At 51.8% G+C, this 64,137-nt stretch overlaps 4 protein-coding genes across 5 annotated transcripts in view; 3 read left to right on the top strand and 1 right to left on the bottom strand.

Annotated features, from left to right (window-relative positions):
- Positions 1–8,022: 8,022 nt before the first annotated feature.
- Positions 8,023–13,744, top strand: LRRC14B (leucine rich repeat containing 14B). The gene is made up of 2 exons (XM_052659170.1): positions 8,023–8,945; positions 12,357–13,744. Exons 1-2 carry the CDS (start codon positions 8,056–8,058, stop codon positions 13,000–13,002), a joined length of 1,536 nt encoding a protein of 511 aa, XP_052515130.1. The 5' UTR covers positions 8,023–8,055; the 3' UTR covers positions 13,003–13,744.
- A 3,874-nt stretch (positions 13,745–17,618) lies between these two features.
- CCDC127 (coiled-coil domain containing 127) lies at positions 17,619–30,318 on the bottom strand. The gene is made up of 3 exons (XM_052659331.1): positions 30,192–30,318; positions 28,947–29,077; positions 17,619–20,107 (listed from the first exon to the last, which is right to left on the bottom strand). The coding sequence occupies exons 2-3, from the start codon at positions 29,065–29,067 to the stop codon at positions 19,452–19,454; spliced, it is 777 nt and encodes a 258-aa protein (XP_052515291.1). The 5' UTR covers positions 29,068–29,077; positions 30,192–30,318; the 3' UTR covers positions 17,619–19,451.
- Positions 30,319–30,339: 21 nt separating this feature from the next.
- Positions 30,340–52,109, top strand: SDHA (succinate dehydrogenase complex flavoprotein subunit A). The gene is made up of 15 exons (XM_052659330.1): positions 30,340–30,492; positions 38,341–38,430; positions 39,402–39,563; positions 41,377–41,520; positions 41,731–41,895; positions 42,524–42,672; positions 43,258–43,382; positions 44,814–44,982; positions 45,932–46,127; positions 46,756–46,927; positions 48,464–48,582; positions 49,409–49,520; positions 49,610–49,740; positions 51,109–51,222; positions 51,800–52,109. Exons 1-15 carry the CDS (start codon positions 30,430–30,432, stop codon positions 51,884–51,886), a joined length of 1,998 nt encoding a protein of 665 aa, XP_052515290.1. The 5' UTR covers positions 30,340–30,429; the 3' UTR covers positions 51,887–52,109.
- Positions 52,110–60,186: 8,077 nt separating this feature from the next.
- Positions 60,187–64,137, top strand: part of PDCD6 (programmed cell death 6) — a 15,689-nt gene continuing 11,738 nt past the window's right edge. For both annotated transcript variants that reach the window (XM_052659047.1, XM_052659046.1), the window contains exons 1-2: positions 60,187–60,318; positions 61,151–61,212. In XM_052659047.1, coding sequence (XP_052515007.1) covers positions 60,224–60,318; positions 61,151–61,212 — 157 coding nt within the window. In that variant the 5' untranslated portion in view covers positions 60,187–60,223. The remainder of the gene's footprint in view (positions 60,319–61,150; positions 61,213–64,137) is intronic.

The raw sequence follows: 64,137 nt of genomic DNA, 5'->3' as shown, positions 1-64,137 counted from the left end.
TGGACTTGGGTGATTATTTCCTTCCCCATTTTAGGGAAGTGTTCAACTATTATCTCCTCAAATATTCTCTTATGGTCTTTCTTTTTGTCTTCTTCTTCTGGGACTCCTATGATTGGGGCGTTCAACATTGTCCCGGAGGTCTCTGCGATTGTCCTCATTTCTTTTAATTCATTTTTCTTTTTTCCTCTCTGATTCATTTATTTCTACCATTGTATCTTCTACTTCACTAATCCTATCTTCTGCCTCTGATAGTCTATTTGTTGCCACCAGAGTGTTTCTGATCTCACTTATTGCATTATTCATTATATATGGCTCTTTTTTATTTCTTCTAGGTCCTTGTTAAACCTTTCTTGCATCTTCTCAATCCTTGTCTCCAGGCTATTTATCTGTGATTCCACTTTGATTTCAAGATTTTGGATTATTTTCACTATCATTATTTGGAATTCTTTCTCAGGTAGATTCCCTATCTCTTCCTCTTTTGTTTGGTTTGGTGGGCATTTCTCTTGTTCCTTTACCTGCTGGGTATTCCTCTGTCTCTTCATCTTGGTTATATTACTGCATTGGGGGTGGCCTTTCTGGATTCTGGGAATTTGTGGAGTTCTCTTTATTATGGAGTTTCCTCGTTGTGGGTGGGGTTGTATCAGTGGCTTGTCAAGGTTTCTTGGTTATGGAAGCTTGTGTCGGAGTTCTGGTGGGTAGAGCTGGACTTCTTCTCTCTGGAGTGCAATGAAGTGTCCAGTAATGAGTTATGAGACGTCTATGGTTTTGGAGTAACTTGAGCTGCCTGTATATTGAAGCTCAGGGGTGTGTTCCTGTGTTGCTGGAGAATTTGCGCGGTATGTCTTGCTCTGGAACTTGTTGGCCCTTGGGTGGTGCTTGGTTTCAGTGTAGGTATGAAGGCATTTGGTGAGCTCCAGTCGATTAATGTTCCCTAGATTCAGGAGTTCTCTGATGTTCTCAGGATTTGGACTTAAGCCTCCTGCTTCTGGCTTTCAGTTTTATTTTTACAGTAGCCTCAGGACTTCTCCATCTATACAGCACCAATGATAAAACATCTAGGTTAAAGATGAAAAGTTTCTCCACATTGAGGCACACCCAGAAAGGTTCACTGAGTTACATGGAGAAGAGAAGAGGGAGGGGGTAGTTAGAGGTGACTGGAATGAGATGAGATGGGATCAAAAGAGGAGAGAGAAAGCTAGCCAGTAATCACTTCCCTATGGGCGCTCCACAGTCTGGACCACTCAGAGATGTTCACGGAGTTATACAGGGAAGAGGAGAGGGAGGAAGTAGACAGAGCTGACCAGGAGGATAAAAGAGGGAAATGAAAAGGAGAGAGACAGATCCAGCCAGTAACCAGTTCCCTAAGTGTTCTCCACCGTCTGGAACACACAGAGATTCACAGAGTTGGGTAGAGGAGAGAAGGGGGAGAGAGGAGGCAGAGACAACCTGGTGGAGAAAAAGGAGAACCCAAAGGAGGAGAGAGTGGTCGGGCCAGTAATCTCACTCTCAGGTAAAATTGGGTACTGAAGATTGGGTTTTTAAATGTACAAAATTGACAACAAATACCAAAAAGCAAAGACTAAAAATCTAGAGTAGAGGTTGGATTTTCAAAAATACAATATTAAAGAGAAGAAGAAGAAGAAGAAGAAAAACCAAAGTCACAAGAATTATTTAAAAAAAAAAAAAGCCACAAAAAAAATTATATATATATATATATATATATATATATATATATATATATATATATATACAGCGTTTGCTTTAAAAATAGGGTCTTTTTTTGAAAAGTAATAGTAGGTCATAAAAATTAAAATTAAAGGAGAAATCGAGAACTTAAAAATTTTTTAAAGTTTAAAAAATAGAAAAAGAAAAGAAGAAAAACAAACAACATCAACAAAAAAGAGAGAGAGAATGGTCGTAAAAATAGTAAAGATATTTCTGTGACTTTCTCTGGTGATCTGGGCAGTGTGGGGTCACTTCCAAGGCGGTTCCCTCTGTTTAGCTTCTTCCGTTTGCTGGTCTCTTCAGTGTCTGATTTCCGCCCTGACACAAGGGGGCGGTGGTGGACCCTTTTTTTTTCTTTTTTTTTTAGGCTCACTTGTTCCGTCGCGCTGTGGGGAGGGAGGGATGCTGCAAACAAATAACACTGGCGTGTGCGCGCAGAGTGTCTCAGCCCCACTGGGCCTGCCCCTGCACACTGCTCAGGCTCTACGTTGCTCCACCAGGAACCGTCTGAGGCCAGCCCTAGGCTGCATGCACCTCCCCGGTCTAAGCCACTCAGGCTCGGCTCTCAGGTAGCCCTCAGAGGCACAAATTTGGTTGGGCCTGGGTTTTGTGCCCTTCCTAGGACCGAGTAGCTCAGGTGTTTGGCAAGCGCAGTCGCTGCGACTTATCGCCTTTCCCTGCTGCTCAGTTTTCTGGGTGTACCACTGGCGCCCCTTGTCAGGCGGATGGTGACTGTCCAGGACCCCAAGAAGTCTTAGCAAAGAAGCCTGCTTGCAGTTTGGTAGGTAAAGTCTCTCCGGCGCTGTGATTGCCCCCTTCCAGCCCTTACAGCTCAGGCTGCCTGTCACCGGAGGGGGGTGGTCTGCAGCTGGCTATTTCTGTTCCATCCTTTGTTCTGTGCGCAGTCCTGGCGGTGTCTTATGTTAGAGCTTTTCTCGTGGTAGCTTTCCCACAGACTGGTATGCTAGCCCAAGTCAGTTTGCTCTGGTTACACTCGCGGCATTCCATCCCGATTCTTAAAAAGCACTGCAGCCCGCGCCTCCCTGCCCAGCCCCCACTTGCTAGTGGCGGATGCAGGTGTCTGCGCTGCTTCTCTGCTGGGGGAGTTACTGTTGGGCTCGTAATCTGTTGGTTTCAATTTTTTTTATTTTTTTTCCATCATGTTGCCCTCTGTGCTTCCAAGGCTCGCCACAGACTCCGCAGTGAGAGTGTTTCCTGGTGTTTGGAAACTTCTCTCTTTCTAAGACTCCCTTCCCAGGCCAGGACCCCCTTCCCGGGACGGAGCTCCCTCCCTACCTCCTTTGTCTCATTTTTCGTCTTTTATATTTTTCCTACCTGTTTTTGAAGACAATGATCTGCTTTTCTGGGTGCCTGATTCCTCTGCCAGCATTCAGAAGTTGTTTTGTAGAGTTTACGCAGCGTTAAAATGTTCTTTTGATGAATTTGTGGGGGAGAAAGTGGTCTCCCCGTCCTATTCCTCCGCCATCTTCTGACTAACTCTTAAGGCTCTGGTTGCCTGAGGAACCTGATTTGGGCATGAAGGAATGCTGCCGCCTTGTGGCTGTTTTCCATAACAACACCTTTAAAACTGTAGTTCAACTCAGCTCAGTTCATTTCAGTCCCTCAGTCCTGTCCCATGGACTGCAGCACGCCAGGCCGCCCTGTCCATCACCAACTCCCGGAGTTCACTCAAACTCATGTCCATTGAGTCGGTGATGCCATCCAGCCATCTCATCCTCTGTCGTCCCCTTCTCCTCCTGCCTTCAATCATTCCCAGCATCAGGGTCTTTTCCAATGAGTGAGTTCTTGGCATCAGGGGGCCAAAGTATTGGAGTTTCAGCTTCAGCACCAGTCTTTCCAATGAATATTCAGGGCTGATTTCCTTTAGGATGGACTGGTTTGATCTTGTTGGAACTGATGGGCACCTAATATTTGCAAGGCCTTTGGGGCTGTAAATGACACCTGCCCTCAAGCAATGTCCCTGGGTTAATTACCAAAAAATAATTAAAAACAGGGCTGACTTTTAAGAAGCCAGTTTCAAGAGGTAAATTGTATTCACAACAAGTAAAGTGTTAGAGTACATGCAAAAACCCTCCACTAACTACTAAATCAATGCAAATCAAAACTGTAGTGAGAAATCACCTCCCACTTGTCACAGTGACCATCATTAAAAAGATCTCCAAATTCCTGAAGAGCATCTGAGTGTTAGTGTGTCTTAGTCTCCCCAAGTTTCTCCCAATATAGTAAATGGTCCCAACTTCCACCTACTGACTAGGCCCTGGACCCCTGAAAAGCATATCAGTGTTAGTGTGTCTTCATTTCCCCAAGTCGCTCCCGTTTTAGTAAATGATACCAACTTCCACCTAGCAATCAGGCCCCCAAACTCTGAGCAGCATCTCAGTGTGAGTGTGTCTTCTCCTCAACTCTCTGCCATGTTAGTATATGGTCAGAACTCCCGCTTACTAATCAGGCACTAAACCCCTGATCAGAATCCCAGTGTGAGAGTCTCTTCTCCTGCACTGAGGGTGTAGGGTAGAGGGGGTCCTCCTGCATCTTGGTGAGGGGACACGTGGTGAAAGCCACCACGGAAAACAGCACGAAGCTTCCTTAAAAAACTAAACACAGATCAACCATAGGATGAGGCAGTCCCACTGCTGGGCTCAGATCTGGAGAAAACTAAAATTAAAAATGACAATGTATCCCTGTTTTTAGGGCAGCACTATTTATAATAGTGAAAACATTAAACAAAGTGTCCATTGGCAGAACAGTGAAGACCAAGTGGCGCCTTGCACAATGGGATATTATTCAGCCATGAAGCGGAACAAAAGCACGCCACGCAGCAGCATGGATGACCCCAGAGATTATCACACTAAGTGAAATAAGTCAGAGGTAGAAAGACAAATATCGTTAAGATATCACTTACCTATAAATTCATACAAATGAACTAATTTAAAAACAGAACCAACTCACAAAGTTAGAAAACCAACTAGTCATTATAAAGAAAAACAGTTAGGTGGGAGGGATAATTAAGCCTGGTGCTCGGTCACTTCAGTCCTCTCTGATTCTGAAACCTCATGGACTGTAGCCCATAAGGCTTCTCTGTCCACAGGATTTCCCAGGCAAGAGTACTGGAGTGGGTACAATTTTCTTCTCCAGGGGTCTTCCTGACCCAGGGGTTGAACCCTGGTTTCCGGCCTTGAAGGTGGATTCTTCACCATCTGAGCCATGTGAATGCTTCTGAACCTGACGCTCCCTCTCAGCATCCAGCTCACAGGCCAATCCGTCCGCTCAACATGCTGAAGAGCATCTCAGGGTCACTGTGTCCTCTTCTCCCCCAGTCTCTCCCACCTTAGTAAATGGTACCAACCTCCACCTAGTGATCACTTTCCAAATCCCTGGACAGCGTGTGTTAGTGTGTCCTCTTCTCCCAAAGTCTCTTCTGCATTAGTAACTGGTACCAACCTCCACCTACTGATCGGGCCCAAAGGCCTGAGCAGCATCTCAGCGTGAGTGTGCCTGCTTCTCCCCAAGCCTCTCCCATGATAGTGAATGGCAGCAACTTCCAGGTACTGATCAGGCCCCACACCCCTAAACAGCATCTCAGTGTGAGTGTGTCCTCTTCTCCCCAAGTCTCACATGTCTTAGTAAATGGTATGAACTTCCACCTTCTGATCAGGCCGCAAATCCCAGAAGAGCATCTGGGTGTTAGTGTGTCTTATTCTCCCCCAAGTTTCTCCCAGTTTAGTAAATGGTACCAACTTCCACCTACTGATGAGGCCCTTACCCCTGCAGAGCACCTTCTCCCCAGGCGCAGCCCCCATGAGGTGTGTCCCGGGTGCAGAGGCAGCTGCCTGAGTCTAGCTGGGATCGTGGGTTCCTTTTCCTTCAAACAAGCTGTGTGGCCAGTGGCACTCGAGTTGGCTCCACCCGTGAGTCGTTCCCGTGTCCCGGGGGACCCCAAGTGGTGTGGGGAAAGGGCACAGCAGCTGGGGCTGCAGGTCCACGCCAGCCTCTGCAGGGAGGTCCTGCCAGTGTGGACAAGGCCCTGAGCCCCTCCCCACAGGGAGGAGAGCCTGAGTGGATGCCCCGGGGGGCAGCATCAGATATCACCCCCCAGACAGGAGCAGCTGGACAGGCAGGGGCCTCACGTTTGTGCTCTGCTGGCCACTGTAAATTCTGTTCCTTGTCACCCTGCTTCAATGCTGGCTATGCCAAACTTTATATGCTGAGCCAAGTCTTTCAGTCTTGTCCGATTCTTTAAGACCCTCTGGACTGTAGCCCACCAGGCTCCTCTGTCCATGGGATTCTCCAGGCAAGAATACTGCAGTGGGTTGCCATGCCCTCTTCCAGGGGACCTTCCCCACCCAGGAATCGAGCCTGCATCTCTCATGCCTCCAGCATTGGCAGGCGGGTTATCACTAGTGCCCCCAGGGAAGCCCTGTTCCAAGTTTTAGGACCATAAATAAATGGGACTGTTTTCTAATACATGCATGTGCTTCTTTCACTGGCTCTGTTGCGTCGGGGTCGTAACCGGTATACCTCCCCCAGGGACCTCAACCCCCGTGACTTTGGGGGATGGGGCCCTGGGCAGCAGAAGCCCCCTGGGGTCCGCCTGGTCCACATCTTTGTCTCCTGCCCTCCGGTGGCAGGGTGGGGGGGGGGCGTCAGAGGAGGTTCCCCACCACCTTCCACACACACATTGCCTGCCTGACAATACTGGGGTCCCCCCTGGAGCATAATGCCTCCCCACAACCCCCCCAAGGGAGGCACTGCTGAGGCTCTGAGGAAAGAACAGGCAGAACTGTCCCTGAGGGGGGGTCCAACCTGGGTGGAGGGGTGGAGGGCCCAGCCCACGTGGGTCCCCAGGCACCACAGCCCCAGCCCTACGCTCACTCTCACCCTCATGTTCCTCCCCACCCCCACGCACCTGCACCCCCACCAGGCCCCACCTCCTGGTGTCCAGTGGCCCCTGACCCTACCCTCCCAGGGTCCTTTCCACCTTCCCCTCCTCTTGTCTCTTGATTTGTCTTGGTGTGTCTCTGACTCTCTGTTTTTCTGTCTCTCTCTCTGTCCACCATGTCCCCTCCCTAGCTCAGCGACCATCTGGAGAGTCTATGAGCTCCTAAATGATGCTGAAGTCAGGGTGGAGGGAGCATGCACCTTCAAGCCAGTGGATGATGATCTAACGCCCGTCAGAGCTGGCAGCTGTAGGAAGGAAGAATTTTTTCCCTGCCCATCTTGGGCTGTCTTCTGGGGCTCTGTAACAAAGAACAGATTCACAAGAGAAAGGATTTCAGGTAAGCTTTTATGACATGGGAGCCCTCATAAGGAGACGAAGACCCCAGTGGCCTAAGTGTTTCTGGACTAAGCTGAGAGACAAGGTGACTGTGGAAAAGTAACTCAACACACAAGGCAGTAACATTAACAAGGAACTGTCCTGACACCCTCTCCAGCGATGAGACTGTCTCTCCTCCCAGTTCAGGGAAAGTGGCTCACCTTCCTGCGTTCAGGAAGGGGACCCAAGCGCCCTTAGCTCAGAATACTCTTGCGTGTTCAGGGGCACACGTTCTGCCACCCTCCAGAGCGAGGAACCAGGCTCCAGGCTGTGGGAGCATCAGGGTTCCAGGGTCCCCACCTCACCTGCAGCCCCGCATACTGCATGGGCCCCAGGGCTGCAGGGGGTTCTGTCCAGGGAGGCCCCGCAGCTGGGAGCACATGGACCGGTGGGGGCGCAGGCGAGTGTGGGATGGCGGGGGATGGCTCCCAGCCTGGGTCCTCACTGACGATGAGGTCAGGTTACGGTTAGGCCCCTCAGGGGCCTTTATCTTCTCCTAAAATCAGGAGACAGTTGTTGGACAGGCCAGCCTATGCTCATTGCCACATTCCTGACTCTGGACTCGGGGCCAAGGGAGGGACTCGGGCCCAGGGGTCCAAGGAAAGGCTTGCTGCTGGTCCCTCCAGCTGCAGAGCAAGCCCAGGGCTGGGGCAGACCCACTCCCTGGAGGGGATCGGTGCCCCCAGGGCAGGCCACACTGGAAGTGAACCCTGGCGGCAATTTCAGGGGCCCACGCCCTCCCCCAGCCAAGCACCAGAGGAGCTCAGCTTTCCCCAGCTGAGTGCCTTCAAGACAGGCCGGCAGCAGCCAGACGCCTCCACAGCCAGAGCCAAATGGGCGCCCAGGACAAAAATAGCCATCAGATGACCAGAGGGTTGGCTCCCCACCCCGTCTAAAGCAAGCTGCTTGCAGCAGCTGCAGCTAAAAATAGGCAAGAAGGGGGCTGGTCTTCAGCAGAAGCACAGGGGGTTAGTCCCAGCGACCGCAGGTGGGCCATGCAGTCGCTGCGCTTCATCTCTGCGGTGGCCCTGGTGTCCCACCCCCTGGGGGCCCAGCAGAGCCTGGACGCCGTGGCCCTTAATCTATACCCGCTGCTCTTCAAAGCCAGCTACCTGCTGGAGCAATCCGCCGTGATCCGCCTTCTTCTCGAGCACTGGCCACTGGAGGAGTTTCGGCTGGGCCCTCTGCTGGGTCCGAGCGCGGACCACGCGGGGGACCTGCGGGACCGGGCCTGCCGGGCCTGCCTGGAGGCCTGCATGCGCGGCCTGGCCGATCACGTGCTCCAGGGCGGGGGCTGCCGGCGGCTGCGGGTGGCTGACCTCACCGGCATCCGAGATGTGCAGGTGCAGAGGTGCCCCTGCGGGCGGGCGCTGGGCAGGTGGGGCCGGACGGAGCTGCTGGCCAGGACCTGCTGCGAGCTGCAGGAGCAGCCCTGCGCCACCCGGCGCCCCGTCGAGGTCCTGGCCGACGTCTTCGTCACCGCGGGCAACTTTGAGGCGGTGGCGCGCGCCCTGGGGCCGGCGGGTCCCGGCCCTCTGCGCATGCGCTGCCTCTCGCTGCGGGCGGACAGCCTGGACCCGGGACGGCTGCTGCACGTGCTGCGCCTGGCAGGGCCCCGCGAGCTGCGCCGGCTGGAGGTGGTGCACAACGTGCGTCTGCACGCAGGCCACGTGCAGCAGCTGCTGGCCTCGGGGGGCTTCCCGCGGCTGGTCTCACTCACCCTGCCCGCCAAGGCCTTTGACGCGCCGCCCACCAGCACCCCTGCCCCTGACGGCGAGGAGCCCCTGCTCGCCTCCATCGCCTGGGCGCTCAGCAGGATGACGCAGCTAACCGAGCTGCACGTGGCCTTCTCCACGCTGACCGGGAAGCTGCAGACACTGCTTGGGTGAGTCTGGGGTGACCGGAAGGAGGGGGCAGGGGTGGGGGGCATCTGCCCTCAGCCCCTCAGCCCAGGTCAGGGCAGCGTGGGGCTGTGCGCAGACCTGGTGAGTTACCAGGCACAAGGCCCGGTCCCTGTGGATTTTGCCCAGCCCAGAGCAGCCAGAGCGGACCCATGGGGACGGAGGAAGCCCAGCTGGGACTGGCGTTGGGGGCCACCTGGGAGTCCCATGCCTCAAAGGAGACTCTCCAGGTGGTAAGGAAAAGACAAGAGTCCTGAGTAGCAAGCAGGCAACATAGAAGTAACTCTATCACAGTGTATTAATTACCTTTCGGTGTAACAAATCACCCCAGTGCTGGGGCTTAGGCTCATTTCCATGGTTGTCAGTGAAAAAAAGTGAAAAGTGCAAGTCGCTCAGTCGTGTCCGACTCTTTGCAACCCATGGACTCTATGGAATTTTCTAGGATTCCAGTCCATGGAATTCTCCAGGCCGGAATACTGGAGTGGGTAGCCTTTCCCTTCTCCAGGGGATCTTCCCAACCCAGGGATCGAACCCAGGTCTCCTGCATTGCAAGTGGATTCTTTACCAGCTGAGCCACAAGGGAAGCTCAAGAATACTGGAGTGGGTAGCCTATCCCTTCTCCAGGGGCTCTTCCCCACTCAGGAATCAAGCTGGGGTCTTCCGCATTGCGGGCGGATTCTTCACTGGCTGAGCCACAAGGGAAGCCCAAGAGTACTGGAGTGGGGAGCCTATCCCTTCTCCAGGGGCTCTTCCCCACCCAGGGATCAAGCTGGGGTCTTCCGCACTGCGGGCAGATTCTTCACCGGCTGAGCCACAGGAGACCTCAGCTCCTTGGCTCATGGGCCCCTCCACAAGCCCTCTGGCTCCTGTACCCTTCCCTGCAGAGTACGACGCTGCTGCTGCCGCTCACGGTGTGGTGAGGGCCGGTCACCAGGCCAGGGGAGGGCACCACCGAGGATCGCCACCTTGGCGGCCACCAGCTGTGAATATACTTACAAAAATTATGGAAAATAACCTCTCGTTTCTTGAGCCAATGACTGTGAGGATGTCTTCTCTGGTTTAGGGAGCCCTTGGCTTGCCAGAATTTTTCCTTTATGCAGTGGCTGGCCAGGGCCTGCACGGCCTCTATTCCCTGGGGCTCCTGGGCTCGCCACCCCATCCCCCACCCCGGCTTCTCAACCAGGCAGTTGCCCAGCTCAGGAAAGGCTGGCCCTGAACCCACACACAAACACGACTGCCGTGTGGCAGCACCCTGGGACCCTCGGGACAGTCCTGCATTTGTGGTGTCTGCAGAAGCGTGTTCACAACCAGACGACCCGGCACAAACCCACAGGGCCATCTCGTTGGCCCCGCCCTGACCTCACCTGTCTCCCCTGACCCTCTGCTCTGCACACTCGCTGAGCGCCCATCCAAAGCCCCAGAAGGTCCACGTGTGCGGTGTGTCAGGCCTAAGTGGGAGGGAGTAGACGGCCGTGTGGCCAGGGAAGGTCGGTTTCCAAGGTGACCTTTGAGCAGAGACCCGGCCCCTGAGTGAGTGGAGGGCTAGGGGAGAGTGAACTGGCAGGAACCCTGAAGGTGAAGGGCCTGAGCTGGGGCTGAAGCCGGCTCTGGGAGACACCGAGGGTGCAGCCTGGGCTGGGGGCTGAAGGACAGGTGAGGAAGGGAGCAGGGGGGAGGAACGGGGAGAGGGAAGAGCCGGGCCAAGCCCTGGGAGCTCTGAGCCCGACTCGGGGCGGTCAGCCCCACAGGACGAGCGTTGGCCCGGCTCCCTTGGCTCACACAGCAGACCCAGGTGGAGAGACGGGAAGACCAGCAGGCAGGGCAGGCCTCCCACGGCCCCCAGGTTGGTGACCCCCTGGGAAGACTCACTGCTGAGATGCATTACAGCAGACGGCTGCGATGACGGGCACGCACCTGTCTGCCTCCCTCCCACTTAGCCCTGACACACGGCACACCTGCGCCTTCTGGGGCTTTGGACAGGCTCTCAGCAACCAGCTGACTGAAGCCCGAGTGTGCAGAGCTTCAGGAAGACAGGTGATGTCAGGGCGGAGCCAACAAGACGGCCCTGTGGGCTTGTGCCGGGTTGTCTGGTTGTGAGTGCACTTCCCCAGGCACCACAAATGTAGGGCTGTCCCGAGGGTCCCCGGGCGGCGCCACACGGCAGTCGTGTTTGTGTGTGGGCTCAGGGCCCGCCTTTCCGGACACATGGGAGCACATTGGAGACCCAGGCCCAGGGGTTTCATTGGGGGCTTGTTGGGAGGGCACCTCGGCCTGGCATGCACGGAGATTTCAGATCCCAGAAGGAGGCCTGTGTCAGCAGGCACCACATTGCTTGTGTGGACAGCTCAGGCCAGGGGCCCCTTTTTGGGTGAAGGGGGGGCCTTTCCCAAATCCAAGCTCCCAGACACACATTGGCAGTCAGGCCTGCCCTTTGACCCTTTTCCTCACAGGAGGCCCCCTAAGGGGTGGGGAAGGGCAGCCGGGGAGAGGGCTCCTTATGGATGGATGTGGGCATGAGAGAGATGGCGGTGAAAACACTCCACACAGCTCAGGGCCTGAGCCACGGCCGGCAGAGCCGCGATGGGTAGACAGCAGGCACGCTGCTGTGTCGGCAACTAGAAGACCGCAGGAGCTCCAGGCCCAGGGTACAGATACAGGGTGAGGTGGGAGAGGAGCCCCAGCAGGCAGGTGGAGAGTGGACCCCCACATCCTGGCACTGGGTGCTCAGCCCAGTGACCCCAGACCCAGGCCAGGAATCCCCAGGGCGGGTGTGGGTCTGTGAGGGCCGCTGAGCGGGGCAAGGACTCCTACTCAGAGCACAGGAGGGTCTTCAGTTCCCTGGCAAGCTAAGAATGGACCCCTCCCTGACCTAAAAACCTGTGCACTCCAGCCCTTCATTCGGAGCCAAGCCAGGGTTTCGTTTCCTGCCAATTCACAGGCACTTCACGGCCCCACAAGCTTGTGAACACACAGAGCCCTGTTGACAGAAGAAACTGACCACTTTGGTGGCTGAGGACAAAGGCCAGGCCTGTCTTCAGGTAACTCAAGCCTCTACTGCAGGAGGCTACACACTGTCTGGTGACTCAGCCCTTCGTTGCACCTGGGCAGCTGCAGACAGGACGTACAGGAAGGTCTTGCCATGTTCAGATTATACTTGATCTACGGGCACTGAAACTTGAATTTCGTATCATTTTCACATGTCGCAGAATATTCTCATTTTGATTTGTTCAACTGCTTAAAAATGAAAAACAGTCCTGCTCTCAGGCTGAGTGGAGTCCCGGGTAGGTGGGTGCGACTCTGAGCTGCAGTCTGCTGTGCCTGAAACAGGATTCACCCCAAGGCTCCAGAGCAACCCGGGGCCTGCTCTCAGCCGCTATTTCCCACCTTGCCCGCAGCCCCCTCCGGACGCCGCTGAGAGTGCTGGACGTGGGCAACTGCGCCCTGAACCATGAAGACATGACCTTCTTGGCGAACTGCATCCACGCGGCCCACCTGGAGGTGCTGGACCTCAGCGGGCACTGTCTGGTGGATCTGTTCCCGGCCACCTTCCACCGGCTGCTGGGCCAGGCAGCCCCCACGCTGAGGGCCCTGACCCTGGAGGAGTGCGGCCTCGAGGACCGGCACGTGGGCGCGCTGAGCCTGGCGCTGGGCACCTGCCGCCGGCTGCGGGAGCTGCGCTTCCTGGGGAACCCGCTGTCGGGCCGCGCGCTCCGGCGCCTCTTCACCGCCCTCTGCGAGCTCCCCCGGCTGCGGTGCGTGGAGTTCCCAGTGCCCCGGGACTGCTACCCTGAGGGCAGCGCCTACCCCCAGGACGAGCTGGCCATGTCCAAGTTCGACCAGCAGAAATACGACGCCATTGCGGCAGACCTGCGCGCGGTGCTGCTGCGCGCCGGCCGGGACGACATCCAGGTCTCCACACCCCTCTTCGGGAGTTTCGACCCAGACATTCAGGAAACCAGCAATGAACTCGGAGCTTTCTTGCTGCAAGCTTTCAAAACCGCTCTAGAAAACTTCTCCAGAGTGCTGAAACAGATGGAGTAGACCCTGCACGTCCGAGGCGGGTGCGTCTGCAGCTCGGCCTCCAGGCTCCCCGCCCCCCGGCTATCCCCCCGCCCACCAACTGGGCGCCTCCTGGTGAAAACACCCGGGCGCTGCTGCGGGAGCGCGGCCCTGACTCCGCCCTTTCCCTGGGAGCAAAGACAGAACGGGGGTCTTACTGAGCCCCACGCTCAGGGTTGGGGGGGGAGCAGGCCGGACGCCCAACAGTGGGAGCTGAGGAGCTGCGCAGGCAGTAAGGGGTCGAGTGAGCTGCAGGGGCAGGACCGGCGCTCGGGTGCTGGGAGGACAGGCCAGTGTGAGCACAGAAGGACAGAGGATACCTCTCTGGACACACGGATGAAAGCGACCAGCCGGGGGGAGTGAAAGCGAGGGGCGCACCGGGCCCCGGGCTGCAGGGTACAGGTGTCTGCCGCGCTGCCCTGTATGAATATTTAAACCCCTGTCCAGCGAGGACATTGGCTTTGCTGGTTAATGGCTCTTCCTGCCCTCCGGCCTGCAAGTGGTAGGCGAGGGCTCCGCTGTTGCCAGGCCGAGCCCAGAGAGGGGTGACCTCTGGCTCTGATACCTCCACCGACCCTGGGCTTGGGTTGCGCCTTCTGGCAGCTGAGTCCTGGAGCTTCAGGAGTGGTTAATTCCAATGTTTGGACTTGGTTTCTACTAAGATCAGATTTGTGCAGAGTGCTGCCTATTAAGGTAATTAAATATTAATGCTAATAAAACAGACGTGTGGCTTACTCAGATATGGTATTCTTTTTTAATCCAGTGGATGAAGAAAAGGTCTTGCATTAATTTGTGTTTCCTAGATGTTCATGAAACTGGGCGTGTTCATATGCCTGTTGGCCATTTGTATTCCTTTGTTAAAATGATTTATTTAAAAACAAAAAGTTCACCCACTTCTCCCCTTCCCCCACAGGACCCTTGCCTGTTCTAATCTCTTTAACTTATATGCAGAGTACATCATGTGGAATGCCAGGCTGGATGAATAACAAGCTGGAATCAAGACTGCTGGAAGAACTATCACCAACCTCAGATACACAGATGATACCACTCTAATGGCAGAAAGCAAAGAGAAAGTAACAGCCTCTCGATGGGAGTGAAAGAGGAGAGTGAAAAAGCTGGCTTAAAACTCAACATTCAAAAAACCAAGATCATAATGTCCAGTCCCACCACTTCATGGCAAAGAAGGGAAAAGTGGAAGTAGTGAGATTTTATTTTCTTGGGCTCCAGATTCACTGCAGGCTGTTACTGCAGCCATGAAATTAAAAGATGCTTACTCCTCTGAAGGAAAGTTATGACCAACCTAGACAGCATATTAAAAAGCAGAGTCATTACTTTGCCAATAAAGGTCCATGTAATCAAAGCTATGGTTTTCCCAGTGGTCATGTATGGATATGAGTTGGACCATAAAGAAAGCTGAGCGCTGAATTGATGCTTTTGAACTGTGGTGTTGGAGAAGACTCGAGAGTTCCTTGGACTGCCAGGAAATCCAACCAGTCCATCCTAAAGATCAGTTCTGGGTGTTCATTGGAAGGACTGATGCTGAGGCTTAAGCTCCAATACTTTAACCACCTGATGGGAAGACTTGACTCATTGGGAAAAACCTCGATGCTGCGAAAGATCAAAGCAGGAGAAAGGGACGACAGAGGATGAGATGGTCGGATGGCATCACTGACTAGATGGACATGAGTTTGAGCAAGCTCTGGGAGTCGGTGAAGGACTGGGAAGCCTGGTGTGGTACAGCCCATGGTGTCGCAAAGAGTTGGACATGACTCAACAACTGAACAAAACCAAATATCTATTGCATTCCACAGGGCTTCCCAGGTGGCTCAGTGGTAAAGAATCTGCCTCCCAATGCAGGAGCCACAGGAAACGTGGGTTTCATCCCTGGGTCAGGAAGAGCCCCTGGGTCTTTGGGAAAGCAGTGATGCACAGAGTGGGCTGGAGTGACAACGTGGCGGCTTCTACTCCCTGCACTCGTCAGCTCTGCCGCTTGCTCACCCCTGCACGTCCCCTCACGTGTTGTGCTGGTCAAGTCTCACTGGCACCTATTTCAGCCACGTGGACTTTGTTATTGCAAGACTCTTGGGAGGCACAGGGCAAATTTTTGAAATGATTTTGTTCTAATTCTGAAGAGTAGAGTAGCTTCTGCTGTATGTGTCTCTGGAAGTTTTTCAACGAGACCTGGCCTCTGGACGGTCAGCAGCTCTGACCGGGCACGTGTGAGGCTGAGCCCAGCAGCGTTGGAGAGAAGAGCCGGGCAGACTGCGGCGACACAGGACCTGAGATCTACGGCAGGAGTGCACACAGGGGCCTGCTGGTGGAGAGCACTCCCAGCTGCCCCCACCCTACCCTGAGGAATAGCCCACTTTCGTGGAACTGAAGAGCCTGGGACGCTCGTCTGGAGCACTTCAGAGGCGCACAGGTGGCCCAACTGGGACCTACGCCTCCCGCTCATCCCAGGGCATTGAACTCACTTGTCGCTGTGGTCCCGCTCAGCCCCAACACTGAATACGCCGCTTCCAGCCTGGCGGGTTTTCCCTGCACCTGCCCAGCCCAAGACTGGTGGGCCTGAGGATGCCCAGTGATGCTGGCAGGGAATGTGACCGTGGGTGCCCAGCAGGGCCAGGACCACCCTTGTGCTTCTCGTGCAGCAGACAGCAGAGCTCCCACACGAGGGCAAACCACAATCCACAGGGGAAGACAGAGTGCCAAGGGTCAGGAGACCAGCAACGTGGCACATGGCGGCTCAACTGGGCTGCTCTTGAGGAGCCTGAGGTGCTGTCATCTGCCTAAACCCACCCAGTCTTACCAGGGGCCAGACAGTTGAATGGAATGGGGAGACGGTGGGGACCCTGATAGACCCTATGGGACCACAACCTAGATGCGTGGGGAGCCCCGTCTTTACCTCCCCTTGGCCTGTGTGGATTGATAATTGCCCTTCCTCCAGGAATGCAGCACTGCTTCCTGCTGACCATCCTGGCAAGAAAGGGATGCAGCTTCAGGGGCTTCAATGCCTCTGTCCCACCTTAACAATTCTTGTTCCAGACGGTTCTTTCCAATTGTATACTCAGAGCTGAGGAGACACCCGCGGACCCAGCAGACTCATACGGTGACTGTGCCCAAAGACCCAGAGACTTCAGCCTGCAGCTCTCCCATCAGCTGCCCCCTGCTAGACCCAGGAAGGCCCTCCCCTCCCTGCCGGCAGCCCCGTGCTCTGTGCAGGTCCTTGCTTTGCTGGAGGGCCTGCAGGGCACGTGCCTCCTTCACAGCTGCCACACCCGGCTGCTCCTACTCCACTCAGAGACCATAGCACCACACAACCCCGCAGCCCCCAAACTTGGCCGCTGTTTTTACCCTGGGGCCAGAAGCGGGAGAGCTGGTTTGCCAGCAGAGAAGATAAAATGAGATCTGAGGCCAAAAGGTGGTTTCTCCAAGGTTCAAGATGTCGTTCACGAGCCATTTCTGGCTCTTCTCTGAGGTCTGACCCCCACACCCCACCCCTGCCCTGAGGCCCCATGAGGTGGCCTTAGTCAAGCCCCCGGCTGTCTAAGCCAGCAGGACCAGAGCCCTGTTGAGAGCACAGCTGCTCTCGGGGTTCCTCAGGTGGAGGCAAGCACCTCTCACATCAGCCCACAAACCCGCCAGTCCCTCAAAACTGACCTGGTCTCACTCGGGGCAGTGCAGTTCTGAAGCCCAGCTGCCTGGGTCTGAACTGGACCTGTGACCACCTGCATGACCCTGGACATGATGGCTGCAGAGAAGGGCTCACTGCAGGCCTGGGAGGCTGCTGACAGGCTGGCCCTCGGCTGGTGCCTGGGACCTGGGCTGGGGAGGCTCCTGCCAACATCAAGTGGTAGGAATGGCCCCTGGCGCCCACACCTGCTTTCCTCTGGGAGTCAGGAATTTGGGTCTGTGCCAGGCAGACTGCCTGTGTGACTGGCCCTCCACAGAGACCCGGGACACTGTCTCTGAGGCACGTCCACATGGCCGTGTGGCCCTAGGCAGGCGGGGCGGGGGGGGGGGGGGGGTCATGGCTGGAAGCTGCGTGGTCTCCCCCTTTGCCAGGTGTGTATCCCTCTGCTGGCCTTGTCCTCCTTCTATGTGATGAGCCTCAAGTATGAGAACAGCCACACATTGAGTCCTCAGACCTCCCAGCAAGTCATCAAGTCTGGGGTGGTCTCAGGAGCCCCTACCCCAAGGATAGCAAGAGTGCTCACTGCACAAGACTGGGGTCAGGGTGACACAAGTGATGTGCGTAACACACACACAGGCCAATTCACATTAGCTCTGTGGAAAGTGGACCTAAGTTTGTAGTAAAAAATTGAGATAATCTATTTTAAAAAGCCTTGTAAGGAGTAAGGAATTACACACAGAAAAAGTGGTACTGTTGCTTTCAAATTGCAGGTGTTTTAAATATAGCCCATTGCTAATATTTAGGTTGGTGAAAAAGTAACTGTGGTTTCGGATCATAACTTTAAATCATTATAACTATGCTTAAACACATTTTTATTAATCAAAACAGGAATCATTACAACCAACACATTTTTGCCAATGAGAAATTTATTCATTCCTGTAGCATTAAAAATCCATGCCTTGGGATTCGATGAACTCTTGGAAAGTATTTTATGCATCCTGCTGGTTGTGGAAGCATTCTCCCTGCAAAGTTCTTGAGATGCTTGAAGAAGTGGTAGTCTCTGGCAAGAGTTCAGATGAATATGGTGGATGGGGCTAAACTCCGTAGCCCAATTGGTTCAACTTTTGAAGCACTGGCTGTGCAGTGTGTGGTTGGGCACTGTCATGGAGAAGAACTCGGCCCATTCTGCTGGCCGACGCCAGCTGTAGGCACTGCAGTTTTTGGTGCATCTCGTTAACCTGCCGAGCATACTTCTCAGATGTAGTCGTTTCACTAGGATTCATAAGGCTGTAGTGGGTTAGACAGTCAGGAGACCACCAAAAGCGACCATGACCTTGTTACGGTGCAGGCTTGGCTTTGGGAAGGGCTTTGAAGCTTCTTCTCGTCACTAGCCACTCATCTGGTCATTGCCAGCTGTCGTATGAAATCCATTTTCTGTCACATCATAATCCGATTGAGAAATGGTTTGTCGTTGTTGCCTAAGAGAAACGCGATTTTATTTGCAGTCAGCTCATGAGGCACCCCCATGATCGAGCTTTATCACCTATCAGATCTGCTTCAAATGCTGAACTGCAGAATGGTTGACACTGAGTGCTTTGGCAACCTCTCGTGTGGCTGTTAGAGGATCAGCTCCAATGCTGGCTCTCAGCTGGTCACTGTCAACTTCTGATGCCCAGTTACTGCACTCCTCACTGTCAAGGCTCTCGTCTCCTTTACAAAACTTCCTGAACAGCTACTGCATTGTATGTTTGTTAGCAGTTCCTGGGTCAAATGCGTCACTGATGTTGCTAGTTGTCTCTGCTGATTTATGACTTATTTTGAACTCAAGTAAGAAAATCGCTCTATCTGCTTTTTGTCTAACATCATTTCCCTAGTCTAAAATAAACAGCAAGTAATAAATCATTAACAAAAAAACATAAAGTGAGAAATGTGCATTAAAATGATGTAAAACATAACCTCGGGCTTCCCTGGTGGGTCAGACAGTAAAGAATCTGCCTGCAAAGCAGATGTGGGTTCAATCCCTGGGTCAGGAAGATCCCCTGGGGAAGAAAATGGCAACCCACTCCAGTATTCTTCCTGGATAATCCCATGGACAGAGCAGCCTAGAGGGCTACAGCCCATGGGATCACAAAGAGTCAAGCACAACTCAGTGACTAACACTTGCACTTTCAAAACAACTTCATTTATTTAAGAATGTATTTCAATATCATACAGCAAAATTCAACAATGCAAAACTGCAATTACCTTTGCACCAACCTAAATAAATAGAATCTGCTTACTGAATACAGACACAGCAAACTCCAAACACCCACAAGGGTTATCAAGTGGAAAGCAGAAACACTCTGATGGGAAAAAGCTTCAGACCACGAAACCTTGCTGGCGTCACCACCATCTGTTCCCATCTTTGAGGCAGTCCTCACCGCTACCTGACAACTTCTAACTGTAGTTTTAGGAGAGAGAAAAATAATTTGAGGAGAAAACCGAACTTATTTAGGGAGTGACAAAATGACTTATAGGATGAACGCTGTATTTGACATTCTTAAAAACAATTTTACTCTAAAGCTGTGAGGTCATCCTGTTCTGCTTAATAAAATATCGATCTGCTTCTGAGACTGTGTCCTCAGCTGCCGCAGGGGACAGAGGCTCCCTGTCCTGCTCAGAGGGTGACGGGTGTGGCCAATGCTGAGAGGCTGCGGTGCGCATGCAGGGTCACAGCAAGGGAGCACTGGCAGGAGGAGCAGCGAACGTCGGAAAACCCGAAACGCAAAACTCTGACCCGGAGCAGTTCATTCCTGTCTTACTTTTCCAGTATGGCTTTCTCTACCTGCTTAAACTTCTTCAGTTCAATGATTAGTTCCCAGTATCTGAGATACAGCCACATGAGCCTCCCGTTTTGGCGCTTGTTGGTGTTCCAGACGTCCCCACAGTGCGTATCGTGCTTAAATATGTCAGTGAGGCCAGCTGCCATCTCGAGGTCCGCAGCCACCGGGTCGGTGGATGCGCGGACCAGCAAGCTCTTCTCGAGCTCGAGCCGCCTGCGGCGCGGAAGCACCAGGCTGCAGTAGATGCCCTGTCTCTCGGTGAGCGCGGCCTCGAACTCGCTCAGCAGCAGTCTGGCCCTGCGCTGCCAGTCCTCCTCCTGGCCCAGGCAGCGCAGGTATGCACTCCGCAAGGGCTGCCTCCTCTCCTGAAGGACCTGAGCCCGCTCCTGTTCCAGAAGTTTCTTCTCTTCCACCAACTTGCGCCCCTGAGAGATGAGGGCTTCCCGGTAACTAGTTGTTCTGTTCTGCTCCTTTTCAAGTTCCAGGGACAAGTGTGCCACGGCCCGCCGGCTTTCTGCGATTGTGGCGTGGTACCTGGCTTCAAGCTCCCGCTGGAAGGCAGCTGTCCTCTGACGGTAAGCTTCTCTCTCCTTTTCTATTTCTTTTCTCGACTCCCTAGACCAAATCCAGCCTGACACAAATAATTTGGGGGAGGAAAACACACATAATGAACACCAGAGCTCAAGTTATAATCTCTATTTACAGGAAACATAAAACTGCTATAGAACATTTCAATAAATTCTTAAGTCCTGAGACAAACAAAATGAATAGTTTGTATGAAGCTATGTGGGCTTCCCAGGTGGCTCAAATGGTGAAGAATCCACATGCCAGTGCAGGAGACGCATGTTGGATCCCCGGGTAGGGAAGATCCCCTGAAGGAGAAAATGGCAACCCGCTCCAGTATTCGTGCTGGGATAATCCCACGGACAGAGGAGCCTGGTGGCCTATAGTCCATGAGTCACAAAGAGTCAGACAAGACTAAAGCAAGTAAGCACACATACAATATGCAGAGTGCTTCAAATCAGGTAAGGGTTCTCCAAAGAGAAGTCCAACAAGACTGCAGAGACCCCTTCCAGCCTCGTGACGTCTGAGGGCTGAGAAAACATACCTCCAGCATAGCACCTCGTGCCTATACTCTGGGCACAGGGCCCCCACAGACCATTGGCAAGGTTTAAAAATGACTATGGGCAAGTCTGGTGGCTCAGAGGTTAAAGCGTCTGCCTGCAATGCAGGAGACCTGGGTTCGATCCCTGGGTCGGGAAGATTCCCCTGGAGAAGGAAATGGCAACCTGCTCCAGTATTCTTGCCTGGGGAATCCCATGGACAGAGGAGCCTGGTGGGATACAGTCCACAGGGTCACAAAGAGTCGGACACGACTGAGCGACTTCACTCACTCACTCACTCACTCACGGGCAAGTATGCTTCACAGTGTTGGCCAGGTTAGTACAGAACTGCAAAAAGTTCAAAGTGTGTTCAAAGCTGTGGCTGGTCATCACTAGTAAACAAGTAAGGCCCAAGATGGCTGCTTATATCCTGCTAGGGGGTCATACAAATAAGAAGTCAGAATTTCAGCCTCGAGACACAGCTCCACCATAACCTCACAAACACGAGACATAAGGCGTGGGCAGCTGGGGTGGGTAATACCCTGCTCTGCTCCACAAACTGACAAGCCAAAGTGAGAAACAGAGCTGATGACCACAAAGCCTGCGACCAGCTGGAGCCTGGTTCTGGGTGCTGTCTCCAGACCTTCTCCATCCTCAGTGAGAGTTTTGGTCTTTTCTGATAACAAGACAAAAGACAGTGTGATGATTTCACTGGTATAGGATATGCTCCACGTTATGAATTGCTGCTTTTGTTATTGAGTCACTCAGTCACTTTGTGACCCCATGGACTGAAGCACACCAGGCTTCCCTGTCCTTTACCATCTCTGGAGCTTGCTCAAACTCACATCCATTGACTCAGTGATGCCATTCAACCATCTTGTCCTCTGTCATCCCCTTCTCCTCCTACCTTCTATCTTTCCCACCATCAGGGTCTTTTCCAATGAGTCAGCTCTTTGCATCAGGTGGCCAAAGGACTGGAGCTTCAGCTTCGGCATCAGTCCTCCACATGAATTTCAAACCCAATTTGAAATCAGGGTTAATTTCCTTAGGATTGACTGGGTTGATCTCCTTGTTGTCCAAGGAACTTTCAAGAGTCTCCTCCAACACCACAGTCAAATGCATCAGTTCTTTGGTGCTCAGCATTTTTTATGATACAACTCTCACATCCATACCCAACTACTGAAAAACCACAGCACTGACTATACGGACATTTGTCGGCAAAGTAACATCTCTACTTTTCAATATGCTGTCTAGGTTTGTCGTAACTTTCTTCCAAGGAGCAAGTGGCTTTTAATTCCATGGCTGCAATCACCATATGCAGTGATTTTCAGTTCAGTTCAGTCGCTCAGTTGTGTCCAACTCTTTGTGAGCCCATGGACTGCAGCACATCAGGCTTCCCTTTCCATCACCAACTCCTGGAGTTTACTCAAACACATGTCCATCGAGTCGGTGATACCATCCAACCATCTCATCCTCTGTCATCCCCTTCTCCTCCTGCCTTCAATCATTCCCAGCATCAGGGCCTTTTCCAATGAGTCAGTTCTTCCCATCAGGTGGCCAAACTACTGGAGCTTCAGCTTCAGCATCAGTCCTTCCAATAAATATTCAGGATTGATTTCCTTTAGGATGGACTGGTTGGATCTCCTTGTAGTCCAAGAGACTCTCAAGAGTCTTCTCCAACACCACAGATCAAAAGCATCAATTCTTCGGTGCTCAGTTTTCTTTATAGTCCAACTCTCACATCCATACATGGCTATTAGAAAAACCATAGCTTTGACTGGATGGACTTTTGTTGGCAAAGTAACGTCTCTGTTTTTTAATATGCTGTCTAGGTTTGCCATAGCTTTTCTTCCAAGAAGCGGCTTTTTATTTCATGACTGCAGTCACTGTCTGCAGTGATTTTGGAGCCCCCAAAATAAAGTCTCTGTTTCCATACTTTCTCCATCATTTTGCCATGAAGTGATGGGACTGGATGCCATGATCTTAGTTTTCTGAATGTTGAGTTTTCAGCCAGCTTTTCCACTCTCCTCTTTCACTTTCATCAAGGGGCTCTTTAGGTCTTCTTTGCTTTCTGCCATAAGGGTGGTGTCATCTGCATATTTGAGGTTATTGATATTTCTCCTGGCAACCTGATTCCAGCTTATGCTTCATCCAGCCGGGCATTTCCCATGACGTACTCCGCATATAAGTTAAGTAAGCAGGGTGACAATATACAGCCTTGACATACTCCTTTCCCAACTTGGAACCAATCTGTTGTTCCATGTCTGGTTCTAACTGTTGCTTTCTGACCTGCATACCGATTTCTCAGAAGACAGGTCAGGTGGTCTGGTATTCCCATTTCTTGAAAAATGTTCCAGTTTGTTGTGATCCACACAGTCAAAGGCTTTGGCAGAAGCAATAAAGCAGAAGTAGATGTTTTTCTGGAACTCTTCCTTTTTCAATGATCCAGCAGATGTTGGCAATTTGATCTCTGGTTCCTATGCCTTTTCTAAATCCAGCTTGAACATCTGGAAGTTCACGGTTCACATATAGTTGAAGCCTGGCTTGGAGAGTTTTGAGCTTCACTTTCCTAGTGTGTGAGATGAGTGCAACTTTGTGCTAGTTTGTTAAACAGTCTTTGCGATTGGAATGAAAACTGACCTCTTCCATCATTGGAAGGACTGATGCTGAAGCTGAAGCTCCAATCCTTTGGCCACCTGATGCGAAGAACTGACTCAATGGGAAAGACTTTGATGCTGGGAAAGATTGAAGGCAGAAGAAGGAAGCAACAGAGGATGAGATGATTGAATGGCATCACCAACTCAGTGGACATGAGTTTGAGGAAATACTGGGAGAGAGTGAAGGACGGGGAAGCCTGGTGTGCTGCGGTCCATGGGGTTACAAAGAGCCGGACACGACCGAGCAACTAAACCACCATAAACCGATGGTTCTACACTGCAGCACCTGACTCTGAGCCACAGTTAGCTTCCGGCCTTATTTTTGCTAAGCAACTAAACAACAACAACACACTGACTCAGGGCTGAAAATCTGAAATAAGAGCTTCGAGGCCTCTGGGTTTGCATGTTGTAGACGTGTGGTATAACCAAAATTAATTTATAAAAGAGCTCTGCTTAATTGACTTAATTGTTTATACTGGAGAAGGAAATGGCAACCCACCCCAGTATTCTTGCCTGGTGAATTCCATGGACACAGGAGCCTGGCAGGTTACAGTTCATGGGGTTGCAAAGAGTCAGACACAACTGAGCAATTAAGCACAAGTGCTTATATAAGTACTCAGGAGTATAAAACTGGCCCGAAAGAATTTTGGGTTCATGTGATCTAGGAAATATTCAACACTAAATTAATATCTGGTATTGAAGGTGACTTGTTTCTAGGTTTGACTAATAGAGACATGTCTTTAGAATCATCACTGTCAAGTACAGTATTTCTGTTATACCTAGGTTTATTAAAGGTCAAATAAGATCTTATTATATGTCACAAATCTGTCATCAAAAAAAATAGCTTGAAGTGGAAAAAGAAAAAAAAAACTTGAAAGTAGGATGAATGTTTTCAGTAAAAGAAGGTGTAAAGAATGAGGAAAAAATACTGGAAGAGAAAGTTCTATATGATAAGATTTTCTAAGACTGGATTAAATTTACTTGGGTAAATGGCTTTTGTTAGGAGTGAAAGAAAGTGAAAGTGAAGTCACTTAGTCGTGTCAGACTCCTTGCAACCCCGTGGACTATAGCCAACCAGGCTCCTCCGTCCATGGGATTCTCCAGGCAAGAATACTGGAGTGGGTTGCCATTTCCTTCTCCAAGGGATCTTCCTGACCCAGGGATCGAACCCAGGTCTCCTGCATTGCAGGCAGACGCTTTAATCTCTGAGCCACCAGGGAAGCAGGCTGGGCCAAGACTGGATTTGGCTTCTTTGAAGTTTTCTTGAAATGCTGCTTTTAATAACAGATAGTATGAGTTTTTTAGTAGCAGAAAGTGAAGAGGAACTAAAGAGCCTCTTGATGTGGGTGAAAGAGGAAGGTGAAAAAGCTAGCTTAAAACTCAACGTTCAAAAAACTAAGATCATTGCATCTGGTCCCATCACTTCATGGCAAACAGATGGAGAAAAAGGGGACACAGTAACAAATTTTTTCTTGGGCTCCAAAATCACTGTGGATGGGGACTGTAGCCAGTCAAAGACACTTGCTCCTTGTAAGGAAAGCTATGACAAACCTAGACAGCATATTAAAAAGCAGAGATGTCACTTAGTCAACAAAATGTTCATATAGCCAAAGCTACAGTTTTTCCAGTAGTCACTTAGGGATGTGGGAGTTGGACCATTAAGAAGGCTGAGCACTTAAGAACTGATGCTTTTGAACTGTGGTGTTGGAGAAGGCTCCTGAGAGTCCCTTGGACCGCAAGGAGATCAAACCAGTCAATCCTAAAGGAAATCAATCCTGAATATGCATTGGAAGGACTGATGCTGAAGCTCCAATACTTTGGCCACCTGACGTGAAGAGCCAACTCATTGGAAAAGACCCTGATGCTGGGAAAGACTGAAGGCAGGAAGAGAAAGGGGCTACAGAGGATGAGATGGTTGGATGGCACCACCAACTCAATGGACCTAAGTTTGAGCAAGCTCCAGAAGATGGCGAAGGACAGGAAAGCCTGGCACGTTACAGCTCATGGGATCACTAAGAGTCAGACACACCTTAGGAACTGAACAACATATCTAAAAAGGCACTAAATCCCTTCATGGTGACACAAGCTCCTGTGACTAGCAGAAAACCTTCTGTAAAATGAGCGCTTGATTGCATTCAACTCCCCCTTCACCAAAACCTTGTATGTTGACCTTCCCCCACTTCCTCTCTGGAGCTCTGTCTCAGAGCTATCTGAGGTGCTGCCTCCCAGGCTGCAGTCCTTATTTCTCCCCAAATAAAACCTAACTCTCAACTCTCACCTGTGGATCTTTTTTTTTAGTCAACAATTCTTTTGTCATTTATAGTTAGTTATTTTTGTAGTCTGATATCATACAAAGTGCTTCATCATCAAGAAGAGTCACAGGAAGGCTGTGGAAGCTGTGTAACAGCTCCACATCAAGCTGACAGCTGTGTGAGGATTCCAGCCCAAACCGACTGCAAACAAGAAGCCATCCTGCCCCTGGGGTCCTAGACCAGGCATCCACAGATTTTTACTCCCTGACAGATAGGGTCAATACCCCTCCTCAGCCTTGAAGCCACAGAAATTGGAGCATCGCCCCTCTGCTTTCCATAAGAACATGGGACTAAAATCTGAAGGGAGAATGAAACAGGAGGGAAGGGGGCAGGGCACAACTTTTAAAAGAATGACATAGCCCTTGGCGCCAGTGATAATGATCCTGCCTGCCAATGCAGGAGACACGAGTTCAATCCCTGGGTCAGGAAGATTCCCTGGAGGAGGGCATGGCAACCCACTCCAGTATTCTTGCCTGGAAAATCCCATGAAGAGAGGCGCCTGGTAGGTTACAGTCCATAGGGTTGCAAAGAGTAGAAATGAATGAAGCAACTTAGCATGCAGCTGTTGTTCAGTCACTAAGTGACGTCCGACTCTTTGCGACCCCATGGACTGTAGCACGCCAGGCTCCTGTTCTCCACTGTCTCCTAGAGTTTGCTCAAAATCATGTCCACCGAGTTGGTGATGCTATCTAACCATCTTATCCTCTGACCTTCCCTTCTCCTTTTGCCTTCAGTCTTTCCCAGCACCACAGACTTTTCCAATGAGTTGGCTCTTTCCATCAGGTGGCCAAAGTACTGGAGCTTCAGCTTCAGCACCAATCCTTCCAATGAATATTCAGGGTTGATTTCCTTTAGGATTGACTGGTTTGATCTTCCTGCAACTGGTCAGAACCAAGTAGGTCCAAGATGGCAGGATCCACTGCCAGTGGACCCTGAGCCTCATTATACGCTCACTGTAATACAGCAGCATGCTAAATTACACAACGGCCAACTCTAGAACAGTTCTAAAGCCAACCATGAAAGGTCAAAAAGTAGCCTGTGGCCCATTCCTGGAAATCCCTGCGCCCTTCCCCAAATAATTAGAATAATCTTCCCACTCATTAGCCTATGAAATTACCCAGCCCATAAAAGCTAACCACCCCGTATTTCAGGGCCTCTGCTTCTAAGATGGACCATATTCTGTGAAGTGTGTTTCTCTCTAAATAAATCCACTTTCTACTAACCAAAAAAAAAAGGTCTCTTTGGCATAAGGATTATATCAACTGGTTATTTTTTAAGAAACAGCAGACATGGAAGAGACTTTGAAAACCAAGTAGGAGTTACCCGTTCATAAGAAACACTTGGGGCTTCCCTGGTGGCTCAGCAGTAAAGAATTCACCTGCCAGTGCAGGACACAGGTTTGATCCTTGGATCAGGAAGATCCCCTGGAGAAGGAAATGGCAACCTACTGTAGTATTTTTACCTGGGAAAGCTCATGGATAGAGGAGCCTGGTAGGCTACCATCCATGGGGCTGCAAAGAGTTGGAGACGACTTAGAGTCTAACTAACAACACAAGAAACACTTAGATTTATAACAGAAGTCTCCAGTTGTAACGGAGTCTCCCTGACTGTGCCAGGAACAGGGTAACCAAATTGCCTGAAAGCTATTTAATGAAACGGCTACAGCCTAAGTCTGCACAAGAACCTTACCCTCAATCACTGTGCTCCTCCTGTTCTCTGGTAACTAACTCTCCCCACTCCAAGCTCCCTCTTTTGTCTTGAGCTGAGTGTGGCATCTCAGGGGAGAGCCTGTGCATCTTGCTGGGTCGCTCGGCTTTCCTGGCTCTCTCCTATGCTGTGGTTGTTGTGCGTGTGCTCAGTGGTGTCCAACTCTTTGCTCCATGAACCGTATCCCACCAGGCTCCTCTGTCCGTGGAATTTCCCAGGCAAGAACACTGGAGTGGGTTGCCGTGCCGTCCTCCAGAGGGTCTTCCCGACCGGGGTATGAAGCCCACATCTCTCACGTCTCTGCACAGGCGGGCAGCAGAGTCTTCACCAATAAGCCACCTAGGAAGCCCCAGCTCTCTCCAATGGGTAGATGTTAGGAACTTTGGTTTTATTTTCTCCTGTTACTCTAACTCGTATCAATTTAATTCTTAGACCAGCCAGAAAAACCTAAAAGCGTAAAGTTTCTTCCTCTGCAACAATGACAAAACATAAAATCAACTCCTAACCATCAAGAAATTCATCAGGGACTGAATTGGCCAAAAAGTTCATTCAAGTTTAAAACTCAAACGAACTTTTTGGGCCACCTCAATAGTCCAGATAAAAACTAAGAGCTGGAAAAATTACAAGGGACCAGTGACTGGTAATTTCCCCAAAGTGGTACAAAGTGGATTCAATGTAGAGAGAATTTCCAGTCAGCCTGAGCAGAGATTTCAGGGATGAAGTCTCCCAAAGACTGATACCCTGAACAGTACACAGACATCGAAAACGGGTTTTCCTTCATGCCTACTTCACTCTTCCTCATTAGTGCTTATGAGGGCAACTGAAGCAAGGGAGCCCCCTTCAGAGCAATGAAGCTTTGAAAAGAATGAACGGTTACTGATCACTCCACACAAAATCTCTCTATCTTGTCTTATTTAACCCTCACACTGCACTACGATAATTACAATGTCAGAGAAACTGAGGCTCAGAGGGTTAAATCACTTCACCAGGACACACCGTACGCATCTGTGTAAACAAAGACTGGTGCCTGCCATTTATGATTAAGTGATTAGCCACTGCAGTCAGTGACCTACACATTCACCCTGAAAGGCATTCAGGGTGAATGCACTCTGTCTTGGATACATGAGACCCAACATAGTTAAGATACATACTTATGGAAGAATTTTAATGACCCCAGATTCTTGCACCTCCCCATACTAAAATCATTAACTTGAGATACCTGGTTTTTCTTTCGTGAAAAGGAGTAATCTTTCACCAAGATGCAGCCTGACCATATGTATTCCCTGGCTCCTCCTCTACCTCAGCAGAGCAGTTCCTAACAGGTATCTGAAAGGCTCTCTCCTGGGCTTATAGGGCTTCCCAGGCAGCTCAGTGGTAAAGAATCCATCTGCCAATGCAGGAGACATGGGTTCGGTCCCTGGGTTGGGAAGATCCCCTGGATAAGGAAATGAAAACCCACTCCAATATTTTCACCTGGAAAATCCCATGGACAGAGGAGCCTGGCAGGCTACAAACCATAGGGTCACAAAGAGTCGGACACAACTGAGCGCACACACACACATCTTGTGATACAGTCTTCACAGCTCACTGTGCATTTTTTCCCCAGTCAACATTTGCTAGGTTTCAAAGCCCAAGATCTCTGGGCTCCACACTTTGAGCCCAGAAAACAAGTTAGGAGAATCATGACTTACGAAAAGCAGCTAGTCCCAGCATTGGAACCAACAGGGCATAATTCCATCTGCTTCCATCACCTCCATCAGCCCTGGAATTGGGCCGGATATTCCAATTTGGGGGGTCATTTAAGTTATTCATGGAGATACACCTTGAAGTAAATAACAATATCGTTAACCACACAAATGGAACAAAATACAATGCTCACAATATATCATCTACAGGGGACCCTGGTTTGATTCCTGGGTCCTGAAGATCCCTTAGAGAAGGAACAGGGTTCCCACTGGAGTATTCTTGGGCTACGCTGACGGCTCAGTCGGTAAAGGGTCCACCTGCAATGTGGGAGAGCTGGGTTCCATGATCCCCTGGAGGAGGGCATTACAACCCACTCCAGTATTCTCGCCTGGAGAATCCCTTTGGAGAGATGAGCCTGGCGGGCTACAGTCCATGGGGTCACAAAAAATCCGACGCGACTGAGCACAGCATGTCGTCCATGTGAGCCTTCCCCCCCACCCCCTCTCTGTCTCTCCCTCTCTCTCTGTCTCTCTCTCTCCCTCTCTCTGTCTCTCTCTCTCCCTCTCTCTCTTAGAAAACTTTGTTCAGATCTAGGTATGGGCTCCACAGCGGTGAGCCTTACGAGATGAAGGCGACTCGCAAATCGTAGGCGAGCGTGATGTGTTTCAAATAACTGAAGTACAAATAGAAGGAGGTGAATACAGACGAAAGAAACTCAATTCAGCATCAAAGACTCTTCATAGGATTTCCAATAAATACTTGCTTAACGCCTAAAGGTATAAAATCCTAATTGGCAATAAAGAAATGACACACACACAAAAGCTCAGTAGTTATTGTGAAGGTGCTTGTGGCCAGCACAATTAAAAAAAAGTCAGAGGATGTACCGAAGCTCACGACCCTCAAAGCGCAGGGCTGGGAGCCGCACTCCGCCCCCGACCCCGCAAACTTCAGGGCCTGCGCTCCACTTCGGACAGCGCGCTCCAGAGGGTGCCCGCGCACCCGCCGCCCCGGGACGCGCAGAGGGCCCCGAACGGGCTGGGCGCCCCGGTGACCGCGGAACATCGGTCCAAGCTGGCGGCCCGCCGTCCAACTGCCCGATACCGGAACTCCCGCTCCGTCCCGGAGAGACAGCGGGACGGGTACCCCGGTACCGTCTCACAAAACTGCCGTAATCTCCAGAAAAACCCAACACTGTCTGGATATGAGGAGAAATCGGAGGAGCCAGAGAAGACCCCCAAACGCCGACTTACCTCCGGCCGGGAACTCGCCGACCAGGCGCCCTGAGAGCCCCCGCCCGCCAGCCCTTCTGCGCAGGCGCGGCGTTGCCCAGTCTCCCGGGCGCGGCGACGTAAGACCCCCGGGCGCGGCGACGTAGGACCCAGGGTGCGGCGACGTAGGGCCCCGGGCGCGGCGACCTAAGACCCCGGGCGCGGCGACGTGCGCAGGCGCGGTCTGCGCGGGAGGTGCCGACTGCTCCGGAGGGCGGACATGTCGGGGGTTGCCGCTGTGTCGCGCTTGCTGCGCGCCCGGCGCCTGGCGCTGAGCTGCACGGTGAGTGTCCGCCGCGGGCAGGGCGCGGCAGACACCGGGTCCCGGGCCCCCTGCCTCGCGGCGAAACGGGCTGGGGAGGGCCCACCGCACGTTCCGGAGCCGGCCGGGCTGCGGCGCGGTGAAGGTCACTGCCCCGGGGCCCGTCCGGGAGCCCGGCGCGGCTGCGAGGCTGCTTGCCCAGCCGCGGGGGCGCGCTCGAAGATTTGGCCGCCCAAGGTCACGCGGCGGGACGCGCCCGGGGCAGCCGGACGGCCGTGGGGCCGGTGGGGTGCGGTCTGAGCAGCGCCCCGGCACTCGGCTCGGCCTTGCTTCTGGGGCTTTGCGCGGCCTCTGGGCACTGGCCGCAGGGCGACCGGGGCGGTCGCGGGGCCGATGTCCTTCTGGGCGTTCTCTGCGGAGCCCGGGGAGCCCTTCTCGGTCGGTCCGCGCTGTGGTTTCCCAAGGCCTGGCTGCTGGACCGTGTCCCCTCCACTCCTGACAGTTAAGTCTTCTGAGTTGATCCTCTGGAATTTTACTGAAACACTGAATTTAGAGGGTTTAGTTACTTGGTCCCGTTATGTGAACTTGCTCAGCCACCTAGTTAGCAAGGCTTTCAACAATGTAGACTTGATTTGTGCCTATAATTATACCCACAGTTGTTTTCTTTTTAAAATTTTGATGTTAGAGGTTATTTTTAAATGTGAGGAGGTTGAGTCGGACGTTCTGCCAACCCCAGAAAGTGTTTTAAATGTTGTCCCATGTTGTTGATGCTTACTGAGCGGAGGTTCCCCCCAGCCCCTCAAATCTTGGGCTTTAAGACACAAGGGTAGCAGGGGGTCCACAAGCAGGGGATGAAGTCCATGGTCAGTGGGGTAGTTTTAGTCAACCAAGCATAAGCAGACTTCTGCATGGGCCCTTCTTGTTAGGTGAGATGGCGGTTTGGTCTGGTGGTCATTGGGGAAGAATGGACAGGTCTGTCAGCCTGGACTGGAGCCCAGCGATCCTTATTCCAGCCATTCCAGCCTGTGCTTGCCCTTCACCCATCACTTGCTCTTTGACAGTTTATGTACGTGTTGCTGACCTTTCTTTATCCAGGCTGGGCTGGACAGAATTCAGCTTTGAGGTTTTAGCTGAAAGTGAAAGTTTCACGCAACAGATTGGAGCCTAAACCTCTCCTCTCCTGTTGGCTTGATATGGAAGTGACCTTAGTGCAGTCTGCTCTTAACTGCCAGCCCTGTGCTTCACTGTCTCATGATTCTTCACCAGGGTCTTCCGTTCAGGTGCTTGTGAACAAAATGGCGAGAGAGAGTTAGCAAAATTAAACCACAGGTTAGATCTACCAAAGATGGTCTTGAGTTTTAAAGTCTTTTATCTTGATGAAGGTAGCTTTTAAAATTATTTCCACCTATGTAAATTAATCTGTCTACAAGCTGCTTAATGGAGTTTAAGGTTGGCAAGAACAGAAGCAGCAAATTAGCAGAACAAAAAAAGAAAGGAATTCATAATCTCTCTCTGTTCAAGGACTGTACTCAATACGGATAATTTGAATAAAGTCCACAGAAAATTTATTCAATTCTGTGGTGTTTTCAAGTCATATTTACAGCTACTTTCGAGTTACAAAATTATCAAACCTATTTTGCCTTTGTTTCCTTTTTAATTGTCCGAATGCACTGACACAGATTTGCACACTATTTGAAAGAAGTTAAATCGAAAGGAAGAGTAAAACCAGTAACCTCAGATAGTTGCTGCTTAACTTCAGGTGATATTTTCCCATTTTCAGCAAGCTGTTCTAGAATAAGTCAATTTATTCAGAAGTATTGTTCTGAATATGTGCTAGTGGCATATCTGCTGCTGCTGCTGCTGCTGAGTCCCTTCAGTCGTGTCCGACTCTGTGCAACCCCATAGACGGCAGCCCACCAGGCTCCCCCGTTCCTGGGGTTCTGCAGGCAAGAACACGAGCGGGTTGCCATTTCCTTCTCCAATGCGTGAAAGTGAGAAGTGAAAGTCAAGTCACTCAGTCCTATCCGACTCTTAGCGACCCCATGGACTGCAGCCTACCAGGCTTCTCCGCCCATGGGATTTTCCAGGCAAGAGTACTGGAGTGGGGTGCCATTGCCTTCTCCGAGTGGCATGTTTAGATTTACATTATTTAGGCCACTGTAGTAGCTAGTACCCTTTTGTTTTGTTTCTTGGAATAATTACAATGGCACTGGCTTTCAGTTCTGCATTCCATGTCCTGTTTTTCCTGGTTCATTTGAAAAAATGTGGCTGGTTTTGGTATGTACCTGGATATTCGTCTTATTTTGGAAGCCCAGAAATTTTTTCCCAAGGATCCCTGGGTGGTAGAGAAAGTATAGGATCTGGAGCCTGCCAGGCAGATCCAATACCCTGGAAAGATTCCACTTCTCTGTTGATTACTGAGGGTTCTGTGAGGGAACACGTGAAACTTGTGTGGTATTCCTCCGTGCCAGGGCCTGCAGCTCACAGCCTACCCTCAGTTACCATGTGAATGATGTTTTAAACATTCCAGCTTGAAAAACCTTTAAATTTTAAGTGAAAGTAATTGCACATAGTAAGCAAAAAAAAAAAAAGTGAGTATAGAAGTTCTCATAAGTGAAAAGAAGGAAGACCACTTCCTTCCCTAAACCTGTTCTCTAGTGGAATCAGTGCTGGACTGATTTTGGTATTGATGCCTGCTATTTACATCCATTTCTGTAGCTAATATGCAGGTGCATTTTGTCCATTTTAGACATTGATTTTTGCTGGTAAATAAGGGTGCAGTTCTCCTGCGGAGGTACGGGCAGCAGTGGGCTGCCGCAGAGGCAGGGGCTTTGGGTGCAGCAGACCTGGTACAGCATAAGCCCTCTTGGAGGAGGTTGCCATTAACCCCACATAGGGCTGCCAGAATTACACAGGACTGGGGAAACAGACTCTTGGAGGGCACAGACAGAACCTTGTGTGCACCAGGATCCAGGAGAAAGGAACAGTGCCCCCCCCCCCAACCCAGCCCCCGCCGACGAGAGACTGACCCAGACTTGCCTGCAAGTGTCCAGGAGTCTCCAGCAGAGGTGTGGTCAGCAGTGGCCTGCTGCAGGATTGGGCGCACTGAGCGTAGCAGGAGGTCACCATTGTGTTTGTTACCTCCACCGTAATTTGGCCCCAGGTAAATAACAAGGAGGGAACACAGCCCCATCCCTCAACAGAAAATTGAGTTAAAGATTTACTGAGCATGGCCCCACCCATCAGAACAAGACCCAGTTTTCCCCTCAGTCAGTCTCTCCCATCAGGAAGCTTCCATAAGCCTCTTACCCTTCTCCATCAGAGGGCAAGCAGATTGAAAACCACAATCACAGAAAACTAACCAAACTGATCACATGGACCACAGCCTTGTCTAACTCAATGAAACTGTGACCCATGCTGTGTAGGGCCACCCAAGATGGACAGACAGGTCATGGTGGAGAGTTCTGACAAAACGTGGTCCACTGGAGAAGGAAATGGCAGACCACTTCAGTATTCTTGCCTTGAGAACCCCACAAACAGTATGAAAAGGCAAAAAGATAGGACACTGAAAGATGAACTCCCCGGGTCGGTAGGTGCCCAATATGCTACTGGAGATCAGTGGAGAAATAACTCCAGAAAGAATGAAGAGATGGAGCCAAAGCAACAACACCCAGTTGTGGATATGACTGGTGATGGAAGTAAAGTCCAATGCTGTAAAGAGCAATATTGCATAGGAGCCTGGAATATTAGGTACATGAATCAAGGCAAATTGGAAGTGGTCAAACGGAAGATGGCAAGAGTAAACGTCAACATTTTAGGAATCAGCAAACTAAAATGGACTGAAATGGGTGAATTTAACTCAGATGACCATTATATCTACTGCTCTGGGCAAGAATCCCACAATGAAGGGAAAGGCAAAGGAGAAAAGGAAAGATATACCCATTTGAGTGCAGAGTTCCAAAGAATAGCAAGGAGAGATAAGAAAGGCTTCCTCAGTGATCAATGCAAACAAAAAGAGGAAAATAAATAGAAAGGGAAAGACTAGAGATCTCTTCAAGAAAATTAGAGATACCAAGGGAATAGTCATGCAAAGATGGGCACAATAAAGGACAGAAGTGGTATGGACTTAACAGAAGCAGAAAATATTAAGAGGTGGCAAGAATACACAGAACTATACAAAAAGATCTTAACCCAGATAATCACTATGGTGTGATCACTCATCTAGAGCCAGACACCCTGGAATGGTGAAATCAAGTGGGCCTTAGGAAGCATCACTACGAACAAAGCTAGTGGAGGTGATGGAATTCCAGTTGAGCTATTTCAGACCCTAAAAGATGATGTTGTGGAAGTGCTGCACTCGATATGCCAACAAATTTGGAAAAAAACAGCAGTGGCCACAGGACTGGAAAAGATCAGTTTTCCTTCCATTCCCAAAGAAAGGCAATGCCAAAGAATGCTCAAACTACTGCACGATTGCACTCATCTCACATGCTAGTAAAGTAACGCTCAAAATTCTCCAAGCCAGGCTTCACCAGTAAGTGAACCGTGAACTTCCAGATGTCCAAGCTGGGTTTAGAAAAGGCAGAGGAACCAGAGATCAAATGGCCAACATCTGTTGGAACATCGAAAAAGCAAGAGAATTCCAGAAAAAGATCTGCTTTATTGACTACACCAAAGCCTTTGACTGTAGATCACAAAATACTGTGGAAAATTCTTCACAAGATGGGAATACCAGACCACTTGACCTGTCTCCTTAGAAGTCTATATGCAGGTCAAGAAGCAACAGTTAGAACTGGACGTGGAACAACAGATTGGTTCCAAATTGGGAAAAGAGTACGTCAAGGCTGTGTATTGTCACCTTGCTCATTTAACTTATATGCAGAGTACATCATAAGGAAACCTGGACTGGATGAAGCACAAACTGGAATCAGGATTGCCAGGAGAAATATCAATAACCTCAGATATGCAGATAATACCATCCTTATGGCAGAAAGTGAAGAAGAGCTAAAGAGCCTCTTGATGAAAGTGAAGGAGAGTCAAAAAGTTGACTTTAAGCTCAACATTCAGAAAACTAAGATCATGGCATCTGGTCCCATCACTTCATGGCAAATAGATAGGGAAGCAATGGAAACAGTGAGAGACTTTATTTTGGGGGGCTCCAAAATCAATGCAGACAGTGACTACAGCCATGAAATTAAAAGACACCTGCTCCTTGGAAGAAAAGTTATGACCAACCTAGACAGCTTATTAAAAAGCAGAGGCATTACTTTGCCAACAAAGATCCGTCTAGTCAAAGCTATGGTTTTTCCAGTGGTCATGTATAAATGTGAGAGTTGGACTGTGAAGAAGGCTGAGCGCCAAAAATCAATGCTTTTGAAAGGTGATGTTGGAGAAGACTCTTGAGAGTCCCTTGGACTGCAAGGAGATCCAACCAGTCCATCCTAAAGGAAATCGGTCCTGAATATCCATTGGAAGGAATGATGCTGAAGCTGAAACTCCAATACTTTGGCCACTTGATGCTAAGAACTGACTCGTTTGAAAAGGCCCTGATGCTGGGAAGATTAACGGGGAAGGAGAAGGGGACGACAGAAGATGAGAGGGTTGGATGGCATCACCGACTAAATGGACATGAGTTTGAGTAAACTCCAGGAGTTGGTGATGGACAGGGGGGCCTGGCGTGCTGCAGTCCGTGGGGTGGCAAAGAGTCAGACACGACGGAGCGACTGCTCTGAAGGGTTCGGTTCCCTTACCCCGCTGCGGGCACCCTCAGTTCTCCCAGTGTGGTGTGCAGCCACTTTGAGAATCCTTTCTGTGCAGCTCTGTAGCTGCGCAGCTCGGACCTGATCTTGGAGAGTAGCTGCCCGGTCCTGACCCACAGGGAGCTGTGCTGGATGAGGGCTCTGTACTTGGCTCAGCTGGGGAGATGAGTGTCTGCCCTTCTCACTTGCTTCTCTCTTTATTGTCCTGATTCAGTGTCCTGTACTTTTATGCTAACTCTGTTAATATCTTAGGTAGATTTCTGCTTTCTTTTTCATGTGGCCCCGTTGCAAAATGGTTGATTTTTTTGTCTTCAAAAAACGTGAGAATAATAAGTGGCATAAAATGAGTTTTCTCTAAAGACAAAATGGGATTAAATTGCATGCTCCAAATTCTGAAATCACTCCCCAAATCTGATTTAGGTACAAAAAATCGTGGTACTGTTTTCCACGGGATAATCTGTGTAATGTGATAATCTGTTACCAATTTCATTACAGTAGGGACTGCTTTTTAAGCTAACCATGTGGATGTGTGTGTTTATCTTTAGTCAGTGTGAACATCCTGGAAAGAAGTAAATACTTTGGGAATCTCACAGTTTCTATTTTAATTTTAACTTGGTATCACAACGTATACTGTTCTTATTGGTACTGTTGGCTACATTTTTATTGTTCAGTTCAGTCGCAGTACTTTATGATGTTTTCAAGAGCATTTGTATTGAAATTCCTTCAGGGACTTGGTTTATGTTAAAATACAAATTTACCATTTACAAAAGTGTAAGAAAGCTGGAGAGTATTCTTTTAAATTCACATCTAAAGGAAAAAACTAAATTAGTTTGTCAATAAAAACAAATGTACTAAAAAAAAAAATACGCTTAACATCACAAATGAAAAATTCAAGGACGTCACTCTTACCAGTTCGAATCTACTTAAAAATGCAAGAAACTACACTTTTTAAGTAGAGCTGTTAAGATGCAGTCAGGTGTCTGATCAGCCACCACTCAGTTCCTGAGTTAGGGGCAGCCTCCTGCCTCTGGCATTCCTCGCTGGTGGTCAGCCGGGCCGTCCAGCCCTGACAGAGTTCCTCGGCTTGCAGAAGTCTGTCCGGTTTCGAACAACTTGGTTGCGGTTCATTTTGTACTTGGAAATTCTCCCTATGATCCACATGTATTTGTCCCAAAGCACAGTTTCTCTTCTCCGCAAAATTGAAACGTCTCTTCCAGTTGAAGAATGATCGACGGCGGCCCTTTGTCATTGCTGAATGTGTGTAGCGCCCAAAACTGCCACTCAGAGCCTTCTGAGTCTCTTGCCAGTCTGCGAGAATGTGGTGAGCAGGATGAAAGACGCGCTCCCTGAATCGTGGACCTTTCTTAGGCCATGCGGAGGGTTGCCTCTCTCGCTGGGCTGTGATTTCATGGCCACCATTTCCTGTAAATGGTTGTCGGAAGGGACATTTGAGCTGGGGCTTGCCGTTGTAGAGGTTGGCCAGGGACAGACCGGGGACAGCTGTCCAGGCAGGGGGTATGGAGGCGAAGTATGACAGGCAGGGATGCGGCTCAGCCGGTGCAGGTGTGGAGAGGGCGACGCAGGACCAGGAGCGTCTCGGGGCCTGGACGTGTGTCCGTGGAGGGCCTGCCCCGGGGCGGCCTGCTCGGCAGCCTCACTGCCCCCTCCTCGCTGTCAGCGCCTCCTGCAGTGAGCCGCAGGCCCCATGTGCAGGGTGGGGGCCAGTGTGGAGACGGCTGGGTGGACCCGGGAGAAGCACTTGGTCATCTGCAGACCTGCCGCTTAGGCAGCACAGGTGTCCTTCCCCTTCTGCACTAAGTACCTCAAGTCAAGAAATTAATGTGAAAGTGTGCCTTTTACATTTCCTGGGTCAGTGAATGTCCTGTCTGGAAACAAGCGTCATGTGGAAGGGCCTTTGCTGGTTACCACTTCCTCAAGCCGGGCGGGCCTGGGTCCTTAGCCCCTCCCTTAACCTTCGGAGCTAAGTGGAGGGTTCCAGGAAAGGGTTCTGGGTGAGGGCGTGCACCCGGGTCCGTGAGAAGGCTGGCGGCTTAGGAGATCAGGAGTCCCCGGCTCCGTGAAGACACGCAGCCCTCCCCCTGTGTTTCAGAAGTGGCCGGCAGCATGGCAGACAGGAGCCCGCGACTTTCACTTCACCGCTGACGGCAATAAGAGGTCGTCCGCTAAAGTTTCAGATGCGGTAAGTTCAGGGCTCTTGGTTTTAAGTGATTTTCTTGACTTAGCAGAGTAGTGTTCTATACCAGCTATTTGTGTACTTGAGTAACACACAGGTTTTTACTTAAATTCTCTTTCTAATTTATACTCAAATTTTTTTTGATGTATTAGTAATTATAGTACAGACATGAACAGAGACACTGACGTTTTCACTTGTAGCTCTTGTGTATCTATAAGCAAATTAGACCTCAGGTGAAGTAAACAAAACAACAACATACAGATGCCAGGTGAACAGCATTTACTGGAATGTGAGGTGGCAGACGCCTTCTCAGCTGAACCTGGGCTCGTCTGTGTCAACGAGGCTCTTCCGCACCCTGTTGAAGTAACGGGAGTTTGCTTCTGAGGCCACTTCCATAGGCACTCACAGTGGTTTCTGAGTGCTGGTTGGCACCTTCTCAGTTGTAAACACAGTATGGGCCTGGAACATATGTGGGTTCTTGGTGGGTGGTCTCCCAGGTGAACAACCGTGCCTATCTGTACGAGATGACCCTTCAGTGTTTCCATGGAAACTTGCAGATCGTGGCCTATACTCTCTATACGCCTAGGCTTGTCTACCACGTGTATACAGATGTAAGCGTAAGAAGAAAAGAGGAAAGATGGTGGCTGTAAAGAGAAGCCATAGGTGGAACTGGTGTTCTGATCTGTGGCGTTGCCCCCTGCACCTGTGGGCCCGTGCTGTGAGTTTCCGGCCTCTCAGCTGATGGCGGGGGTCCCAGCTCCGTGGGGTCGGTGCTCTGCTGTGATGGGAGCACCCTTTCGACTTGAGGACGTGCCCACCGTGTCTGCCGTTACTGCCGTGCCTGGTGTGCAGCCCAGCACGATGGAGGCCCTCCGGCTGTGGCAGCGACTCGTGTGTGTTAAGGTCCTTCACCGTGACCACAGCCTCAGTGTCTGGCCTAGTTGAACCAGTGATTAACGGGGACATTTCTTTTCCAGATTTCTGCACAGTACCCAGTCGTGGACCATGAGTTTGATGCCGTGGTGGTCGGTGCAGGGGGGGCAGGCCTGCGGGCCGCGTTCGGCCTCTCCGAAGCAGGTTTCAACACGGCCTGCGTCACGAAGCTCTTCCCCACCAGGTCCCATACTGTCGCGGCCCAGGTATGAGAAGGCGCTGTCGTGCTCACAGTGCCTGCAAGGTGCCGCTCGAGGAGCCCTGCCCTGCACCGTGACCCCTCTGCTCCTGGCACTCGGTCCCCAGGGCTGTCTGCCCGCCGTCACCGCCCAGCGCCTGGGGACGCATCCCTCCTGTTTCCGCTCCAGTCACGCCCCGCGCCTGCCCCCATCGCGGTGTGACCTCCTCCCATGCGCTTGCCAGAGCCGCGGGGCCAGCCTCCAGCGCTGGGGACGGGCTCTGATGATGCACGAAGGTGCCGCAGAGAGCAGTGGCCTGTGCTGCTCTGGATTTAGGGAAGGGGGCGAGTGAGGTGGGAACGTACGTGACTTTATGGTTGTGATTTTTCACTCTAGGCACGCTGTAGGTAGTGCGCGGCTGACGGGCAGGGGGTGCCCTCGGGCCACACGTGGCCGTCTTTCCTAGCATTGGGGCACACTTCCTCACTGGGACAGCAGAGAATGTGCTGGCTCTGGAGCCAGTGGCTGCTCCTGCCGCCGCCGCCGCTCCTGGAGCAGCAGCCTTCTTCAGCCACCGAGCTATCCCGATGCTTTGTTCGAAAGCTGTGCTTTGTAAACTGAAGAATAAGTAATAAACTTCTGTGGCTAATTCATTGTCTAAAAGGAAGAATAGATATAAACAGATAATTTTAAATAGTATTGCAGAAACAATACAGTGTTCAGGTGGAGTGCAGTATTAATAAGACTGACGAAAGCGTAGAGTGACTTGAATGCTGATTCTCGAGAAAGGAACGTCTAATTGGGGAAGGATGACAACGTTTGTGTGTGCGCTAGGCTATGTATTTTTGCACTATTTATTTATTGAGAATTTTTTACTTACTAGGTGAGCAAAACTCCAAGTTTGACAAAACTCTTGGCAAGGCTGTAGGGAAACAGGAATTTTTTTACATCACTGGGGAAGATGTAAATTTATCTAACCCCTTTGGAGGGCAGTTTGAACTTCACATCATTTTAAACCAGCTTTCTATATTCTGCTACCCTAGTACTTCAGATTTTTCTTTATCAGGAATGTGTTTGAGTTTAGAGTCGGAGGAGGGAGGAGGGAATGAGTTAACTCGTATGTTGTCTGGCCGAGCCTCCGTGCTCTATGCTAGCATCAGTTTGGTAGCAAAACACACGGCAAGCTGAGGGACCGCAGCAGCAGCTGCGGAAGGAGCTCAGGAGAGTTTTCGTGAGAAGTTACAGCTGAATAACAGTGGGGGAGGGCGGTTAGAGAAAGACGCCACCTGAAGAGGAGTAGCAGGCGGGGGGGGGGGGGGGGCTGCTGCCGGCTGCCCACGTGTGCTCTGTGCTGCGCTCTCCTCGTGACTGAAGGGCTGGCTGTGGGAGTGGGGTGGGGCAGCGCCCAGCAGGGGAAGGGGCGTGGGGGCCTGGCTCTGCGCCTCAGCAGTGGGCGCTTCCTGCCTTTAACCTGTGCGCACAAGCACCTCTGGGGACACTGTCATAAAACAGTAGGCAGCTCTGAGTCCCCTTTATGTGCCAGGCTTCGTAGGAAAGAAGCCTCACCCAGGGGACCTCAGCCGACCCTCCAGACAGCTCCCCGAGGCCTCAGGCCCCATGCCGCTCTCCCAGGTGAGGCGCCTGAGGCTAGGGGACTCCAAAACTGTCTCTGGGTTGCAGGGGGGAGACCTGCTTCGGAGTCTGCCGGGCGGTGGGATCCCTCGCAGATGCTGGCACTCGAGGAGCTGGTTTTGTCCGCATCTGTTCCGTCAGGGCGGTGAGAAGTGAGCTGACGGTGCAGCCGAGTTCCTGCTGTGGTTCACGGACTGCTTTGTTTCAGGGAGGGATCAATGCCGCCCTGGGGAACATGGAGGAGGACAACTGGCGGTGGCACTTCTACGACACCGTGAAGGGCTCCGACTGGCTGGGGGACCAGGACGCCATCCACTACATGACGGAGCAGGCCCCCGCCTCTGTGGTGGAGGTGCGTCCTTGCCAGCTGCGGGCGTAGCGGCGGCAGCCGGGGGCCAACTGGCTGGGCAGCAGTGAGCCGCTGTCACGGGCGGGCTGCTCCCCGGGGCTGACCTTTTCATAGAGGGGGTTCACCCTGGTCTGCGGGTTCGTGTTGAAGCCCTAGTGTCGGCTAGCTGTGAGTATCCTATAAAGTCCTAGGCTCTCCTTTTGTGTTCCTCAGCTGGAGAATTACGGCATGCCCTTTAGCAGAACTGAAGATGGGAAGATCTACCAGCGTGCCTTTGGCGGACAGAGCCTCAAGTTCGGGAAGGGCGGGCAGGCCCACCGCTGCTGCTGCGTGGCTGACCGCACGGGCCACTCGCTGCTGCACACGTTGTATGGAAGGGTGAGGCAGCGGGGCGTGGCCCGCCTGGGTATGTGGAGGGTGAGGAGCAGGCCACTCTGGGCCGAGTCACCACCAGCCCAGGGGGCGCTTTCTGAGCGGCAAAGTAATTTGGTTAGTTGTTAATTTGAAAGTATCTGTTTTAGGAAAGGTAAGTGGGGGTCATCACATGCCAGGTTTGACTCTGGCCTCTATCATGAAAGTTCAAGAACAGAGTGAGCATTTTGAAGCTCTCTGCACAGTCTAGGATGCGCCCCCTGCTGTGGTGGAAGTGTGCTGAGCATCTCGTTTTACTGGGACTCGTGCGCCACATGGCACCGCCTGGTCCACGTTGGACCCCGTGGTCCGTGGCTCGGCCCCGGCGGCTAGGGGGGACTTGGTGCTGCCTCCAGCGCCTCTCAGGGCTGCATGGAGCTGAGATGAGGCCCACGTGCAGCCCCCTCTCCTGGGCTCTGGTCTTTGTGCTGTTGAGCTGGCGTCCGAGGGCTGCGGTCTGCGGCTCCTTTTTGAACCCGTTGTTCCCCTCGGGCCTGCGTGGCCCCTCTCCCCTCAGGTCGTCGTCTCTAGCCAGTTAGTTCCGCAGTGCCGCTGCAAGCGCAGGACCCTTTTTCCCGTCTTCTCCCCCTTTCAGTCCCTGCGCTACGACACCAGCTACTTTGTGGAGTACTTCGCCCTGGACCTCCTGATGGAGAGCGGGGAGTGCCGTGGCGTGATCGCTCTGTGCATAGAAGACGGGTCCATCCACCGCATCAGGGCCAGGAACACCGTCATCGCCACCGGGTGAGAGCCTACCTTAGTGGTGTTCGACTTCTCTGCAGGCAAGCTGTGTTTCGGAACTTCCTGTTTCTAGTGAGGATGGAGGCATCGCGGGGCGGTCGGTGCAGCCCAGGCTGTGGGTCACCCGCTGGCTCGTACCGCTGCGGGCCTGAGGGGCAGCCCCAGCAGCTACCTTGGGCATGGCCAGAAAGAGTCAGCAGTTCCCAGCTGGGTGTACCCTCGAGGAGACCGAGGCTGGGTCATGTGCTGCTTTCTGGAGTAACATCTCTTTTGCTTTGGTGGATGCTATGATTATACTGATTTCTGGGGTAGATAAATGCTGTTTATTCACATGAAGAAAGTAAAATTCCATATTCTATACCTCAGTCTGTTACTTTAACCCTTTTAAGAAGTCAATCCATAACGTTTTTATTTTTTACTGTAAGAAGAGCGTTCTTTCAGAGAATCACACAGCACAGACGTGCCCTAAAGGCCAGGGCAGCTCGTGCGGACGCACCAGAGGTGCTGCCCAGGGCGCGGCCCCTCAGTCCTTAGCGAGGCCCCAGGGATGCTTATGAAGTCGCCGCTCTGCTGGCCTGTGTTTTCCAGAGGCTACGGGCGCACCTACTTCAGCTGCACGTCGGCGCACACCAGCACCGGGGACGGCACCGCCATGGTGACCAGGGCTGGCCTGCCCTGCCAGGACCTGGAGTTTGTGCAGTTCCACCCCACAGGTAGGGCGCGTCGGGCTCGTCTTTGAGGAGACCGGGACCTGTGGGAAGGCCCCTCTGCGGTGACACGCTTGCTTTCTCGGATCTCAGTCCTGAGCCATGGCCTCCCCGAGGAGCTTCTTCCCAGGGCCCTCGGGGCGGTGAAGCCAGCTCCACCTCACCTCGGCGCGCTCGCGAGCGACACAGTGACTGCTGGCTGTCCCTCTCCTCGACGAGGCTGTCTGCTCCCCTGGGAGGCCAGAGCAGGTCTGCCTCTTTACCACTGCCCAGTATTGCCTGGAGAATCCCACGGACAGAGGAGCCTGGCAGGCTACAGTCCGTGGGGTCACAAAGAGTCAGACACGGCTGAGTGACCGGCACCGGCACTTCAGCGCCCGGCAGGTGGCAGGGCCGGAGGGAAGGCGTTTGGGTGGAGAAACAGCGCACGGTGCCTCTGGGGCCACGGCGCCTGAGCGGCAGGCCGGGCCAGAGACACCCGCGTGAGGCGGTGCGCGCTCGAGCGTGGGAGGCGCCGGGGGCGACCTGCCGGCCGAGGAGCCACCCCCGCGCTCAGAACCGGGCGCACTCTGTCACCCGACCCTGGCGTGGGTGAGGAATGCCAGTGCGTTAGGTGGCAGTTTTACTGCTGGTTTAACCAGCAAGATGTCTGAAACTTCTGGTTTTCGCTGTAGTTAGAGCTTTTTTTTTTTGGCTTTCTTTTCAATTTTTGAGAAACTACTGGAAGAAATGAGCATTGAAATAGGAAATCTGAAAAATGACAGGAAGCAAGGTAACCCTTTAGAACACTAACTGAAGGGTTAGGCTTCAGACTACACACCGCATCCAGCTCTGGACACCCTCGTGCTCATCACCGTGAGGGAAGTCGAGGGCACTTCGAAGTCGACGGAAGATACGGCGCAGCTCCCCCTCCACCCTGCCAGACTTGGGTCTGGGCCTGCGCTTCCCAGCGTGATGCTGGCGGGCTTGCCTGTGAAGCCGGGGAGACTTGGAATGCCCGTGGTGGGTGCAGCCTCCACAAGGGCTGCCGCAGTCTGCAGCCTTGTCAGCCATTTAGTTGCTGCAGACACCAGCTTTCCAACCGGGCTCCCTTACTTTCACCAGTCAATACAACTCCGTGGTGTTGAACAGTTAAAACCTGAGCTGTTAAATGTGCACTTTGCCGTGTTGAGAGGGCACAGCACAGTCACGGTCAGGGCAGTGAGCAGAACTGCGTGGACACTGCAGCCAGGCCTTCTGTGCAGCTGGGCCGCGCCACTTCTAGGCTGTGGCATCGTCGTCTGCCTTGGCTTGTTCTCTATCTTCTGCTCTCCTGGGAGGGGTGCTCTTTCACACCCTTTCCTTGCTCCTCCCAGAGTATCTTGGGAAAAGCATTTGCTGAAGTATAGACCCAGCGATTGTTAGGTTGTAACTGTCTCATCGGTTGCTTCTTTGCAGGCATATATGGCGCTGGCTGTCTCATCACGGAGGGCTGTCGTGGAGAGGGGGGCATCCTCATCAACAGCCAGGGTGAGAGGTTCATGGAGCGCTATGCCCCCGTCGCTAAGGACCTGGCATCTAGGGACGTCGTGTCCCGGTCCATGACCCTGGAAATCCGCGAGGGAAGGTCTGTGTGCTCATGCCCGCCCCATCCTCTGGTGGCTGGGGTTCGTGTCTGCATTTCAGCAGGGCTGGGGGGCTCCTGTGTGTGTCAGCCTGCCACCCACCCCAGAGGCCGCGTGCAGCTGCCTCTGTCTGCCAGTTCATGGTCTCTGGAGACCTGTAGTTCAAGAAGTTTCGCAGTTAGCTGTGGATCCTTCTCAGACCTGTGGACCGGTTCGTGTGTGTGAGCGTGTGGTGCCTTCGTCTGCTTAGTCGCTCAGTTGTGTCAGACTCTTTGCAAGCCCCTGGACCATAGCCCGCCAGTCTCCTTTGTCCATGGAGATTCTCCAGGCAAGAATACTGGAGTGGGCTGCCATGCCCTCCTCCAGGGGATGGTCCCAACCCAGGGATTGAACCCAGGTCTCCTGCGTGGCAGGCAGATTCTTTACTGTCTGAGCCACCAGGGGAATTTAACGGTGAGCTTCCAGTGCCTGTTGCTTAACCCTGGGTGGTTGGGGGCTCTCAAGATGAGTGGGATTTGTTCTTTGTGAAGCAGTGTGAGGTCTGAGCCCCTGACACCGCGCCAGCTGTGGTGATGCTGGTTAAATGCTTGGGGTGTGGCCTCTGGAGGCATCACGTGTGTGCACGAGAAAGAAGACAGGTGGTTCTTTGGCATGAAAGGACTAATGCATTCATTCATCCAGCAGAACACGGCAGGTTGTGATCTCCCAGCACTCAGGTGTGAGCCTGGTGCAGGTGGGGTGCCTGCCGTGTTCACAGCTGCATTGCAGCCCCTGGGGCCCACCTTGCTGCTTGGGTGCCGAGAAAAGATGCCCTAGAGAGGTGGCCTTAGTGAAAGGGGCGCTTTCTCCTGGATCAGAGCAGGTGGCGCCTGACACGCCACCAGGACGCTGTGACCTCACGTTTCCTGGATGTGGTTCTTGACCTGTTGCCTTGCTGTTCTCTTCCCCCAGAGGCTGTGGGCCCGAGAAGGACCATGTGTACCTGCAGCTGCACCACCTGCCACCAGAGCAGCTGGCCATGCGCCTGCCCGGCATCTCAGAGACGGCCATGATCTTCGCGGGCGTGGACGTCACCAAGGAGCCCATCCCCGTGCTTCCCACCGTGCACTACAACATGGGTGGCATCCCCACCAACTACAAGGGGCAGGTGATTGGCTGGGGACCCCCAGAAGTGCTGTGCAGTGTGACGGGACCCCCCCCCCCCCCCCCCCCGCCCAGAAGTGCTGTGCGGTGGTGTGACGGGTGCTTCTGCTGGAGGGTGGGAGGCCCTGGTGCTCCTCCAGTGTTTGCATTTGCGCCTTAATCAACTGTTGGCATTTGGTTACTTCTCCCTTAGTCGTATATTAGGTCTTTTGCAGTGTTTCCTACAGGAGTGCATGTTTCCAACAGTAAATTGTGAGCTCTTCACAGTTAACTCCTGTGGGTGGTTTGCGGCTCACAGAGAGCTTTTTAGTCACTATTACAGCCCCTCGTCCGGTGAGGTTGGCTGCGCTGACGCCTCCGGTCCTCCACCTCCCCGTTGAGTGCTCTCCCGCCTGCTGCCCTCTCTGTGCTGCACCCACAGCTGGCATGGCGCTCCGGGGGCACATCAGGTGGTGGGGAGGGTCTCCTGGGCATGAGATTGCGTTCCTTAGACCTCAGCACAGGGCCGGGGAGGGGGCTGGGCAGTGTCTTGGGGGGAGGGAGGTCCAGTCTTACTTCTTCTTTCTCTACCCCTGCTGCAGGGAGAGGGAGCTGGGCAGACCGTGCTCGCTAACCTTGGTCTCCTTCCCCAGGTTCTGAAGCATGTGAATGGCCGGGACCAGGTTGTGCCCGGCCTGTATGCATGCGGGGAGGCTGCCTGCGCCTCGGTGCATGGCGCCAACCGTCTGGGTGCAAACTCGCTCCTGGACCTGGTGGTCTTCGGCCGGGCGTGCGCCCTGAGCATCGCAGAGTCCTGCAGACCTGGTACTTGCCTCTTCAGGAGCCTGGCAGTTTGCAGAGGCTTTGCTTTGTCGTCATACAGTGGGGAGGGGGTGGAGCGGGGAAGTCCTGGTTTTATCCCACAGAAGTGAAGAAACAAATTCAGAGATTTTTATGGTGATAGACCCAAGACAGACACAGGCTGGGTGGAGTTGTTACATTTTGCTCAGAAATCACTCCTGAGAAATTATTGGGGTTTATCACATATTACTTGCCTGGTGTGAATTATCTCCAAAGAAGTGTTTTAAATAGTAGGTATAAATGAAGCAAAATACAACTACATCTCTTAAGGAAGAAAAGGATGAGTTGACACAGACAGGAGAAGCTTGGGTCGCAGCTCTCCCCTCCAGTGAGGCTGGGTTTCTCCCTGTGATTTCCCCTTGTGGACGTAAAGTAGCGTAATTTACTGAGGAAGTGATGCCGCATGCTGGTCTGACATCAGCCCTAGTGCCCACTTTGCTAGAGTGGGGGCCCCATAGCAGCTCTCAGAGCAGAGGCGAACACTCGAGGCTCCCTTGTCTTTTGACATGAGAAGGAATTGTTACAAGAATACCGTTTACTTCTGTACCTGAGTGGTCGCACTTATAAAACTTTTGGAAATTGGCAATAAAAGAAACAAACTACCCACTCAGGTAGCAGCACGGATGAGCCTGTCAGGAGCTGTGATCCAGACCCAAGAGGCCACGTGTATGTGATTCTGTGTGTGGGGTTCTGGAGTAGGCAGGAGAGCGTGGGGTGGTCGTTATGGGCCTGCGTCCACTTGTGGGGAGGGTCATGCAGCTCTGCCTGTCAGAACCAGCGACCGCACGAAGTCAGGCTAAATGTTACACTCACGGCAGTCTCGGCAGTCTGTATGCGTTACTGAAATCTGTAGATGTGTACACCTAAGAGAAAACGTTTTACAGAACGACGTTTTTAAAGCATTTGGAACAAAAGGGAGCAAAGCCGCCCACCTGGAGGAGCTCAGGCAACATTCGGCCTTGGAGAGAGGATGACTGCAGGCCTTTGTCTCCTGCACGTCACACCTATGTGCGTTACCTTCTGCAGAGAATATATTTGTCATCCCCAAACAGCTTAAAAACCCTCAAAGTGTTTATCTTTTTAGAAAGGCAAGAACTGCAGCTCTTGAGGGTAAAGGGCCAGGGTCACCTGGAGGCTGTTAAACACCCCCGGCCAGGTCCCTCCCATCCACCCCGCCCCCCGCTGCCGCCCACCGTCTAGCGCCGGAAGGGCTGCGCCGAGTGAGGGCGGCTCTCCTGTGGTGTGCGGCGTTTCTCCGCAGGTTAGCAGCGCAAGAGGCACCTGCCTTCATCTGATTGTTGGTTTCTGTTCTTTTCATGCAAAGATTGCTTATTGGACACTGACTTTTTATCAGAAATTTAGTTTTTTTGTTTACTCTTTGACCCCAAGTCAATAGATGCTTCCTCAGGGACAGGGTAATTCAGGTAGAATATTTATATGTGCATTTTCCAAACTCCCTGAAAAAAGTATAACACATTTGGTGGGGTTTTTTTTTTAAAGGAGATAAAGTTCCCTCAATTAAACCAAATGCTGGGGAAGAATCTGTCATGAATCTTGACAAATTGAGATTTGCCAATGGAAGCATAAGAACATCGGAATTGCGACTCAACATGCAGAAGGTAGGAACCTGGACAAGCTCTGGAGTGAGGAGGCCAGCTGTATCGACAGCTCTGCCCTGGGGTTGCCGTGTCCCAGAGGCATGTTCAGGCCTGTGTAAGATACAAGTGCGTGCTTTCCATACCGAAAGCTGGAGGGGGCAGCCCAGGGCAGAACCAGCGGCTCCCCAGCATCGGGATGTGGCTTTCTCTTTAATTTCACTTTAAAATGTAGGTACCTGTGGTTAGTGGCTAATCCATCAGGTAACACAAGGTCAATTAAAACAGTTAGGAATCCGATTATTTTAGTAGGGGGAATCTTGCTCCATGAAGGAGACCTTGCTCTGTCCGCTTGAGATGTCTGTGTGGGAGCGTTTTCTGGAAAGAAGCCCGAATGGTTCCTGTGGCCATAGACACAGACACCAGCCAAAGGGAGGAGGTGCACGTGGCCGTTCCCAGAGGACCGTGGCTCTCTCTTCGCGAGTCTGGGCTTCGGGGGGGGTGCCTTGTGGAGTGGTCAGGGGGGAGGGAACAGACGCGTGGAGAAAGACAGTCCAGGGTACAAGTTCAGGGTGGGAATCAGTAAGCCCTGGCGTGCACAGCAGCGCCCTGACTAGTCGGTATTCCTGTATTGTACACGCGAGAGTTGCGTAGAGAGCAGGTTTTCAAAGTTCTCACCAACTACATTTCAAAATTCAGAGCAATAAATTCAGTCTGAATTTTTTAGTTTTTCTATTGAATAAATATTTTATGAAAAAAAGAAATGCGTAAGAAAAAACCTGAAGGTTTAAGAGTTCTTGGCGTGGCTTCTCCACGTGAATTAAGAGCTTACAGGTGTTTCACGTCACAGTCGATGCAGAGCCATGCCGCGGTGTTCCGTGTGGGCAGTGTGCTGCAGGAGGGCTGTGAGAAGATCAGCAGCCTCTACGGAGACCTGCGGCATCTGAAGACGTTCGACAGGGGTGAGTGCACCGCGGCCCGCCCGCTGTCGGAGGGCCCACAGTACTCGCTCAGCAGGCCGTGTCGTCTAATGGCCGCCTTGTGTGCCCAGGGATGGTCTGGAACACTGACCTGGTGGAGACCCTGGAGCTGCAGAACCTGATGCTTTGTGCTCTGCAGACCATCTATGGAGCGGAGGCCCGGAAGGAGTCGCGTGGCGCCCACGCCAGGGAGGACTTCAAGGTGCGCCTTCTCCCCGGGTGGCCCGTCAGCCGTCACTGCGGCCCTCACTCCCTTCGAGGGGCTCTGTTTCTCACAGGGCGGTGAGAAGAGTGCCTTTCTCTCCTGAGATCGCCACACCTGTGTCCTCGCGTGTCGGCGCTCCGGTACCGTTTCTCCTTCCGCTCAGTGTCTGCTGCTGCCTCGAAGCCTGGCCGGGGCGGAGGTGCAGCCAGTGCTGCCCCTGGCCTGGAAAGAGCTGTGGGGCCTCGTCGCAGCTCCCTGTTCATCTAATGAACTGATTTTTACGCCGAGCTCACTCGCCAGATTCTGCAGAAAAGTGCACCCAGCACGTGGTAGTTTGATTTCCCTGGAAGGAGGTTTTTGGGGCGGCAGTCAGGTTAGGATGGGGCACATTGACCGGGCCTGAGCTGCTTTAGGACGGACAGGCAGTCTTTGGTCCAGGACCACGTTTGGGTGGCTCAGCTAGAGGCTGAGCAGGAGGAACTGGCTTCTGATCCACAAGACGCCAGTCGGAGCTGTGTTAGATTTGCCAGGTGCTTAGAGGAGGACGTTTGTGAGCACACGTCCTGTGTGTCCAGGATAGAAACCGCTCCCGGAAGCCAGTTGGTTCCTGTGGCTGAGATGTCCCCGAAGACCTGGAGTGGATGGGGTTGGGGCGCTTGCTCCTCCCTGGGGTACAGGTGCAGCAGTCAGGGAGGTGTCCATTGCCCTAGGCAAGAGGTCTGGCGTTGCTCAGCAGAAGCTGCCAAGTGGGTGGATGTTTGAAGAGGCTTTGTGCGTCTTACCTGTTACAACATGCAGGGTACTCCTTAATGGCATTCAGCTTCTGTAAAAGTTTGGGAAAACTTAAATGGCTAAGAACATTTAAATTTAAAAGACTGAAAGAAAAAGTTGAAGTCTGAAAGAGTACAGAGCAGAAAGACAAGAAAAGTATTTGATAAACTCAAGTGCATAAAAGACCAGTTAAATTCTACCACCCATCCGCTGGTTGTGGAGAGAAAATGCAGAAGTGGAGTTCTGAGCCGCGCCGTGCTGCAGGCCCGCTCCCGGCCCTGTGGCTCGGGGGCCTGACCTCATCAGTGCTCTCGGGGGATGGGATGGACGGGGGTCCTCGATCGGGCCAGCCTGGGGCGAGGGGTTGGCAGCTCATCGGTAAAGGCCCACGGGTGTGTCTAGAGGACTCCCAAATCCTGTTTGTTTTATTTGCACGTGGTGCCTGGTGGCGCGACTTCATGTGCTCTTCTGGGTCAGGTCTGCACACTTGGTTTCAGTAGGAATGACAAGTTTGCCGTGTCTCCTGGTTGTCTGGCTGTAAAGGGTATTTGTTGATGGCATTTTCTGAAATAAACTTACTTTCTGTGGCCTTAGGAGAGGGTTGACGAGTACGATTACTCCAAGCCCGTCCAGGGGCAGCAGAAGAAGCCGTTTGAGCAGCACTGGAGGAAGCACACGCTCTCCTACGTCGACGTCAAGACTGGGGAGGTGCGTGGGGGGCGGGCTCCGCCTGTCCACACGGGCGCCTGGCCTGGCCCTCGGGTGACGCGGGTCAGCGTTCGGCGAACTGCGAGAAGCAGCGTGGATTTCAGTTGGCTACTGACAGATGAGAGACGCCACTGAAAGCACACTGTCCGTCGGGCTCTGCCTGGAAAGGAGCCAAGCGGGGCAGATGGTTGAGAGGCCGCCTCCCACCCACCGTTGTGAAACAGTTCCCCCTAGTGCTGAGTGCATATAAACTTTCACTTAAAAGTAGGAAAAACTGCAAATACGGTTTACATGTAATTAAGTGATGACAGTGTATACAAAATTTTACCTGCTTTTTTGAGCATTTTCAGTTTTAATTTGAAGTCTTGAGAATTTGATACAGTGTTATTTTAATTGTTGTATTCCATATGTGAACCTACATAGTCTCAAGTTCATTACTGAAGAATATTTTAGTAATACCTTTGTTTTTAAGTTCCTAAATGTGTCTGCAAACCTGCTTTTACGATTTTTCAAAAGCACAAGAGTGTTGTGTGTGCATTTCTCTGCGTTAACTCATCTCCGGCTCTTCTTTTTTTAGGTCACCCTGGAATACAGACCTGTAATCGATAGGACTTTGAACGAGACCGACTGTGCCACTGTCCCCCCAGCCATCCGCTCCTACTGAGGAGCCTGGGGCTCCCTGCTCCTGTAACTATGTATAATAGCTCACGCCCAGGTTCAGGTCATAACCGCCCTCTTGATTGTGTCCTTGACGGACTGAGGAGGCCATCTGGTAGAGATTCCTACCAGAGGCCAGTAACTTGCCAGTGATCACCAGCCAGGAAGTGTTCCGCCTGCCTTCATCCCTGCCTCCTTCTCATGAAATAATAAAACTAGATGAAACGTAAGTTACAGACTTGTGTTTACATCCAGGTTCATCTGCAGTATTGTACTGTTTGACTTGAGCATACTTATTGACCTGAGATATAAAACATAACTGCCTTTCTATTCTGTTGCATCAAAGTCCAGAGATTTTGCCATGGTGTGTGCGTAAGGCATGAGTTTTGGTGCTTGACAGCAAGTGAAGACAACAGACATTACCTGCTAGATCTTAGCAGGCGGATGGTTTAATACTTGAGCGTGTGTCCTGAAGTATTTAAATGACCTACACTACAGGAAGGTGATGTGGGCATAAATGGGTCTTCTCCCCCCTTGCAGGTGCTGCTTGGTGCCACCTCGCCACGTCTTGTCTCAGGGTTGGATTCTGTAGAATCCAGTCTGAGGCAGTTGGGTTCCTTCATTTCAGATTCTGTTTTTCTAGGTTAGGGATTGCCCAGAACTTCTCGCTCAGTAGGTCCTGGGATTGGGCCTGAGAATTTGCATTCATAACATGACCAAGGACCACACTTCAAAAACCACCTGTGTGGAGTGATGTGGTCCAGCAAATATGAAGGAGGTGATTTTCAGGAGGAAAGGACATGTGGGAAGGCTGCGCAACAGTCTCAGACCGCTTTGCCCAGCCAGTGGGCACTACGAGGAAGTACATGCCAGGGCACTTTGTAAGCTGGGTGGAAGTGTTAACATGGGCATTGAGCAACATTGAAGTGTTAGGACAAGGAATTTAAAGCTGGCATGGGTACCCCTGAGGCATGAGAGGGTAACTGGAGGGCTGATGGTTGCAAAGGAGTAACTGATGAGGGTGGTTTCTTGATGTCTGCCACTAATTCTGAACCAAAAACAAACCTGTTTTCATGAGTATTCTGAGATCAAGAAAACCACCAGGGAGTGGGTAATCTGGAAATGTAAGTCTCTGTGGAATTCCTTTAGTTAAGGAAATGTGGTACAGAATATTTCATACTGAAAATGTTAAGCGAATTGACAAACCAGAAAAGTAAAAGAAAAAGAGTCAAGATAACAAGGAAATAGAATTCTGCCCAGAGAACTGTAGATCATTTCTAATAGGGATCAAAAAAAGCAAAAAGGTAAGATACGTCGTAAAAGAGTCAGACTTGCAATAGCTGTAGCCATATCGCTGTTTACGGTTCAGTCCAGGCGCTCAGTCGTGTCCGACTCTGACCCCATGAACCACAGCACGCCAGGCCTCCCTGTCCATCACCAACTCCCGGAGTTCACCCAAACTTATGTCCATTGGGTCGGTGATGCCATCCAGCCATCTCATCCTCTGTCATCCCCTTCTCCTCCTGCCCCCAATCCCTCCCAGCATCAGGGTCTTTTCCAATGAGTCAACTCTTCTCAAGAGGTGGCCAAAGTATTGGAGTTTCAGCTTCAGCATCAGTTCTTCCAATGAACACCCAGGACTGATCTTTAGAATGGACTGGTTGGATCTCCTTGCAGTGCAAGGGACTCTCAAGAGTCTTCTCCAACACCACAGTTCAAAAGCATCACTTCTTCAGCACTCGGCTTTCTTCACAGTCCAACTCTCAACATCCATACACGACCACTGGAAAAACCATAGCCTTGACTAGACAGACTTTTGTTGGAAAAGTAATGTCTCTGCTTTTGAATATGCTGTCTAGGTTGGATATAACTTTCCTTCCAAGGAGTAAGCATCTTTTAATTTCATGGCTGCACTCACCATCTGCAGTGATTTTAGAGCCCCCAAAAATAAAGTCAGCCACTGTTTCCACTGTTTCCCCATCTATTTCCCATGAAGTGAAGGGACCAGATGCCATGATCTTCGTTTTCTGAATGTTGAGCTTTAAGTTAACTTTTTCACTCTCCTCTTTCACTTTCATCAAGAGGCTTTTTAGTTCCTCTTCATTTTCTGCCATAAGGGTGGTGTCATCTGCATATCTGAGGTTATTGATATTTCTCCCGGCAATCTTGATTCCAGCTTTTGCTTCTTCCAGCCCAGTGTTTCTCATAATGTACTCTGCATATAAGTTAAATAAGGTCACTAAAACTAAGATTTTTTTTCCCCAGTCATCTTGGTGTGTTTCGAGTGCTCCAGAGCCACATGTGGCTCGTGGCTGCCACACTGGATGGCAGATAAAGGCAGCTCCATCACTGCAGGAAATTCTGGGGGACAACGCCAGTGTAGATCTAAGACTACACTAAACCTCTGCTCAACACATAGACTGCTACTCAGTGAAAAGCCAGAGTTAGAAACAAAGCTGGAAGGTCACTGACTTTCATACTGGATTCTGGCAAGAGGAGAGGCGTCGTGAGCTTCTGTCCTGGAATTCCATGCTGGGCTGGGAAGGGCAGAGAGAAGGAAGGGTCTCCAGTGTGCAGATGTCATGGTCCTGATAAGAAAATAAAGGCAAGTAATGAGCCAGAAGGCAGGAGGAGAAGGGGACAACAGAGGACGTGATGGATGGCATCACCAACTCAGTGGACGTGAGTTTGAGTAAACTCCAAGAGTTGGTGATGGACGGGAATCTGGCGTGCTGCAGTCCATGGGGTCGCAGAGAGTCGGACACGAGCTAGTGAACAGAATGAGCCAGGGTGGCTTCCAGGGGAAGCCGGTAAGGCAGATAATACAAGATCTTGGGTGTGCACACACGTATACAACGACAGGACCAGGGTGCGTAGCCTTGGTTGTCCATTCACGTTTCATGTTTATTGAGGGCTTACTGTGCCCAGAGATGAACAGGGGATGGATTTAAATGTGTTAGCGCTAGCACTCTCTTTAGAACAAGTGTTCAGAAAAATCTAGGGATAACAGGCATTTTCCGATTAGAGAAATCAGACCAAAGGAAAGACGCCCAATAATTAGGGGAGTCGTCTTTCAGTTCATTGCTCTGCTCCACCCAGAATCACCATCTAAATGGAAAGCTTAGAACAGACCCAGTTAGGAGGGAATTGAATCCCAAGATGGGCAAGGAGATAGTGGCAAGCACATCAATACTTTAATGACTATTCTGGCCCAGAGAATCCCGTGGATTCTGTAGTCCATGGGGCCGCAGAGTCGGATACAGCTGAGCGACTTGCACTTTTTCAGCAGAGCCAGGGGCGGATGGTCAGCCTCTTTCTGTTAGCAGAGGGTGGTCACCACGGTTGCTGTACATCTTTGTAAGGTGGTGTCAGGACTCCAGGCAACAAGATTACCACCGTGGCACCACCCCACACCCCGCCAAGTGGATGGCAGCCATCTGGCTAGGACTGCAGGCTGAGTCCTGCGCTGGAACCAGCCCAGGCGCCACTCCCATCACTGTTAGAGCTACAGTCTGAGCCATCGGGGCCGAGGTGAAAGCTCCAGGCTAGTCTCTGGTGAACCCTAGACTCTGTACATATATAGAGGCTACATTGGGTGGGCAGGGGTGGTATTTACATCTTCACATCCTAAATTAGTCTCCCCTTTAAGACTGGCCATGAGGCTGGAAAAGGTTTTCATTCCAGTTCCAAAGAAAGGCATTGCCAAAGAGTATTCAAACTACCATATAATTGCACTCATTTCACATGTTAGTAAAGTAATACTCAAAATCCTTCAAGCCAGGCTTCAACAGTACATGAACTGAGAAATTCCAGATATACAAGCTGGATTTAGAAAAGGCAGAGGAACCAGGGATCAAATTGCCAACATCAGTTGGATCATAGAAAAAAACAAGGGAATTTCCAAAAAAAAAAATCATCATTGACTACACAAAAGCCTTTGTGTCGGTTCAGTCACTCAGTCACGTCCGACTCCTTGCAATCATGGCCTGTAGCCCGCCAGGCCTCTCTGTCCCTCACCATCCAGGAAAACTCTTGAAGAGATGGGAACACCAGACCACCTAACCTGCCTCCTGAGAAACCTGTATGCAGGTCAGGAAGCAACTGTCAGAGCTGGACATGGAAGGGACTGGTTCAAAATTGGGAAGGGAGCACACTGAGGCAACGTAACTGTCACCCTGCTTGTTTAATTCATATGCTCAGCCCACTGTGTGCAATGCTGGATAAATCACAAGCTAAATGAAGGCTGCCAGGAGAAATATCAGCCTCAGATATACAAATGATACCACTCCAGTGACCAAAAGTGAAGAGGAACTGAAAAGCCTCTTGATGATGGTGTAAGAGGAGAGTGGAAAAGCTGGCTTAAAACTCAGCATTTAGAAAACTAAGATCATGGCATCTGGTCCCATTCCTTCATGGCAAATAGATGGGGGAAAAGTGAAAAAGATGGCAGCTCTTACTTTCTTGGGCTCCATAATCACTGCAGACAGTGCCTGCAGCCGTGAAGTTAAAAGATGCTGGCTCCGTGGAAGTGAAGCTGTGACAGACGGGTTGTTCAGTCGCAAATTCATCCCGCCTCTGCCGTCCCATGGGCTGCAGCACGCAGGGCTTCCCTATCATTTTCACTGTCTTGGAGTTTGCTCAAATTCACGTCCATTAAGGTGGTAATGCTACCTGACCATCTCATCCTCTGCCACCCTCTTCTTTTGCCTTCAGTCTTCACAGCAACAGGGTCTTTTTCAGCGAGTCGGCTCTTCACATCATGTGCCCAAACTACTGGAGCTTCAGCTTCAGCATCAGTCCTTCCAATGAATATTCAGGACTGATTTCCTTTAGGATTAACTGGTTTAATCTCCTTGCAGTCCAAGGGACTCTCAAGAGTCTTCTCCAACACCACAGATCAAAAGCATCAATTCTTGGCTGCTGAGCTTTCCTTAAGGGTCCAAGTCTCACACCCATACATGACTACTGAGAAGACCATAGCTCTGACTATACAGAGCTTTGTTGGCAAAGTAACGTCTCTCCTTTTTAATATGCTGTCTAGGTTCGTCATAGCTTTCCTTCCAAGGATCAAGCGTCATTTAATTTCATGACTGCAGTCACCATATGCAGTGATTTTGGAGCCCAAGAACTCCCCTTCTATTTGCCGTGAAAGCATGGGACCAGATGGCATGATCTTAGTTTTCTGAATGTTGAATTTTAAGCCAGCTTTTTCATTCTGTTTCACCCTCATCAAGAGGCTTTTTAGTTCCTCTTCACTTTCTGCCATTGGAGTGGTATTATCTGCATATCTGAGGTTGATATTTCTTCTGGCAATCTTGATTCCAGCTTGTGATCCATTCAGTCCAACATTTTGCATGATGTACTCTGCGTATAAGTTAAATAAGCAGGGTGACAATATACAGCCTTGATGGACTCCTTTCCCAATTTTGAACCAGTCCGTTCCATGTACAGTTTTAACTTGCTTCTTGACTATTAGAAGGACTGATGCTGAAGCTGAAGCTTCAATCCTTTGGCCACCTGATGCAAAGAGTCAACTCATTGGAAAGGACCCTGATCCTGGGAAAGATTGAGGGCAAGAGGAGAAGGAGGTGGCAGAGGATGAGAAGGTTGGATGGCATCACTGATTCTAATGGAAATGAGTTTGAGCAAACTCCAGGAGATAGTGAAGGAAAGGGAGGCCTGGTGTGCTGCAGTCCATGGGATTGCAAAGAGTTGGTCATGATTTAGCAACTAAGAAGGTAAGGGCATCTGCTGTCTGCCTCGGCTGGGCTTGAATCCCGTGCTGCTGCAGCTGCTGACCTTTGACATGCCCTGAAACGAGTCCAGGGTGAAGACTGAGGCATGCTGTGCTCCAGGAAAACTTGGGACAGGTCTTAGATAGATATTTTCAGCAACTGATTTTATGATCCCAATCCTTGCATCTCGTGTCTGAAAATGAAAGTCACTCAGTCATATCTGACTCTTTGCGACCCCAAGGACTATACAGTCCACAGAATTCTCCAGGCCAGAATCATGGAGTGGGTAGCCTTTCCCTTCTCCAGCGGATCTTCCCAACCCAGGAATCGAACCAGGGTCACCTTATTGCAGGTGGATTTTTTACCAACTGAACTATCAGGGAAGCCCGCATCTCCTGTCTGGAGAAGCACTAAATCCCTTCATGGTAAAGTTAGCTTCTGGTAACTAGCAGAACACTTTTACAAGTAAGCGCTTGATTGCATGAACCCCTTCGCCAAAATCACATATGTTGACACCCCACCCCACCCCATACCTCTTGGGAGGTGTTTCTCAGAACAATCTGAAGTGGTGTTTCCTGGGCTGTTTCCTTCATTTTGCCTCAGATAAAACTAAACTCACAACTCTCATGTTGTGCATCTTTTCTCAGTTGACAGATTTTAGGCCAGCATAGTTTTCTCGTCGGTTAAATGTGAACTTTGGTACCTTGCCATGAGGTTCTGGTATAAGGATTACACACAGCAATATTTAAACACTAGGGTTGATTCAGTAATTGATTCTTCCCTTGAATGAATCATTTCCAATCCTTGGAACTAAACAGAAAGTAGAATGGAGTATTTCTGGGCCCCACAGTTGGTGTTGGCTTTGGCAATCCAGGCTGGAGACTCAACCAAGGGTTGGTAGAGGCTGTGTCACTGTCAGGAGAGGGAGACCAAGGCCAGCTAGAGTCGCTGAGGAATTCCTTGCAGAAGTTGCCCTGTACACTCTGTGCTGGAAAACTTACAAATTGGGTGCAAAATCATAGTTATTAATTTTGTAGTGTTCTAGAGAAAAATGAGCCAGAGGTGGGAGACAGAATAAACAAGTTTCAGAAACTACAGATCAAAGAGCTGTGGAAAACTGTAGAAAGGATTAGTCAGCAAGTGATGTGAATGCTTTCAGTTCAGTTCAGTCGCTGTCATGTCCGACTCTGTGACCCCGTGAATCGCAGCAAGCCAGGCCTCCCTGTCCATCACAAATTCCCGGAGTTCACTCAGATTCACGTCCATCGAGTCAGTGAATGCTTTAGGAGGATAAAACTAGAAAGCACTTGAATTCATTAAGTCATGAAAAAAGCCACATTGTTGAGGTTTGTAGAGTAATAATCTGTGTGAGTGCCCAAGTCAGAATACTTTAATCTCTTTGAAGAGTTTAAAGAACTCTCCAGCATATGGTCTGGTGGTTAAAGGGGGCTGAGGACAATACAACTGGAGACTAACAACAGGTCAGATGCAGAGCCCTGGAAAATGAAAGTGGAGGTCGCTCAGCCGTGTCCAACTCTTTGGGACCCCGTGGGCTATCCAGTCCATGGAATTCTCCAGGCCAGAATACTGGAGTGGGTAGCCTTTTCCTTCTCCAGGGGATCTTCCTAACCCAGGGATCGAACCCAGGCCTCTCTCATTGCAGGCGGATTCTTTACTAGCTGAGCTACAAGGGAAGCTCAAGAATACTGGAGTGGTAGCCTATCCCTTCTCCAGCAGCTCTTCGGGACCCAGGAATCAAACCAGGGTCTTCTGCAGAGCTTTGGAGTGCTGAATAATGAAATCCCTTCAGGAAAGGAAGGGTCAGGGGCTTCCTTGGTGCTCGGCCCTTCCACAAGCTAAGAAGGGGAGGAAGATGAACCAAGTCAGCGAGATTACATCAGCAGCTCAACACTTCTGCGAGCCTGGAAGGCAGTGGGAGCGCCCTGAAGCTGGGCTTCCCTGCGCAGAGGGCGCTGCGGCTCAGTCGAAGTCCAGACGGAGGCGGTGGCGTCTTCAGCTGGCCGGAGGGACACGCTGGCTGCCCACCATGGTCAGCAGGGGACATCAGGGCCTGGTCACGTACGTGCAGACCGAGCTGGGGAGCTCCAGGCCCTGTCAGACGCCGGAGGGGACGTCGTGTGGTACCGAGAAGAAAGTGGGTGTGGGGAAGGAACGCAGAGAAGCGTGGGCAGGGGCCGGGCGAGGAGTCCGGAAAGCACAGGAATCTGGCGCGTTCTTCCGCTCCATCACCGTCCTTCCATGGCCCTCATTTGGTGCAAGGACAGTCCATGCTCGAAGGAACTGCCCCCGCCCTTCAAGTCCACTCTGTGCCGCGGGATAAGCAGCTCGCACGCGCGTCCGTGACCCTGGAGGCCGCGTGGCCTTGGCCAGCGGCTCCGAGCCTCTCGCTGGACCCTGACACGCTGGCCGGACGCGGGGGCGCTGCCTGGCAACGGGGCAGCGACGGGATTGGCCGCGCTCGCTCCCGTGACCGCCCCGGAAGTGGCGCGCCCGGCCTCGCCCTCGCCGAGGCGGAAGTGGAGCCACCTGACGCCGCCCGCTTCCCGGCCGCCACTCAGCCGCACCTCCGCTCCGCTGCGCCTCGGCCCATGGCCGCCTACCCGTACCGCCCGGGCCCCGGCGCCGGCCCTGCCGGGGGCGCCGCGCTGCCGGACCAGAGCTTCCTGTGGAACGTCTTCCAGAGGTGCGGCCAGCCGGGCGGGCGGGCGCGGGCAGGCCTCCCCTTCCCTCGGTGTCAGCCCCGGGCCTTCCCCGTCCTGCCCCCCTCCGCCCGCAGTCCGGCCTCACCCTGGCGCCCTGGCCCCTTGGCCTGCAGTCCGGCCTCCCTCCTGGAGCCCTGGCCCCCTCGGCCCGCAGCCCGGCCCTCCTCCTGGCACCCTGGCCCCCCGGCCTGCTCCGTCCCCCGAGCTTTGACCTCCTCTCCGCCCCCGGGCACTTCCGGAGCGCAGAGCGGCCGCCCGGAGGCTCGGCCTCCGTCCTTCTACCCCCAGAGCGGGGCCTTTGCTCAGGGACGAGGGTCTCCCGGGGACGCTTATTCAGTTAGGGGAGCAGAAACGCGGGCTCGCCGTGGCTGCCTCAGCCACCAGGCGGGAAGCCAGGCCCTGGCTGTGCGCAGGGGACCGTCACCGCAGTGTCTTCGGTACCCGGTCGTCCTTCCAGCGAATCGGCGCCCCATGCTAGAGTGATTCAAGGTCAGGGAGTGACTTAGTTGTCTAAGAGAACCTTTTCCTGTTTGTGGAAAGGACAAGATCTGGGTGGCATTCAGACAGGCTGTGGGAGAAAGGCTTAAGAGAAACGGAGAAGCAGCTTGGCCTTCAGCAGGGGGACCTCAGACAGTGAAGGAGACAGGCTTGCTTATTCCCCACCCGACTATGGGAGTGAGATAGTCTAGCAGCCAAAGGGAAAAGAGCAGGGAAATTAATTTAGGATTGACAGGAGAGTTAAACCTTGGTTCTGGTCCTGTGTTGCTTTGCCTGCACTTTGAATCACCAGTTTAACTGATCTTAATTTTGTAGGGTTGATAAGGACAGGAGTGGTGTGATATCTGACAACGAGCTTCAGCAAGCCCTGTCCAATGGTGAGTGCACCTGGCCGTCTGGACTTGTGAACTGCAGGCCTGACCACCCGTAGTGAACATCTTTCCTGGATTTCTTTTCCAAGTCATTAAGATTTAATCCCTGGCTTGTGGTGGAGGGCTTCCAGGTTTGTTTTGTCGAGTGCTTTCCTGGGCGTCCGGTCGGAGCTGCTCTGAGTCCTTGCGGAGCTGGGTGCGGCAGCTGCATGGAGGTCCCAGGGAAAGCCTGAGAGTTGGAGGCTGGGGTGTGAGCTTCAGGAGCACAGGGAGCCTGGCTTTGTACAGCAGATGGTCCTCCGGTTTATTGAAGGCTGTTGAATTTCTCTGGTGACGGCGTCTTGTGACTTGTGGGGAGGGGCACCAGGGTCCCACTGACGCCGACGAGGAAGTAACTGGGAATGCCGGTGGCCCTGCAGCCGGGTCTCGGGGCTCAGGCTTTTCAGTGGGTGAGTGCAAGTCATCCAGACGGGGGCAAGAGGGTCCCAGCTCTGTGCCAGTTCTGGGGGCACACCTTGGAGTCACCTTTTTACTGGTCTCAGTGTGATTAATCCATTGACGTGGAGACCTTATTTCAGTAAATACCTGACTGTGTTGCCCTTCTTTTGATTCGTCAGACACCACTCTCTTTTTCCGGTCTTTAGATTTGTGGTGTCTTCCAGAGGGGTGCCATTTAAACCTGAAGAGGGATTGATTTTAAGAGGTAATGACGATGCTGAAAGGCTCACCCTTACCAGCGGGAGCTGGCTGGTGCTGTGGGAGGTGGACGGTGCCTCCCAGGCCTGCGCGTGGATTGGAAGGGAGGCGTGCCCCACTGTGGGTACTCCTCTGCTGCTGTTGGTGAAGGGTTGGTATTAAAGTGATCACACAGGTAATACTGTCTCTAGAGGATGTCAGACCTGCCGCCAGTTCAGCTGGTTGTTAAAGCAAATGGCTCTGTCGGAACACAGCGTTGAACCAGGAGCCTGCTGGAGATGGAGTGTGTTTAACCCAGCCACTGAGTGTATATCAGGGCCTGCTCTGGTGACCCTGTGGAGTCACGTTTCTTGATTTGCCCTGAGGGGTTCCTCGGCTTCTGTTGGGGCTGGGTGAGAGCTTACTGGTAGTCACTGAGCCCAGAGGGAGGTAGGGACTCCCTCCCCCCACCTGCCGTGGCTGCCTCTCTCCTCCCTGGGGGTGTGCTGGTTTTTGTGTGGAGCAGCTTGTCATGGTTGTTTTACCTGTTTTGTGTGTATCTTATAAACTGTGATTTTTTTTTTTAACCAATCGCATTTTCCTCTTCAAATTAGCTGCTAAAATTTTTAAATTTCTGCCTCACCAGTGCCGCAAGCTGAGAATTTTCAGAGGTGAATTGCACTGATAGTCGGGGACCCCTTGCTTTCTTAGGCTTTTGTCCCCCCATCCTGCATAACCAGAGGTTGCTCTGTTTTGCTGTGCTCTGAATATCTTCCTAGATTCAATTAGGCTTTTCCTGCAGGAAGTCTGGTTATGAGTGGGTACCGATCGCTAGTCCTTTCTCATCCCCAGAACAGAGGTAGGTGGCACACTGGAATCAGGATATGTGCCTGCATAGCTAGGCACTCCCCCACACCTGGTGCCATCCCACCCGCCTCCTCCCGTTGGCTACCTGAAGGCACAGGCTGGCTGTGGCTCCGCTCCTCCTGCCAGGACGCCCGCCACTCCTCCGGGGCTGAGCGGCCCTCCCTTTTCTTGGGTGCTGCCTGTCTCCTCCTCTCGCTCTGCTGGGGTCGTCTCTGCAGCTGCGTCTGGCTCCTGGGCCTCCGCGTCCTGGAGGAAGTTCGAGCCGGTCTCCTGTCTCCAGTTGTGCTGTGTGTCCCAGCCTCAGTCCCTGAGGATGGACACGAGTCAGTTCTCTTCCTGCTCTTCGAATTCCCAGAGTTGTTAAGATTGGAGTTACTTTGACTTTCAGTTTTCTCCCCGGAATGGACCTCTGTTTTCATACTGCTAAGTTGCTCCAGTCAGGTCTGACTCTTTGTGACCCCATGGACTGCAGCCCGCCAGGCTCCTCTGTCCATGGGATTCTCCAGGCAAGAATACGGGAGAGGGTTGCCGTTTCCTTCTCCAGGGGGTCTTCCCAACCTGCGTCTCCTAGGTCTCTTGCATTGGCAGGCAGGTTCTTTACCATTAGTGCCACCTGGAAAGCCTGTTTTCGTATTAGGACTAGAATATTAAGTTATTTCAGGAAATTAGTTCATTACTGGTGGAGAAACTGAAGGCACAAAATAGCACGGCTTCTCTCTTCTGTTAGCTGTGTGCCTCTGAGGCACTGTTAAAATCGGTTGAATCCGCCCCTGAAGAAGTCCTCGTGGGCCCTGCACACTGAGTCCTTTCTGTCTTTTTTCCCTGGGGGAACTTTCCCGTGGCTGGTCTCAGGGAAGTATGGTTAAGAGGTGCGAAGAGACACAGGACTGTCTTGCCATCTGAAATAACACATCACAAACCATCTTCAGTTAGGTACTTTTTAAAAACATTTTTACTTCAAATTATTGGAAATTAAATTTGCTCAAGCCCCTTTATTTGTGCTTCTGTAGGTTTGCAGTAACATAACATTGGTATACTTTGAGAAGGCATTTTTCAAACTGGACTGTATATATTTATGGCTGTGCCGGGTCTCTGTTGCTGCAGAGGATTCTTTGTGGTGGCGGTGAGTGGGGTCGCTGAAGTTGCGGTGCCCCAGCTTCCCTCTGCGGCGCCTCCTGTTGAGGAGCACGGGCTCGGGCGCAGCAGCTGTGGAGCACGACTTCGTTGCTCCGTGCTTTGAGGGGTCTTCCAGGTCAGGGATGGAACCTGTGTCTTCTGCACTGGCAGGTGGATTGAGCCACCCGGAAGCCCTAGTTGGACTTTAAACAATAGGTCATCTGATACATTGTTTCTATCAAAACCGACTTCAGCTCTCCTAGAGGCCTGGCA

Source organism: Budorcas taxicolor, chromosome 20, assembly GCF_023091745.1.
Source record: "Budorcas taxicolor isolate Tak-1 chromosome 20, Takin1.1, whole genome shotgun sequence".
Classification (NCBI taxonomy): Eukaryota; Metazoa; Chordata; class Mammalia; order Artiodactyla; family Bovidae; genus Budorcas; species Budorcas taxicolor.
Note: the sequence above shows the minus strand (reverse complement) of the source record. Positions and strands in the feature narration are given on the sequence as shown.

What these genes read in the sequence shown, in the direction of transcription:
- SDHA (XM_052659330.1), top strand. Translation starts at nt 30,430, where the DNA reads ATGTCGGGGGTTGCCGCTGTGTCGCGCTTGCTGCGCGCCCGGCGCCTG. An exon ending in TCTGAAGACGTTCGACAGGG is followed by an intron (nt 49,521 to 49,609) that starts GTGAGTGCACCG and finishes TTGTGTGCCCAG; the next exon opens with GGATGGTCTGGAACACTGAC. An exon ending in ACGCCAGGGAGGACTTCAAG is followed by an intron (nt 49,741 to 51,108) that starts GTGCGCCTTCTC and finishes CTGTGGCCTTAG; the next exon opens with GAGAGGGTTGACGAGTACGA.
- CCDC127 (XM_052659331.1), bottom strand. Translation starts at nt 29,067, where the DNA reads ATGAATAACTTAAATGACCCCCCAAATTGGAATATCCGGCCCAATTCC. An exon ending in GCTGGGACTAGCTGCTTTTC is followed by an intron (nt 20,108 to 28,946) that starts GTAAGTCATGAT and finishes TATTTGTGTCAG; the next exon opens with GCTGGATTTGGTCTAGGGAG.
- LRRC14B (XM_052659170.1), top strand. Translation starts at nt 8,056, where the DNA reads ATGCAGTCGCTGCGCTTCATCTCTGCGGTGGCCCTGGTGTCCCACCCC. An exon ending in AAGCTGCAGACACTGCTTGG is followed by an intron (nt 8,946 to 12,356) that starts GTGAGTCTGGGG and finishes CCTTGCCCGCAG; the next exon opens with CCCCCTCCGGACGCCGCTGA.